Here is a 72,089-nt window from a genome sequence, read left to right as displayed (position 1 = left end):
GCAATCGTGGAAAAGTTTGGCAATAATTAGATACTATCAAGACCCCATGGAAAACGAGATTAGGAAGAATTGAAGTAAAATTTATAGCTAGGATAAACAATTCCACAAAAAGAAGAAAACAAATAAATATATTACGTATACATTCTTGATTAGAAAATAGGTGCCGCCTGTGGCCTTTGTAGGTACACAAACTCCTTATATAAAGGCATGCGTTTCCCATTTTCTCTTCACCTCATATTCTTCAAGTTCTATAGCCTTTACAAATTGAATTGAACGTGTTTTTGTTTTTAGAGGAAATGGGGCATCAAGTTTTCTTGTTTGCTTGCACCATAATAGTTCTTCTAGCTTCTTGCTCCTCATTGGTTTCAGCTGATGTTATAGAGCATTCTTTTCATGTATGTAGTTGTAATTTTCTTTATTTCCCATGCAAAATAGCTAGTCAACTCTTCATAAAACCTTGTTTCGTATAAATGCATATATAGAAATTTAGATTTTTCATAAGATCATATTTCCTTTTCATGTTCCTTTTTGGTGATTAGGCGACTTTTAGTTTAACTTTCATATAAACCAACGCTATATACTCCCTTCAGCTCAGTTTCAGTGGCATACTTTCCTTCTTAGTGATTTGTCCTAAAGAGAATGTCATACTTCTTCAATTAGAAATAATTTACTAACTTTAAACTTCTCATTTTACTGTTAATGAGATAATTTTTAGACACACAAATATTTATGAATTGTTTTAGATTACAAATTTTAAAAGTTTTTCTTTCTTGTATTGTGCGTCCAATAAATCGTCTCATAAATTGTGACAGTAGGCGTATTATTTTCATCATTGCCTCTTTGAACTCTAAGCTCAAATCCTATTTTAAACTATAAACCCGACAGCATTTCCATTATACATACTATATAAATCCGTCAATAGATATACTATACACATATACGCATGTATCGACGGAGATTCTGACCATGTCTTCCCCTTGTTACACCTCATCTAAGTTGAATATTTAAGAAAAATGGCAAAGATAATATTCCGTATGTATTTGGTAGGACTTCTACATATTTAATGTAGAATTTAATTTAATCATATACACTTACAATTTTACATTATTAGTGTATCTTAACCTGTCAGTTACCTGCCCTATTTTTCAGGATATCATCTGTCACACTTATACATCATGATTGACAGTATAAAAAAGATTTACGCTTACATCGAATAGAAGTCAATCTATAATTAATGTATTGTTTATGATATTGCATATATAGGTGCAAAACCGTACCATAACGAGACTGTGCCGTAGACAAGTGATTACTGCTGTAAATGGAAATCTTCCTGGTCCAACCATACGCGTAAACGAAGGAGACACCCTTGTCGTTCATGTCTTTAACCTTTCACCTTACAATCTCACTATTCATTGGTAAGTTCTTCAATATTTTAATTAGAGGCATATATAGACAGAATTTGAAGTTTGGTTACTGGATTTGCAATTAAACATTTATACGTATTTAATGAATTTCCAAACACAAATATAAGGTCTAAGTAAAAACTATTGAGTTCGTTTGAACCTGTACCTAATATTGTAGCTCCACCACTCCGCCCCTTATTTTAATATAGGAAAAAAGATAACCATATAGTTTGTCAAAGGAAAGAAAGAAAGAAAACAAACAAGAATTATAAGAACGACCACTACTTTTATTTTTATTTTGGTTTCATTAATGTTACATTCGTGCGAAGTAGTTGATTTTTCTTGTCTAAACAATAACAATTTTATTGATAAGCTGTCGTTTGCAGAATCAAATCCTGGAGTATACAAAAAATGCGTTACGTTAACATAAAAAAGTCAGATTCAATGATAGTATAGATATACAGATCGTCATGAGTGAATAGTGATCACTAATTATTACTCTTATTATATATATCCGTATGTGGCAACTGTCATTATCAGCCTATCACCTCCAATTAGTTAACGAAAAGGAGTTTGTAAAAATGAGAAAGTGGGAGTTGAGATAATTAGATAATCTCATTACATAATTATATTGGAATGAAGTGAAAAATAAAAACTAATGCAAGTTAATTAATAAATGCAGGCATGGAGTTTTCCAGCTATTGAGTGGGTGGGCTGATGGACCCGAGTTTGCGACCCAGTGCCCGATCCGACCCGGACATAGCTATACCTACAAGTTTAAAGTAACTGGACAAGAAGGGACTTTATGGTGGCATGCACATGTATCTTGGCTTAGAGCCACAGTTCATGGTGCACTTATTATTCGCCCTAAAAAGGGTCACTCTTATCCTTTCCCTAAACCTTACAGAGAAGTCCCAATCCTCTTAGGTAACTTAACCTTCTTCAATTATGAGTTACTTTGATATATAGTTATAGTAACTAGTAATGTTAGTATATTTACTTTAATTCTATGCTTTCCAGTACTAATCACGTCAGAAATTTATATATCAATAGAAATTGTTTTCTTTTTCCCTTCCTAACTGTTGGATCTACAGACGCTCAGTAGAAAATATGGAGTGTCTAGTACTTCTCTCTCTCTCTCTCTCTCTCTCTCTCTCTCGCTCTCTCTCTCTCTATCTCTTTTTTTTTTTTTTTTGGGTATAATATTGGCCCCATATGAGCTTAAAATGAGTGACATGATCGTCGGTGCATATAGTCGATCCCAACTTATTTGGGGTTGAGGTGCAATTATTATTGCATTTAGTTATCGGTACAACACAATAGTTGACATATGGAGTGAAGTTTTACCTATTGATAAAACTAGCAAATGAAATGAAAGAAGAATGCTTTCTGTTTTTCACTAATGCAAAGAAATTTATTGAAAGCATTTAAATATATTAGCAAATGAGGAAGTATATTTTCTTTTTTACTAATCAAAGGACATTTATTGAAAGCATTTAAACTAAGAAGTGTATATGTTGAAATGTTAATGCAGGAGAATGGTGGAATGCCAATGTTGTGGATGTGGAGAATGAAGGGCTAGCAAGTGGTGCTGCACCTAACAACTCTGATGCTTACACAATTAACGGCTGGCCTGGCGATCTTTACCCTTGCTCTGTTAATCGTGAGAACTACACACCAACTATATTTAATTTCTTATGTATACCTTTTGTTGTTTAGTTCTATTTTGTTGTCTTGCTAACTTGGATTTTCTTTTTCATTTTTATTAGAAACGTACAAGTTGAAAGTGAAACATGGGAAAACGTATCTCCTTCGTATCATCAATGCTGCACTCAATAACCAGCTCTTTTTCAAGATCGCCAACCATAAAATAAAAGTTGTCGCGGTTGATGCTGCTTACACTGATCCCTACATCACAGACGTAGTCGTTACCGGGCCGGGCCAGACAACTGACGTCCTCTTGACGGCCAACCAGATCCCGGCATCCTACTACATGGCTGCTAACCCCTACGCTAGTGCAGCCGGGGTGCCATTTGACAACACCACAACTAGGGGAATTATAGTGTATGAAGGTGCACTACCATCAGCTCCTATAATGCCAATTTTACCAGCCTTTAATGACACACCAACAGCCCACAAATTCTTTACCAATATAACTGGGCTTGTAACTGGACCATTTTGGAACCCTCCACCTCAAAAAGTGGATGAGCATATGTTTATTACTATTGGGTTGGGCCTAACTGCTTGTGATGGAAGACAAGGAAATGCAACATGTGCAGGCCCAAATGGGCAAAGATTTGCTGCTAGCATGAACAATGTATCTTTTCAGTTCCCTGACAAGATTTCAATGTTGGAGGCCTTTTTTTATAATGTTGGTGGAGTCTACACCACTGATTTTCCAGACCAACCACCACTGAAGTTTGACTACACAAATCCTAATAATAGCAACAATGCTGCTATTATAATGACCACAAAGTCTACAAAGGTGAAGAAAGTTAAGTTCAATGCCACAGTTGAGATTGTGTTCCAAAATACTGCTTTGATTGGAATAGAAAATCACCCTATTCATTTGCATGGATTCAATTTCTATGTATTAGCCCAAGGCTTTGGCAACTATAACCCTGCGGTTGATCGCAAAAAATTTAACCTTGTCAATCCACAAGAACGTAACACAATTGGCGTTCCAGTTGGAGGATGGGCTGTCGTTAGATTCCGAGCTAACAATCCAGGTAAATATATAATTAGAATTTTAGATCAACTAGCAAGAAAATTCAGTAAAATTATGTTCTAGGATATTTTAGGTAATGATTGATATAGTTTTCTACTTGAGCCGAGGGTCTTTCGGAAACAGCCGTCCTACCTTGATAGGAGTAAGGTCTGCGTACACTCTACCCTCCCCAGACCCCACGATGTGGGATTTCACTGGGTTGTTGTTGATTGATATAGTTTTCTACTTATTAATTTGGAAATTGTTACAGGTGTATGGTTGATGCATTGTCATTTGGATGTTCACTTGCCATGGGGTTTAGCCACATCTTTTGCTGTTGAGAATGGGCCAACACCGTCAACTAGGCTACCTCCTCCTCCACTAGATCTACCTAAATGCTAGATCATTTCCTTTAATTTTTTTTTTTAATGATTCCAGAGTGATTTATTTGATTCTTGTCCAGTTTCATTTTTTCCAATTGTATAAGCGAGTCATTTGTTTTTCTTGTCATTCTTTGACTTGTCAAACAAAAATGGGGTTGTATTTAGTTATACCATTCTTTAAGATTTATGAGTGTAATGTATCATCATTGTTCTTTGATTATGAATAAGATGTTGTCTTTCGGATTCCCTATTTAACCGGAAATGGTTATTTTACTTTCAACTCTCATTAGTCTTTATAGTTTCAGCCACTAATTCCACTTTCAATAGGTTATGATCAAATGACTTGAATTTCATATGTGGTCATCGTGCAGTATTATATATATTGAAGGAAGTTCTTCAAAACGCATTAAGTAGCACATTCTCATCCCCCCACTAAAGATGGTCAGCTGAAATAACTAAATAAACACTCTCACTCTTCCTTTTTATATATTACTCTTCCTTTTTACTCTATATCCCAAAAAGAATTACCACATTTATATATTTTAAAGATCTTTAGCTTGAACTTTATACTTTACCTTCAATGATTGTGCTCTTATAATTATAGAAATATCACGACACGTTTAAAATCACAAGTGCTAAGTGTAGTTTTAATATGTTTTTCTTTTTTAAATTCCGTACTCAAACAAACTTCAATATAAGATGAATCAGGGATAGTAAGAAAAAACACCAAATATGACGAAAACATCAAGTCGTTCTCTTTTTCACCGATGATGCTACTTTTGCATATTCACCTGTTAGTCAATTTACTGCTCTGTTAAGTCTGAATCATTGTTGTTTAATTCGTAATTAGAGAAAACAAAAACGCCAAGTAGCTAAACATGTGATCTTCACTGATGAAAGAATGAGCATGTGCTCCCTCAAGAGCTTAGAGAAATTTCCTCCAACCTAGTTTACATTAAGATTTCAAACCCTGGTTGATAATTGAGATAAGGAGCAACCCAATGACAAGGTGTATACAATATTGGTTATCAACCTTTGGTAAACTATACGGCTTTTCTGTACTCGTAGTGATTTCGATAGAACCAAAACTTTTTCTATTAGAACCTCATTTTGTCAGCAAGTTAGGGGAGTTCTCAACTCTGGAAGCAGATGCAGATGCACCCTTTGGTAATGTTTCTGATGCTGTAACTAGATTTTCTGGTGATTTAGGCCTTATTAGTGGTCGTCGTAAAAACCTGAGTGGCCATCTCTTAGGTTTTATTTGTCCCAATAGTTTCATCTGCTCCCTTCTAAACTTTCTGGCCGCGTACCATTTTCCACCTCGAAAACCCAAGCCATACCTGAAATCAAAGCCACAAAAAGAAAATCAAAGGGCGCATCGAAGCAGGTTTTAAGTTCTTGAGAATATTTATAGTAACAAATTAGTTGTGGACACCTTTAAAGCTTATTTTCCACACAAAATACTAAAACTATATAGAGAAATAACAGCCGCATACCAAAAGAAAGAATTATGGTGAGGGGGCGTGACAGCTGATCATGGAGGAGAGGAATCACCAACTTCATTAGAATTACGCAAGAAGAAATTGGGCAATTTGATGACTAATAAAACCAAAGGTAGCGAAAATTGGACTAACGAATTCAAGATTTCACCACCATAAGACAAGAAATTAACACAAATCCCATCTTCTTTCCCTAGCTGTACCTTTGCTCTCAATTAGAGGACATTCAGAAATTCACTAAACAATGCATTGGACAGTTTTCAGAAAACTAGGGGTGGCAAACGTGTGGGTTGGGTCAAATTTGGGCGGGTCAAAACGGGTCAAGACTCAACCCGCCCAAAGTTGCTTGGGTCAAACAACGGGTCATAACCCAACCCACCCAACTATTTTCAACTCGCATCAAGTAAAGTCCTCCCACAACTCGCATCATCAAGCAAGTGTAGTGTTGTGGTTCTTTTTTTCAAATTGTGTGTAATTTAAATTACCTGCTAATTCAGAATTCACACTATGAGGCACTGACACTTGGGGTGCTTATTAAAAACTATGTTTTGTGATGAAGATGTACTTTCTTGATATCAGTGGCTAAGAATAGAACTTATGTGAGGAAAAGTTAATAAAGCTTCAACATTTCAACTGTATAAACTAAATTTATATTCTGAGAATTAAACATAGTATAAATTGTTTCATTTCTAATATGTTTGCTTTTTTGGGTTGGTTACATTTTGATCCAGCGGGTTACACTATTTTGACCCGATTGTTTGATGGGTCATTTTGGGTTCAACCCGTTGGGTCAATGACCCAACCCGTATAAAAACCGGACGGATTGGGCGGGTATGGGTTGATTTTGCCACCCCTTACCGAAAACAATAAGAAGCAATGAAAACTACTCATCAACGAAAAACTAAAAAAGAATAGAAGTGGAATGAGGCAATGAAAACTACACAAAAGATGGCTACTTTACTAGTAATTAACCAGCTGGGGAAAGGGGAATAGAAAAAGAAACAAGGCATGAACGAGGTAACTGAAATAGAAGAAAAGTTCACAAACCCGAGAATTAGTGTGGTTCCAGCAGTTGCAACACACGCTGGTACACTAATGGAACCAGACACAAGCTTCTTAAATTCAGGATCTTCAATTTGATAATTATTCTTCATCTGCCAGATAGAGAAGGTCGTGTCATATATGAAATAACGAACAAAAGGATTAACGAAACTTAAATAATTGCTCGTGGCACGTAACAAAAACCAACGTGCTCCATGGATACTGCTAAAATAAGACTGAACACGTGAGAGGACCCAAATGATTTCTGCTTATATCAGCCTCCCACCGTCTGAACTCTGAAGCTTCTGTAACCTGTCCCACAACCCCTTTTAAGTGTCACCCAGCCCCACATACCCAAATTCTCTTCTGTTAGCCATGTTCATAAAGCTTAGTCACATGAAATATTACGATGCTGGTACTCTATTCCCATATGCAGAACAGAAAGCCAGACCTTCAGAGCAATGAAACTTCCAAAACTAACCTATTCTGGCAAAAAAAGAACATTATTTAGCCAAGCAAAAGGAATGACTGATTGTTTTGGAGCTGAATCATCTATTGAGAAGGATTCTTAGGGACATAACCTGCACGTTGACGTTAGTGGTGGCAAATGGGTGGATTGGATCGGATTTGGACGGATTAAAAATGGATTGGATTGCAATCCGTCCATATGAATATGGGTAAAAATGGATTAGGTAGATATGGATTGGGTAAAATGGTCCTAACCCACTTTAATCTCCTAATTAAAGGGCAGCCCGGTGCACTAAGCTCCCGCTATGCGCGGGGTCCGGGGAAGGGCCGGACCACAAGGGTCTATTGTACGCAGTCTTACCTTGCATTAAAGCGAAAAAACTTTCCAAACTTTTGAGCACCATGCAGCTTTTTGAAACTTGTTGAAACGTCAAGAACAAGCTGGAACATCAGTAATTGCCTAATATAACTATATGAACTGGACTAAATAGCAAATACTTGTGATGACTTAAACATACTTTTTTTTCAAAATGACTTAATGCTTCCGAACATTTCATCCATGACCCAACTCTTCAAGAAATAGTTATAATCTCCCAACCTTCCCCTTATAACAAGATTAGAGTCATTTGTATAGTTTGTCTAATACTTTAGAAACCCTGATTAATAATAATAACCCCTTAAATCTAATTAGTCCTTACTGAATAAAGCAGGATTATAAGGTACAGTTTACTTTAATTTAATGTCTTGATGTTTTCTACTCTAGAACTTAGAAAGTTTGGAAGTTGGAAAAGCTGCAACAACCCGTCTTTCATAGCATTCAGATTTTCAGCAATACTGCAATCCATTTTTACAAAAGTGAGTTCGGATATGGATACCCATATTTTACCCATATTTGTCATATTTTTGTGGGTTAAAAATAGACTGAAAGCCATATTTACCCAACTGAAATATAAGTGACCCGACTCATTAAAATGTGGGTTAAAAGTGATGATTTAATAAATATTGGCTGAAATTTCCAGCTCTAGTTGATGTTCAACTACTGAAAATTCCACGATAATTTTTATGTTGGGATAACAAATAAACCCTTGTGGATTAGCTGGCCAATCTCAAGTTCGCGCACAGGTTTGAAACTCGTGGGAGAGCTCTACCATCCTCCAACTTAAGTAACAGGCTATAATAGAGTCAAATGACATCTGCCTACCACACATCCCATGTTGTACTTCTTTTACCATGAACCGAAGCAATGGGGGCAAAAATCTATGATAATTAGTTCATGGATTTTTGCACCCAAGGGTATGGTCTAGTAGTTAATGAAGTGGGTTGAGAACCATGAGGTCTCAAGTTCAAATCCCAGCAGAGGCAAAAACACTAGGTGAGTTCTTCCTGTGTATTCAAGCCTTGAGGATAGAGTTTTCTGGTACAAATGCTGGTGGGAGGTAGCAGTTCCGTGGAATTAGACGAGGTGTGCGCAAGCTGGCTTGTTACCACGGTTTTTAAAAAAAAAAACGAGTTTGTGGATTTTTATTTTATTGCTTCGTGGATAAGTACAATCAATTTGTAGAAGTTGAAAGCAAACAAGCGGGGATAGTGGATTATGTTGGAGACCGAGTGAGGGAACAAGAGAGGTCGGAGAACAAACTAGGAACAGATGAATGGAGAAGTACTAGCTGCGGGGTGACAGAGAACAAGATCAGCAATGGAGCAGAAAATGAGGTGATCAGAAAAGAGATGGTCTGTCAATCTTTGACATTTGTGATCTTTGAATTACTTTGACCAGCCCAGAACCCAACTTAGTACTTCTGCATGCCCACCCATTGACATTCCTATAAGAAGTGTTGAGTTACTTATACTAGGTTTTCTAGGAGGCAGGTTGTACCCTAGTCCGCTAGGAATGTGAGTACACAAGGTATCCAAGATTGGGTGTTGTTCGTAAAAAGCCACATCCTTTTGTAAGGTTTTTTACTTCTTGGTATACTACTTGTACACATGTGTTTTTGCCCTTCATTCATAAATTTACTTTATCACAAAAAATAAAAAAAGGTGAGCACACAAGCCGGCGAACATGTAAAATCCTAATTAACTCCACAGTCCATACTCCACACCATGCTTAACAATAGTTGAATCCTAAACAATGCAGTCCATATCCATAGTATGTATAGGAGGTCAAATTCCAAATGTATTCTCTAATTACACATTACCCAAAGAAGACAAAACTTTGCCACATCTTCTCATTGCCTTAAGTGATAAAAGAACTACTTAAAGTTTTACGGGACACTCATAACCAAATAATTACAGGTAGTAATAATTTTATTTTCAAATTCCATGTACTTAATTACAGTAATCTGTAATGGCCTATTTTCGATGAATTAATCCCAACAATTAACACCACCCGTATTTCTGCTTTACTTGAGCCGGGGGTCTATCAGAAACAGCCTCTCTACTCTACCTGCCAAGGTAGGGGCTAGGTCTGAGACATCTCAGCTATCATATCTGCAACAGGGGCTTTTGTGAATCCAAGCAATATCAGGACCATAGACTTATTTTACAGAAGATTGAGATTATTTCGATAGGAGAAGTAGACAACATTGCACAATTAGCCCGTGTTTAATTGCAAGATGGGACAACTTTGATGACTTACTTAGGGTAGTCCTCTGAACATAACAATAAATAGTTAAATACTGCAAATTGGAGAACAATAATTGAAAAAGTTGAGAAGAGGCTAGCGAGGTAGCAAAAGAGGTACCTGTCAAAGATTATCCCAACATATCATGTCTCTTATGCACGCACAGGTTATTAAGATATAAAAGTTTGAGAGGCTCCGAAGGAAGTTAATGTCGACGCAAATAAAGGGACTAAAAAGGATTATCTGGTCAAATGGGATGGGGTTCACTGGTTCCCCAATGAAGCAGGAAGGTTTGAAGTGAAGATTTGAGGGTGTTCAGCAGAGGCTATCAGATTGCTTCGGTGGTTCCGTGATAAGGAACAGGCTTTATGTAGGATTGGGACTACACAGAAGTATGAAATTCAAGATGGAAGGCGGAAGACTGGGAACACTATGTTATAGATGTGAACTATGTAGGAACATCATGGAGGGATAAGAAGACTTCAGTAGAACCATCACTTCTAAAGTTGGAAAAGGAAATATGATTAGTGTTTCGAAGCACAAGTATTGCGGCAACGACAAACTGAGAGTTGTCTTCGCAAATATCTATAACATATCGAGCCAGAAGGAGATGACTATATATCATATCTACAGATCACAACATGCCAGAGCTCTCTGGACCTTGAGGTTCAAAAGGGAATTTACAAGACGGGAATAGTAGTATTCCCAAACTTGTTGGAGTTACACTTATAAGCACAACATAAGACAGGCATATTAGGACACTTGGAAGTGAAACAGAAAGGGAAGTGGATGTTTTCCAGTAAAGTGCCATTAGGATACCAAGTTCTTATATCTATCAATTTGGATTCACAGAATATCGATAAAAGTATGCTTTTTCACGTGGATAATAACAAAGAAGGGGGCAATTCTAAAAGCTGAAACCTAAGAGAAATGAAGATAACATATGTTAGCTAGTGCTTCATGTGCAAACGTTCGGGAGAACATGTGATTCACTTGCAATTGGACTGTCAGGTAGTAAGTCGGTAATGTTGACTGTTGAACAGTGCTGAACTGGTTAGAATACAGTGAACAGTCAAAAATTTGACGCATAGCTAGGTTTTCAGAAGAAGGAAAGGGAGACGCAGAGCATGGGATGTTAACTCATTTGGCTCTTATTTGGGTACTTGGGAGGGAAAGGAATAGAAGAACTTTTGAAGGAGTAGAAAATGAATTTGTACGGTTGGGAGCTGGTCTTATGTTTTTTGGCTAGCTTTTGATGAAGGCATTTATCTAAAAGAACTTACTCCGTTCTAAAATTCAAGCTAACCTCCCCCAACACCACCACCCCCCCCCCCCCCCTCGGGGTCTTCCTGTATAGCACTCTAGCAAATCCCCTTGGGTAGCACATATCTTATTCTTTGAACAGAAAAAACTAGTAAAATAGCTTGGTACAACATTATTCTGGAATGAAAACTTACAGCTTTCTCTATAGATTCGAGGCGGTGGTCAATTCTTGATTGATGAAGATGTCGTAAAGTATAACCTGCAAAAGTTTGAGATCAGCTTCAATATTGCCTTACCAAAGTATCTAGGGAAAGGAGAGTACATAATATAAACTATATTGCTCGGACTCTCCTAAATGTTGCAGCACCTGTGTCGGATCCTCCAAAAATACACTGCTGTTGGAGGATCCGACACCCATAGGCATTTTTGAAGAGTCCGAGCAACATAGAATATAAATATGCAATGAAAAAGAGATTAAATGCATGAACTTCGAGCATGTTTTCTGCAGATAATTCTAACCAACTTAAGCTTAATCCTTATTTTGCACCAAACAAGCAATTAACAATGTAGCCAAGGTTTCGAACCTACTCTAAAAAACACTCCCTAATGAACTGGACAATAGATAGACTGCATATCATTTAAGAAGACAACGAGAAACTCTTACGAAAAAACACACTGAGGCTGTCAATGAAATGGCGTGCTGTGCATATACAAGAGAAGTAGCAATCCATCAAAGAAATGCAAAGGCAAACAATGAAGTTGGAGACAAAAAGTTATTTTTTACATATTCTAATAGATAGGTCATATGAGCATGTCTGACAACCAACCTTATGACAAACAACCTTAAAAATCTCAGTCACTCAACTGTCAGATGATCAATTAATGCAAAATAACATTCTCCCTAATGGGCAGGATATCCAAACTTATCCTCTGTTTCAATTTGTCATGGAGTTTAAGAAAGTAAAGAAGACTTTTGAATCTTGTGGTCTTAAATTAAAGATATGTAGAATGAACCAAAATGTCTTTTAATCTTGTGGCCTTAAAAATGTCATGTGGAAAGCTGGAAATTAAAGAGTTGCCAAAAAGGGAAAGAGATATTCTTTTTGAAATGGACTGAAAAGGAAAGTAAGACAAGCAAATTGAAACAGAGGGAGAATCTAATATCCAATGGATCAGCACTTCTCACACATCAGAAATCACACTCATATATGCTCGCCATCAGCTCAACTTATTAAAAATCAAAATTCTAACGATGTTAGAGTCAATAGGAATATCTTTAATTGTCAAGAAATGGAGAAATTATATGAGTTAATAGATAGATGAGCATGTTGCAAAGAAGAACGCAGTTCAAGTTGCAAGCATAACGTTAGCAACTTTATATTGGGAGGTAAGTGTTTACCGTTTAAAATGCTTAAGTTATGGTTTCTAATTGATAGATGGGCATGTCGCCAACCTGAATGAGGGTGTTGGCAAGAAGTCTTCTATGCAAGAGGATCTCACTGAAGTAAAGAAGACTTGGCCTTCACATCATTAGCTCAAGATATTATTGTTCATAACTTCATATCGTTAAGTAGCTGAAGTTCTTTCCATTAATAAGTTCGTTATCATTTGATTAAATATTTTTGGCCACATTACTTTAGCTATGGTGCATTGCAAGCAGCAGCATCTTTTATATATCTCGAGCAGTATTCGTTATGCATAGAATGAAATTCTAGAAAATTCCCTCTAAGTTCTTTCTAGATCCTCTCTAAAAGCTATGATTTTTGTATGGAGTTCAATGAAGTTTATCATCAATAACAACTTATGTAAAATAAAGAAGAACTATTCTCATACATATCACAATTCACAGACCAGAGAATGAAAAGACAACATAAACAGGTCATAAATGAATACCCAAATCTCCAACAAGTTAATAAAAATCTGTGAGGACAAAAACCATAGAATAAACATACCAAACCATGCTGTAGCAACCGATGCTATAGATGTTGAGATTGTGAACACCACCTTATGCCTCTCAAATATATCCTATAATTCCCAAATGATATCACATAAAAAACAACAACAGAAAAAAAAAAATCCACTATTACATGTGTTTATGAAAAAAAAAAAAAAAAAACAACTTTAATCAATACCCATTAAAGAATCACAAAAAAAAAGTACCTTCGTTGAATAAAAAGTGTCTTGAATAGCAGACCATGAATTAGAGGCTTTTCTTTTCAACTGTGGCACCGTTAAACGGTTAATAATAGAGGAACCTGATGTTCTAAAGCGTTGTATACCTCTGTATATGTACATGGCTTCTTACAAATTTGCAATTTTAGTTTGCAAATTACAAAAAAGAAATTAGGAATTTTTAAATTTTAGGTGAACTGGGACACAGTTAAGTTGGAGATGTGTTAAGTTGTCAGAGACTTGTGGAATGGGCAAAGTCCCAGTTGAACAGGAGCCGTCAGTTTATAGGGCTTAAGTTAAGGATGTTGCATCTGGTCCGTCTATTCCTGTTTTTGAATTTGGCTTCTTATTTTCGCTATTTATCGAGCATTAACTTTTGGTATTTGGATGCTGTTTTCTTCTTTTAATTTACAGCTTGTTTGGATGGTTGTTAGCTTTTCTATTGTATTGGATTGTTAGTTTAAATATAAAACTTTTATTTTGATTGTGTAAATTTTATTGTATATATGTTAAATTCATCATTACCTAATAATGAAAAATTTCAATTTATGTAAAGATCAATTTCGTGTGAGTGCGTCGTTATCTTATTTTTTTTATTCTTATATGTTGTCTTTGCTAATTATCTACTAAAATAATCTCATTTTATTCTTTTACCTTACATTTTTATAATAGTTCTACTCGATATCCTACTTTTCTTTTAAATTTATGTTTTAAATTGTTAATGTGTAGCATTGTATAATAAAGAAAAAAATACAATTTATTCAAACATTATATTCATTAAAATAATACAATATAATATAACACGATACAATACAATACATTATGAAACTATATATAACAACCATCCAAACAAGGTGTTAATTTAGGAAAGGTTAAGGGAGAAAAAAATTAAGGTAAAATAAATAGACAGTCTTCTAAACTTATTCAAATATGTCATTCTCTTAACTTATATCTTTGTCATTGAACACTTGTCATGTTCTCAAATTATATCACTTAGACAACTTGAAATGGCAACATGTGTGCTTTACACGTTTTACTTCTTGAGATAGCTACATATGATGTTTGATAGCCATAATAGAGCCATACAGGTGTCAAAGAGAAATTTAAATACATAAAATGCAATTAGAAAATGTCATATGTGCAATTAAACTCATCTTAGACAGTTTTTTTGCTATTCAATCACACTGTTTGTATGAATGAACAAACTTTGCATAACCAGCTTACATAGAAAATATTCCATACTCTATGTTAATAGATTCGTGATATTGATGTACCAAATTATCAAATGAGTTACATTAAAAAAGTCCAAGCTTATACGCATTAACCTACATGGTATCCTAATTGGGCCCGAATAAAAAACTCAAGCATACATGAAATACTTCATTCTAAAAACCGTATGACTTCTATTCATCCGTGCTTAAGTTTTTTAGACTGAGGACTTTGATTCAAGGTCTTGAAAGACGAAGGCGTTAAGCGAAGCGAGTTGTACTGGTCCTCTAGAGAGGAAATCGAAACTTGTGCTTAAGTAAAGGAGACATTGATTTGTTACTGAATTTTTACAGGTAAAAGATAGTTGATAATATTTAGTAAAATTTGTATATTTTTTGCCATCACCTCTAAGGGGTATAATAGTTTCACTTTAAAGAAAAATAGGAGGTAAACTATCACGTGTAAATTAAGATGTGTAGATAATATTCTCGAATTATTTTGGGGTAGATTATGCCTTCTATTTTAACTATTACGAGACTTTCTTATTTCCTTTTTATCACAAAAAATCTTCCACATTTTTTCAAATTCTTTTTATTATAATATACATGTGAGAAGTGAAAGCGAAATAGGGAGGGAATTACAAGACATGGAATTTTGATCTCAATTAATATCAAGATCTTTAGACATTTTATTTTATGTGAGAGCATCTATATTTATGCATAAAGTTTATACTTTCGGAGTGCAAGTTCAATAATGTTAACGAGCATGAGGCTGGCGTGGAAGTGAGGCTTGGTACTCAGGTCATTCAAAAGAAAGGAAGTTTCAAGTATTTTGGGTCAATTATCCAAGGGAGTAGAGAGATTGACAATGATGTCACATGTCGTATTGGTGCAGGGTGAATGAAATGGAGGTTCGCATCCGGAATCTTCTGTGATAAGAAGGTGCCACCAAAACTTAAAAGCAAGTTCTACAGGGTGGTGGTTAGATCAATTATTTTGTATGAGGTCGAGTGTTGGCCAGTCATGAACTCTCACGTTCAAAAGATGAAAGTTGCGAAAATAAGGATGCTGTAATGGATGTGTAGGCATATTAGGAGAGATATGATTAGGAATGATGATATCCGGGACAAGGTAGAAGTGACATCGATGGAGTGTAAGATACGAGAAGCGAGAGTGAGATGGTTGCGGCATGTGCAGAGGAGATGCACAGATGCCCCAGTGCGGAGGTGTGAGAGGTTGGCTATAAACGGTTTCAGGAGAGGTAGAGGTAGACCGAAGAAGTAATGGGATATGACGCAGGTGCAACTTATCGAGGGAATGACCTTAGATAGTTGGTTATGGAGGACACGGATTAGGGTAGAAGGTTTGTAGGTAATTGAGCCTTGTCCTACTTACCCTTTCATACTAGTAGTCTTAGTATTCTTATAGTTTCTTGTCCATCAATTTATGCTAATTGTTGTTTTTTTACTCTAATTATTGTATTAATTTGTGATAGTTACGACTCCTTTTTTAATACAGTTTTATCATTTTTTTTTAGTATTTTGTCATTTTTTTACACTGCTTTGAGCTGCCTGTCCTTATGCCGAAGGTCTACCAGAAACAACTCTCTACCTCTCTCTCAAGATAGGATAGTGTCTACGTACACTCTACCCTTCTCATATCCTGCGTGGGATTTCACTGGGTTGTTGTCGTGGTTGTAAAGTTTATTTACATATATTTTACGGAAAATTAAACATTGAGAACTAAAGCATTGTAGGCCACAAAACCCAAGGACAAATTTTGTTAATGTAGTCGTAGTTTTCCATTTAGCATTTCGAGCTATCCATGGCATAATTCCATATCCACCAAAATAAATTATTTTAATAAAAAATAAAAAATAGCAAAAAAAATCAGACCAGGGGATGAATCCCCCTTTCTCCATAGCCCATTTTCTCTGTTCAACAAACACCCTTTCCCCATTTCAACACATCTCCCAACACAAACAACAATAAACCAAATCAATATTCAATCAATGAATAATCTTCAACAAAATTGAAAATTTCAAAGCCCCATATAGCTAAAAATCCAATCTTTACACTAAAATTTTGATTCTTGATTCTTGATATCAATATCAAATCAATCTTTCCATGAGTAATTTTCAAGAAAATTGAAAAATTAAAAGCCCCATATAGCTAAAGATCCAATCTTTACACTACAATCTTGATTCTTGATTCTTGATTTAGTGGCGATGCGCCAAAGGAAGACATCTGAGCTAAAAAGACCAAGATCCGACAACCTTAAACAACCCGAAACCGACCCACCTCGTTATCGTGGTGTCCGTAAACGACCATGGGGTAGATTTGCAGCAGAGATAAGAGATCCGATTAAAAAAACTCGGGTTTGGTTAGGCACATTTGACACGGCTGAGGATGCTGCACGCGCTTATGATGATGCTGCACGCGCTCTACGTGGTCCCAAAGCCAAAACTAATTTCAATAATGTTTTGAATTTAACTCAGGATGATCAGGATGATGGTAATAATAATAACACTTATGGGGTGAATCAATTTGAGCTATTTCCAAGACAGGCTTGTAGTAGTATGAGCAGTACGTTGGAATCATCTAGTGGTGGACCACGTAGTGGATTGGGTAATAATAAGGTGATCTTGACGAGGATTAAGATTCCTCGTCCGGTTCTTGATGACTGTAGGAGTGATTGTGATTCGTCGTCGTCTGTGGTTGATGATCGTTGTGATGGTGATCAAACGTCGTTGTTTTTGGAAAAACAACCTTTGCCGTTTGATCTGAATTTGCCACCTCCATCAGATGGGATTGATGTTGATGCTGCTGATGATTTACATGTTACCGCGTTATGTCTCTAGTATGGTATGTTTGTTGTTATGTTAATCAATTTGATGATGATGAAGAAAAAAGAAGGAAAAAAAAAAAACTTTTTAGTTTTCTTTTGTCGAATTAACGTGCGTTTTTTTCAAATTTTCGTCGGGAGGAATGATATGTAATCAAATGGTGGATGATGAGAAACAAAATGGGTGTTTTTAGATTATGTGTAGATTAGTGTAATGAGTCATGATGCGATCTGTATTAACAAAGATTGTATCTGTATTTGTAATCTGTACCACGAAAAACATTGGATCTGATCTTGAGTTACTATCCATCTCTTGATCTAGTTTTCCTTGCAATATTTTTTTCTTTTCGATGTTACCTTTTTTGTATATAAAAAGTTGGAATTTATAATAAAAAGTTATACTGACTCAGCTCTATCAAGTCATTTCCTGAGGTTTTATGCATGTAGTTAACTAACACATTGGAGAAGTTCCTGTATTTGTTTGTGTATATGTGTGTTATCTTTCTGTACTATCACTAGGACTATTCTTGATGCATCATGACTGCTTCAGGATGGTGAAGTGTGCATACAGTTTTCATCATTAATATCGATAAATTAGGGGCATCTATTGGCAGGGAAAGTAGAGGAAGTAATATTATAAGCACTTAAACAAATGAATTAGTTGTGGACACTTCAGGATTATTTAGCAACAGAGAAAGAATAACACCAACATATGGTATAATTTGTGTTCTTCATACATGTAGACTGATCCTTTTATATCAGCAAGTAGACTGATCACTGTTCAACCAAAACTTGGTATTTGGTGAATCAAAAAAATATTGCTGCCTGAGAAATTATGCAGGTGAAGTTCGTGGAGGATAATAATGAGAAAGCAAATCCTTCCTCAACCCAACCCCCGAAAGAAAAATAACCGGACCAGCTGTGCAGTCTCCCTTTGTTACCTTGTGATGGACCGCTCAACTGCCCAGCAACGGAACGACTCAACTTCTGGCTGATATCCTTGGTCTGAATAACTTGCAGTTGGCTATATTCATCATCAAACTTGATTCAAGAGCAAGTGGTGATCTATCTCCAGATGAAATGGTTCATTCTGGTATTCGCATTGAGTATGGAAATTGCCTTTAAGGTAAGCTGTTAATTCTTCCAGTGAAATTTATTTTCAAGTGTGCCTTTTTATAAAATGAGCCTTATATCCAACTGTTACTTTCTCAAAAAAAATAAAATAAGCCTTATAAATTTATGGGTCTAGATAAATTTCGGAAATGTCTTTTTTTTTTTTCCCTCATTTCAAGTTTTCAACTGCTTTTGTTCTGTGGTAAGAATTTCAGCGTAATATGTCTCTGAATGAAAGGAAAAATATTCAAGTGTTCTGTGCAGAATGAATAGATGAAGTTGAAACTCTAGACTTCAAACAAGAATTTTGTTTTCAAATTTTACTTTACCTTTATTAGCTGAACAAGAATTCTTTTTCATTGATTTTGAAGTGTCAGTAGTGAAGTTAGTAGCATCAGCTGTTTGTGAACATGTGTAATATATTTTGGTGGTTGTTACCTGCCTATTTTGTTCCGGAATGAAGGCTTTATAAATGGTACTTTTGATAAATAAAATGTTTTTTTAAGAAGTACGGAACTACTGTTGCTACATCTTCACTTAGTGAGTCTTTTCGGTAGCACTATATTTGGAAAGATCTAATGTTGAGGGGCTTTGTTGCTGCAAAGTGTGTTTGGTTTGATCACAATAGTAGCACTGCAACATCAGATTTGGAGACTCATCTCTGCCTTAGGGACCTTTGGTGGTTGCTGTGATTTCCCAAGTATGACATCATATCAGTATTTGGTGAAGCAGTAGTCAGCTGGACTTATATTTGGTACTAGAATAAGAAAATAAAAGGCACTTGTATACTGTATTCTCTGTTACGTTTAGGCCATATATCCATCTTCCACCAAAATTGTTTCTCTTTTTTCAATTTTTTCTTCGAACAGTCAGAATCACTGTTGAGCGACCAGATGTCTGGACTAGGACATTCTCCAACAAGGATTCCTAACATGGTTGGCAGTCTTCTCCTTCCTTTATATTTTGTTAAAAAACGAAAAGATTGTTTGGGACATGAATTTGCTTTAGTCTGATAAAATACATTATGAATCTAGACTATCAGTACAAGCAAAGACTTTATGTCTCTCATCTTGCTGTACTGTTTTTGTTCTGTGTATTTTATTACGAGGGCTAAGTTGGCACTTTGAGTCATGTTCTCGTTTCTGATACTACCGCTCTAAGGGATGATAAGTAATATCGCCTTCCCTTGATCGTTGAACGTGAGTTCATCTAATCTTTTGTCTCACGATTAGGCTAATCAACTAAGTGTTAAAAGTTTTAATCTTTGATACATTTCTAATGAATTGCCTCTTGAAATCAAATCATCTCAAAGAACAGCTTCGTGTAAATACCAAGGAGAATAAGAGAACTTTGAAGTCACTGTCGTGAGAGCTTATTACTTAGTGTTTTCTGAAGTTTTTCTCTCCTTTCTTCCATAACCTTCAATAAAAGTGTAGTTCGAAGGTTGAGGCAAAGTCTTTTGCAGATATACTCGGCAATCTATTTTATCAAATTGCGTTACGATGAGCTTTTCAATAAGTTGCAGTTTGCTCGCCAATTACCTTGAGTTATGATGAACTTGAATGCCATTCTTTTGTCCACAATGTGGAAAAGTGCTTGTTCTTTTTACTCACTTTTCTTTTCATCGCACATCAGCTATATGCTTTCTGCTTCACTGTCAAAATTTTATTGAGCTAGTTGTTTGTACACATACTTCTGCTGCTTCATGTTTCTTTCTATGTATTAAACTTGAAAGAATGATATGAAGTTACACATTATTACATATCCTTGAAGAGATGATGCTGCAGGACAAAAGTTTGCAGCATTCCATAAGAAAATGCTTTAAATTTGCCAACTTCTTGGTGAAAATTCAAATCTTTTTATAGTTTAAAATCATATTGAGAAAAAATTTGGTTCGTGCTAGAGATTAGGCAGGAGACATGCATGAAAAAGAAGAAAAGTCATTGGAATGTGGCATAAGAGGTCAAGGGCCAACAGAAGAAAATATTACTCCCTCCAGATCAAAAAGAGTGTCCACTCAGCCATTTGCACACCCTTTAAAAAAATATTAATTCCTAGACAAAAAGAAGTAATTTAACTAAACTGCCCCTAATTAAATAGGTATTGGGATTTGATCACAGAGCACTTAATAGGGACAAATCTGAAAAAATAAGGTAAATTCGACAAATCTGAAAAAATAAGGTAAATTCTTTCTTGATTTGATAAGTGGACACTCTTTTTGACAGAAATAAAGGTTAAGTGGACACTCTTTTTGATCCGGAGGGAGTAACTTACAAGTATGAACTCATTATGAGCAATCCAGGGAAAATAAGAAGGAAGCTGAACTAAGAAATTTGTAAGCCATTCATGTGATATAGCTAGGTTGCTTCCTATATGGTGCTTTACTTTTATCAAAATGTATTATTTTGAACCCGCAAGGGTGGCTCAGTTGGTAGGTCTCAAGTTCGAAACCCACTGGGTGCAAACAATTTCTGAGGGCCATCGGACTGGGTAAAACCTGAATTAACCGTGGTGCACTTGCGGGAAACTCCTTGCCGAGGGCCTGTGCACCCCCGGGATTAGTCGGGGCTCTAAGAGACCCGGACACCCGGTGCTTAATCAAAAAAAAAAAAAAAAAAAAAGGGTGGCTCAGTTGGTTGAGCATGAGGCTTTCATAATGGAGGTCTCAGGTTGAAACCCCCTGCCAGGGGATTTGCCTTTTGGGTCGAGCTCGTCGCACGGGGCTTGCCTAGTGCGGATTACCTCTCTTGTGTGGTTTGCGAGCTATTGCATAGGAGCTGGGTTTACCCTGTGCGCACCCAAAGGGTAGCAGCTGCGGTTCCCATGTCATAAAAAAAAATGTATTATTTTGACTGGTCATTTTGGTAAATGGATTACAGCTAATTAAGACAGATTTGAGCCATCCAATTTAAACTCTATTTTGGATGAAGATAAAAAGATGTCCTGTTAGTGATCCTTTTGGTAAAGCCTACCTGAGCAGTGCATTTCACTAAACTTGAAACAAAATGTGTTTGCTTTCAGAACATGTTTGTATATCTCCAAAGAAATGAACATTTTGGTGCATCCTTCAATTATTCCTACACTCTTTCTGGGATTGTATAAGAATCTCCGTTTTTGGCTCGTCTTCAGAGTATGTATTTCGTTAGTGTTTTATGGTTCCGTGTAGTCCAGTCTTACCAATAGCAAACAATCTGAAGTAGTATGTGCTATCTGTAGATTGGAAAGCTTGAGGAAGCTGTGTTATATGGCAGGACTGAATTTAAAAACTTCTTATAACTTAGTCAGGGTACTGAAGGAAATTCTGTTAAACACTTTTGTGGCTGTGTTTATTGATCAGCCTTGGATTAGTAGTATGAGCAGCCTAGCACTAACATAGTGCTGGATAATACAAAAAAAGTATTAAAATTTCCCCATTTACAAAAATCTGTTCATCATTGTACTGTGCTAATGAGTTCTACTATTTTCTCCTCATATACAATTTGTATATTACACCAGAAAGATAACAAATGTACACATCTAAATTTCAAAATATGTATAACAGTTACATTTCTGTCAAAGCATCTTCTGATTGTCCCCTTGCTTTTTACTCCAACACTTTGTACCTTCCAGGATTAAGAAGCTCAATAGGTACTCTTACCATATTTGCAATGCAGGGATTGTTGGAGCAATTAATATGTATATGTTTTAGCATCTATAATTTTATCCGAAGTAAAATTGTTTGTTAATACTCTGTTCTCTTTCCCTATATCATTATACGATTGTGCTGTTCTGCTGGCATATGAACAACCACAAAATCCTCTGTTGGGTATCTTCTAGGAGAATTCCGTTGGGTGGCTCAGCGTTTGTCTTGCCCGTGTGTTCCCCAGATCGGAGCCGAGAGCTTGGAAGTGAATCATTTCAGTGGAGAGTCGATTAGTCTTATGTCCTCACTAGTGAAATAATTTATAACGCTGAAAACAGTTTGTGTATGCTTGCTAATGGTTGGAACTTGGAAGCAACTTCTTGAATTTTCGAAATTATTGCTCATTAGTGGCATTGGTTGCGAGTTGTGACCTCATAATCTTTCTTGTTCTAGGTGCTTACAGTATGTTGATTTTTTTCGTGGGTGGGTGGGGGGTAACTAGAACCTGTAGTGACTCAAAAAGTAACGGTAGCAGCTTTGTTATCTTTCATTTCCTATATTGAATTCTTTCCTCATTTTGGCATGGGAATGGTCTTATAATCGCTGCAATGGAGGAAAGGAGCTGAATGAAAAATTGCATATGAGATTTGTAGGTTAACAGTTTGTAATGTTTGCTTGGCCAGTTCAAGTTCCATTTGTTGGAGCACCAAAGTCAAAAAGAATGAGGGAAAACAATAAAAATAAACGAATTTGGTAGATTTTCTTTCTGCGTAATTGAGTAAACCTATTTCCTGAAAACCTCCAGACTAATTAGTTGAGATTCGTTTTCATTGACTATAAATTCTCTTAGATTTTTCCCAAAAACCATCCAAGCAATGTTAGGAGCAGTCTCTTGGCTTTTATGCGTTGTATTATAACATTATCAAATAGTTAAACGTTAATAAAGCTAACATGAAACAATACATTGTCACGAGAACAAGTCTTTTTGCTTTGAATTATCTATATTTATATTTCGTTTTGAAATTTTAGAACATTGAATTTGTTAATCAAGTACATGAACTGGCCGTTGGATATGTTGAATCCATTCGCTGGTCCAAGTTCACAATGTCTGAATCAGTCTCCAAACTAGCAATCTAATTAGCCAATAAAAATAACTTAAATATTCATTTAAATGGCAGATGCATAACGGATAAATTTCAACCCTATACAGCCAAAACTTCCTGGTGTCTTAACAATTCAAGCGCCCAATTAAGGCAAAATTTGACTATACAAAAATCAGCCAACTTCTAAATGGCTAAAGTAGCTGGTTGGAGAACACCCAAAATTCCATGCCCTTTGAATGGTGGGATTTTTAGCCTAATTAGGTGTTAAAAAAAAAAAGTGCCAGAAACATGATCATTTTTCCTAGTTAGACGACCTAAAAGTACTTTACTAACTAAGGCCTGCACAAAATTTGGAGCCAGAGTACTATACTACCAAAGGATTTACAGCATATGCAGTTGAAAACTTTATCATCTTCAACAGAAAAACATTGAGTCGCTGACATTCTTGTGCAACCTGGGCAGTTCAGTGACAGGGGTGCTCCCAATTGATTTGACACTGCCCTGTCCTGAAGAATTCTCGGATAGATCCTCGAACTTCACAAACTGTCCAACTTGTGCTGCCGCTAGGTGTGCATAACGCACAGGAGCCACTGCAGCGACAATGAAGTTAGATGAATTGCTATTTTTTGCTAATTCTATAATTCAAGATCATTGATAACAGTTTCAGTATCATATGACTATGCCTCATAATATTTCAAACTCTCCCTGGGAAAAAAAATTAATGCAAGGATAAATGGATTTACCAATAGAGGTCGCACTGGTGCTCCTTTGGTACCTGAAAGACAACAAAGTTCTATCAGATTGAACTGGCAAACTGAACCATAATTTGTAAATTGGAAAATCAGACAGCTTACACATATGATAGTGAATGTATGAGATTTTGCAGGGCATCAGGTGAGAAACCAATCTCGTCGAGCAATACATGATAATGTGCAGGTCTAGTTGTTCCCTGTTGTAAAATTTATAGAAACAGACTACAGCTCAGTTCAAATTGTTCTCGTATTGTTGAAGCGCTGAAGGAGATGAAATAAGAATTTCAAAGCGCAAGTGTAATACATAATGACACAAGAAATATCTAATTATCTGCTAGAAAAGGTCCTATATGCCAGGATACAGAGGACAAAATGTAGGAAAACCCCAATGGATAAAAGGATTAGAGTAACTTACCATCATCCCCGCATGTGCACACATGAAAAAATCATTATTTCTTGGATGCACAATATTTGTGTCTACAACAGTACCTGAGGGGAGAGAATGTGTTTTAGAGAATACGTTAGCACAGATAAGTTGAAGTAGAACAAAGGAATTGCTGGAAAGTTATAGACCTGGTGGTACATTTTCAGCTGCACTGCCTTGAAACAGTTTGGTATGGTGATTCTTTTGCGCCACGATCAAGGTGAACTTAGGGTCGTCGCCCTCACCAAGATGCTTGTATGCCTGCTTTTCAGAAAACATGAGAACCCAAAATAAACATAGCAGGACCTAATAACTGATGGATGTCATATAGAACTCCGATCCTAAGAGATGCCTCAATTTAAAGCATTAAATCTCTATTCCAAAGCATTAGCTTCAAAAGTTCTGCGTGAAATGCGGATGTGCCTTTAATTTTTGTCATGAAAAATATAAGATAAGAAATTAAACATCTCTACAAGCAAAACAAAAAACTATTTCATGATGCAGTATTAAGTATGAGTTTACCAGAATGACAGAAGGCATAAAACATTTTTTCAGATAAATGGACATTACCTTGATCATTTGATCTAGCTCGAGGTTCAGAACTTGACTAAACTGTGATTCGCTGACACCATCCCTAACAAAGGACATTGTTCAGTCGATAGCAAATGGTTATCGATAAAATATTAAAGAATGATCGCCATGTGATTGCAAACAGAAACTTGAAAGAGGACTGCCATAAAAGTCGCAGCCACATAAACCTCAATACTCTTGCATAATGACATAGTAGAATGGTTAAAATTCACCTAGCTTGATACCCTTATATAGTTGCGAGTTTCCCACTTCGCCAAAAAAAATGGCAGAATACATTGAGACCCCCCTAAACTTGGCACTATTTATAGGTGTACCCCTGAACTATTTTTTGTACTAATTACCCCCAGAAGTTGGCAGTTTGATAGCCTCGACCTATGTGGATGTTGGCGTGCCAACTGCCAATGGATACACTCACTTTTAGGCGCGTGGGAGTCAAGAAAAAAGAACAGTTTCCAATAGGGTATTTCCAATTCTTAATTGCCACATAATCATATACAATGATTTATTAATTGTGTATTTTTCCTTGTTTCTTCTTAATATACACTGTATATTTTACCCCAACTCGGTATTTTTTTATTTCTTCAGATGCGATACCTATTTATTCCAACTGTGTATTTCTTCTTTTTTCGTGCCAAATCTGGAGAAAGTAAACTTAACTGAAACTCGATTATTTTTAACTAACTTAACCAAAATAATAGAGCTCAAACGAAGTATTTCTTTTAAGAAAGAAAAAAAACTGTGTTTATCTTCTTTGTCTGCGGTAGCTATTTGTTTCAACTGTGTATTTCTTCCTTTTTGGGTCAAATTTGTAACAAAAATGGTTTAAAAAAAAAAATTAGCCAAGATTATGGAGTTCCTACTGCATATTTGTTCTTATAACTAACTTGTATTTCTTCCTTTTCGGGTAAAATCTGAGAAAGTACTTAGTTGTTTCATAGCTAATTAATTTTTTTTAGCCAAAATATAGAGTTTCAACTGTATTTTTTTTCAGTTCTTCTTTAGATGAAATAGCTGTTTGTTTCAACTATGCATTTCTTCTTTTTCTGGCCTAATTTTTTATATTAGAATTTCATTATTTTAGACGAATTAAAATATTTTCGCCAAAATAACGTTCCAACCAAGTACTTTTACAACTCTGGCTCAAAAAAGATGATCCAAACAATTTGTGGACTTAAAAGGTAAAAAAATATATATATGTATATTTTTAAAATGCCACGTGTACGAAAAAAATCCATGTGCCAACACGTGTGTCACACTTCCCTTGCTTGAGATCGTCCAGGAGGTCGAAGTTATCAAACTATCTTTTCAGGGGTCGTACAAGGACCAAAAATTATTCAGGTGTGGACAGAATAAATAGTGCCAAGTTTGGGACCAAAGTTGGCTCCAACTTTGACCTTCTGATAGTGTGCTTTATGATACTCATTCCTATTAACTTTCTTTTAAATTATGGTGTCTATGCCAGCTTAGCCTACCTGCACCTTGACTAATCCAATAAGACTATATCTTACTTCTCTTTTGGCCGAGGGGAACAGTTGTCCACAAAAAACTACATATATGTGGATTAAGAAATATTAAGATGTATTTTTTCATCTTGTTGCCTACGGTGCATGACATTACTGCTAATATTTTACAATAAAAAATGCCTATAACTAGGCACATCTGGCATCAAAACAAACTAAAAGGATTTTATGCAATCATATGAAGCAGCATCGTATATATCTAATATAAAAAAGGTAAAGTTTGGGGTTAAAGCAACAAATTTTCGTTTAAATTACCAACTGTCACCACCTATGTTGCTCGGACTCTTCAAAAATATTGCCGAGTGCGTGTTCGATCCTCAAAAAGTAGAGAATTTTTGGAGGATCCGACATAGGTGCAGGAGCATTTTTGGAGAATCCAAGCAACATAGGTCACTACTCATATGTGGAACAGCATCTGTACTTCAAACATGAATATTGCAGTACCTGAAGACAATAATTTGAGCAGGCTTATGCCCGTTACTTGTCCTATAGAAGTCCAGAAGCAGTTCTCTGCAGCACGAGTAAATGTAAGAATTTAAATGCTTCTGTACATAGTTTGTCATAGATGACTTGACATGTTATTGGATATAAAGATGCACCTCATGATTCCTTCATCGTCTCCATTTGGTAAAGGCTTGTATAAGGATTCTACAATTTCCAACTTTGGAGGTTGACTACGGACAACTGCTCTATACTTGGATATTAATGGCCAGTATAAGGATCCCACAACCTGGAAGAACAGTGACATTAAGGCATAGGAAATCAGGTGCAATACAATTGACAAAAGAAAAGAGAAGATATCTCGGGACGAAGAATAACCGCAGCAATTGATGGAAAATCTGATTGACCAGGAGATCCATGAGAGACATCCATGCCCAGGATCATTGTTGGAGTGTCCTTAATAAGTGGTAGATGAGAGGTATGTTCCATAGCCAATAAAGAATTGGTCCCCCCAAGCTATTAGACACAAACAAAGGAAAAATCCCAATTCAGAATAACTGAAAATAGAAAATATCCACATTGTTGATCGCAGATTCACAAGATTACCTTTGCATTAATTTTGAGAAGCACATTTGTTAGATATTGGTCATTGATCTTTAATGGAGAGATACATTGAGTAACAATTCCCAACTCAGTCAAACTTTTTTTCTTCCAAGGTCCTTGACATTATTAAATGTATAAGTTAGTATAGGATACTGAAAGCAACATGAGCGGGACTAACATAGTACATTACCATATATCTCTGAGTTTTTTCGCTCTGGCAAGACACAGAGGAGAAAGTCAGGAGGGCCAGGCAGTCTAGCTATTATCTCTTCGAACATCTGTTCTACGCGAACTACAGCCCCAGCTCGCCTATACTGGGGATCTTCCTCAATGAGCGTATGTGGGCGCTCAAAATGCTGATGACAGGAAAAGAAAGAATTTGAACCCAGAATACATAGCAACAACTCACACGATGAAAGATGTAAATGTGGCACTACATACAATGCCTTTGCTCCTTCCGCAACTAATAAGCTCCCTTGAAAGGTGACTTGTATCACAACGGGCAGAGAAGTTGACCACTGCCCAGCGTTCAATTCGTGCAGGGGTGAAAAGATGCTACAAGAAAAAAATGGTAGGCAGAGAGTGGAAGGTGTGGTCAACCAAAGAAACTGCAGAAAACATTATAGGAGTAACATTTTCAATACAGTAGGTAAAGTAACGATAGCAACCTTTTTCATTTTCACAAAGATTATCCTCAGATATCGAGAATAATGGGGACAAATTCATATCCACCATCGTCCTTTCCTTCATAGTCAAGTTCTCATAAGGTTGATCCCCAGGTAGTAACAAGATGATAGAGGACAACCACAGAAGATTACCACATCTCCTTATATTCGCAGTTGACACCCCAAACTACAACGTGATGTTAAGCGGTTAAATGTACCTTGTTCTTAAAATTCCACCGGCCATTGCAGGGAGAGACCTCTTCGCCATTACCAACCTTCAACTAGAGATTACAGGATAATAAAAGTAAAATCAGAAAAGAAATTTAAAATTTTAATGAATACCATCGTTCAAAAAAGTGCAGATGCTACCTTTGGGGCTTCAAGGACCCTGCCATTCATTTGAGTGAGCTGCTTTTCTATTGAGATTCCACAAGCAGCAAGAAGGGGATCGTCATCATACCTGTACTCCCTCACAGCCTGCCAACATTCCAGTAAGGTACAGAAGCGAAAATTAAAAGGATGGGAACCATCAAACCTGCAGCAACTTACATCTGTTATAACTTTAATTCGTTCCCGAGGCTTCTGCCTTGATTTTTCAACTAAAGATGCCCTCTGGACTGACGATAATACCTTTGTGTATCTTTGAAGGGAGACCAAATAACACAGCTGAACATTAAGGAAAGAAAATAAAAGTTGGCTCTTAGAAACTGGTTAAGTGAATTAGGGTCCTACAATGTAGACAGAAACAATAATAACTCGCTCACCTCCAGTGGCAGATAGTTTGGTCGTTTTGGTTTTCCAACATCCAGACATGGCATATAAGCCGAGGATGAAAGTTCTATGTTACGATGTTTCGTGAAATACTCATAAACAGTTATCTCTATGGTCTCTCCTCCATTATCTAGACTACCACCATTTTTTACCTTCATAGAAAATCTATAAGAAACAGTCAACAAAGTTAGATGTTAAATATCTGAGTAATAACTAATAAGCAACAGATATGCACAAGACAAATGGATACTCACAACTGTTGATTGCAAGGTCTGTCACTCAAACCGAAGATTTTGAATTCCCCGTTGCTGTGTTTAGCTTTAACTCTCAGATTCTTCAACATTCTTTTTGCCTGTATAAAATTACAAGTTAGTGAAGCGTGGAGAGCTGAAAGAAATAAGAGTTTTAGCATGCATTTATATATTACTCACTCTTGCCCAATCAATATAACGAGGCTCCTTTACATTCTGGTTAGCAAGCAAAAAATCAATTACAGGTCCAGGTGACAGGATCATAGTTGTAGACACATCTACAACCAAAAATTAAGCAGGCAGCATTAAGATTGAGAAAAATCATAGGAGACAGCTACGCTGGAGAGTTTCTATTGTTATACCCATGTTCAAGGTCAAGCCACCATCGGTTGGTCGAAAGCTGGAATGAAGCCCCTTACAACCCATTACACCTCCTCCAATGTCTGTGAAGTTCCTTGAGTCATCATGAAAAAATGACTGTCTAACCAAGAGGCATCCTCTGTGATCAACACGAATATCTGTATAAGTTTTGGCTCAAGAAAAGATTGAGGGTCACCAGAATAACAGGGTGATTACCTATTAGCAGCTTGTTGTCGCAATATAATGTCCAGAACCCTCAATGCGTCCTGAACATTTTCTGGATCAGCTCCTTGAAGGGCAAGACTCACAGACCTTAAAGGTATTTTAGCTGCATAGTCAATCTCCACTAGGAAAGCCTTCGAATGTAAAGAATGCTTAGATCTTTTACTGGAGTGATTTGTGCTTCCATTATCTGCGGGGCTCTCGCTAGTACTGCAACCAAAGTATAACATAAGCTTAATGTATATTGTAGAAGCCTTGAAGTAACTACAACTATAGAGTCAAAGAATTTTCAAGGATATTACTTTCTTGGACTAGACTCCTCAACAACCACCGTGAATTCCAGTCTGTTGCGAGGCAGAGGTCCCACTGTGTACAAACTCTTTTCTCCATCATAAGCAAATTTCTTCCCGGAAAATTCAGATGAGTATGTTTCGTGAAGTTTATCAATAATTTTTCTTCCAATCCCCTTGTTGTTAACAGCCCTCTTGTCATCATAAGTTATAGAGACCTGTAATAGTGCAGCACGGAAAATTTGGTTGAGTGCGATCGGAGCTTCAATCCAGATGACTGAAGAAGGACTCAATAACCAACCATACACTGTAGAGGTAGAATATTTCATCAGGACGTTTGATGGAAACTTTTAGGTGGTTTGCGAGCAAAGTAATCTCTCGTCCAGATGTTCCATATCCAGGCCTCATCATTATAGAACGCTTGGGCTGATCAACTCTCTCCGGTACCGCGGGCAACATTATAACTGGTGCTGGTGCTTCCACAGGTGTGCAACCACTATCTATTCCCTCACTTATTTCCATATTTCAAACGGAACTGTGACTATGAGAAGTTGTTAGCAGGATAAACATCAAAAGATGAAGGCTACTGAAATCAGAGTCCTTTCTAAATCATCTCTTCTATCTATACCCCTCTATGGATACAGCATATGCACACAGCTACCAAAAATTTAAGCTAGTTTCAGTTTCTTGTCCCACAAGGACAATGTTGTAAGAATATTTATCAATCAACCAACTAAATCTCAATTCCAAACTTGCTGCGGTAAGCTATTATATCAATCCATGTATTCATCAAGTTAAAATTTAATACTCGCGGAGGGCAGTACAGTGCACGAAAAGTAATTTATGGTCAAACAGTTTGTACATTGTGAAAGAGAATTAGTCGAAACATCATATTACAAGCAAAATTCGAAACATCGAAAGAAGAACTGGAAAAGAAAGGCAAATATCAAGACTTTCTAAAGCAAACACATGAACCAAGCACAGAACTTCCAAATTCATGAACATTTTTAGCACATGGAGAAATAAGCATTGGAGCAGCTTCACCAAGGAATTGACAACTTACTACTTTCCAACCTAAAAACATCAATACTATCAGGACATTACAAAGAACATAAAGTAGTGGAGAGACTGGTTGAATTTTAAAATGTCTATCAAAATGCAAACCAAGAGTAACAATAATTAACCTCTCCAAAGAGAACCAAAACAAAAACACAAATCAACCGTGCTCAAACTTCAGCGCATCACCAAGTAGTATACGCGGTCAAGGAATAATGGACCTACAGGAAATTGAACCACGTATAGTACATACCCACGCATGATTACTAGTTGAAAGCTTATAGAATAACAGTGAAACAATCTCAGTTTATCCTGAAGCTGAAGGTAACAGCCAAAAGAAAAAATATACTCTTCAAACTCATTTAACTTTTCAAATTTCAAATCCTTGAAGCTGTTCTTTTTCCATTAAACTATACTTTCAATATTTTCTTCTATCATAGTCATCACTTATACAATAACTTTTTTGATAAGGAATCATCACTAATATAATAATAAGTATATCAAAATCCGTATCCAATTAAAAGAACATACTCCTATTACTCCCTCCGTCCTAAAATAAGTACTGCTTTAGCTCATTTCACGTCCATCAAGAAATTAATAAATACAATTTGTTATTTACTAAATTATACATATTTATTAGATGTTTCTTGAAAATTGAGCCACTATTAAGAAAAAGTAGTTATTTAATATAAGGGTATAGCTGAAAACAATTACTAATTTTCGTCTCGAACTCCTAAAGCTACTGTTATTTTGGGAAAATTTCTTTTTTTTTTAGCTAAAACTATATTAGAAAATTTGAAACATGATGAAAAAATCAAATTAAAAAAATGCATGTGGACTAAAGTAGGCAAAATTGAGCAATCAATACATGAAAAAATGGCCAAAAAAAAAAAAACTAGGAAAAACGAAAGCAGTACACAATGTAAGACTAACAAAAACACCAATGTACATCACTATGAAGATAAAAAAAAAAAAAAAAAAAATTAAGAATCAAGTGAATGTAGAATAAAACAGAGTTAGATAAATCTTACACAAAAACGAATTGGTTACTGTGTGTTAGGGTTTTGGAAGTTTCTAGAATTTCCTTTAGTTTCTCTCCACTGCTCTCAGTAGTACTGTGTGAGAGACATTGGAGGGAAAGACCAAACAAAGAAAACAAAGTGTTGAGCCAATGCCAAATTTCTTTCTTTTTTCTTTGTTTCTTTCTGCTTCGTATTGCTGGGGTTTAATAAAAAAAAAGAATTTTTAGTCCCGCTACGGTACTACTAGTGAGTACTGAGCGCTTATTTGTGCTTTGCGATCACCACCGTCAAATTTCGGAACATCGGGTGATTTGATTAGTAGGGGTAATTTGTCATTCAATTTTCATTCTTAGCGTTAACGAGTTAGATTTTTTTGCCATTATATGTTATTGGGTTGATGACAATTGGATTATACAAAAAAAAATTATAGCTTTTTTATATGATGAACGAAAAGGTCGTCACGATGAATTTTTTTTAGCGGATTCAATGTCTACTATTATAAGATTTTTTAATATTTATAGAAAAACATTTTGTATTGCTTTAGATAATGCTTCTAATAATACAAAGGCGATTGGTCTTTTAAAAAGAGAAATAAACCCTTCGCTAAAAAATATTTTTCATGTGAGATGTAGTTGTCACATTTTAAATTTAATTGTTAAAGATGGTCTCGTGTGTTTTGACGATTCTATTCAAAAAGTTAGAGATGCGGTTGCGTTTCTTTTTTGTAATGCTAATAGGGAAAGACTTAGAGATTTTAAGAGATTTTAAGAATGCTTGTGTGGAAAATAACCTTAGACCTAGGAAAATTCAAGTAGAAATTGAGACTAGGTGGAACTACACTTACATTATGCTACAACGAGCATATGAGTATAGGATTCCCATACAACAAGTTCACAACAAATATAATATTAATAGTGATGATTGGTTAAATTTTACGCATTGAGAAGATGTTAAAGAATGTGTTGAACTCTTAGAATTTTTTATAATGCAACTTTTGTTTTTTCTAGACAATTCTATCCCACGGTAACCGGAATTTTAGCCTACTTAGCGGAAATAGCTAGAGTTTTACAAGAGTATAAATATAAACCCGGTTATCAAGCGGCTATTTTTGAAATGATAATCAAATTTAAGAAGTATTTTTTTCTCATCCCAACTTTATTTATTTTGGGTTCTCTTTTAAATCCTTGTTTAAAAGTGTCTTACACTAAAGCATTGGTTGGTTAAATTTATACATTTTTAGAAATTGAACAGGGAGTTCAACCATCTTTAGCTGAAGCCGAACTCGCTATTGATGACGAGTTTAGAAAAGTTTTTACTCATTATTCTAATTTGGAAGAACATGCTACACCCGTTGCTCCACGCCCTACTACTTCTCAAAGTAGCAAAAAGGGCTTGTCGGGTTTGTCGCATTTAAAAGTTTTACATTCACAGTCAACTTCTTCTTGTAGTGCAAACTTTGATGAATATAACTTTTATTTGATGTAGCCAAATGTGGATATCAAGGAACTGGATGAATTGGACGTCTTAGCATGGTGGAAGAAGTACAAGGCAAGTCATCCGATACTCTCAAGAATGGCTCGAGATATCCTTACAATTCAAGTATTAACCGTGGCTTCGGAGAGCGCATTTAGCTAAGGAAGACAGCAAATTGGAGACCACAGACATTCATTATCCGGCTTTAGTTTGCAAGTACTAGTGTGCATTCGCGATTGGATTAGATCGGAGCGACGCAACTAAAACTTACAAGCAGAGGAAGGCGAAGAAGAAGAAATTGAAGATTTGATAGCAAATGGATCGGACCAAATGGAAGACTTTGAAGATATCTCCATGGCCGAATATGATACGGGGGAAATTAACGAAATGATTTAGAATTGGTGAATTTATTATTCTACTATTTCTTTATAACTCATGTATTATTTGCAACTTTAAAAAAAAACTACAACTTGCAAATAAATGTTATCCAATAATGAATAAAATATATGGCTCATTGAGCTTTCTTCTATCTACTTGTGTTCATATTTTTACTTATATTAAGTTGGGAATATACCTAAAATATACTAAGAATATACTTATGATATACATTTACTTAAATTAAAAACTAGAAAGTTATATATTTGAAAAATAACTAAAGTATACTAAGAATATACTTATAATATAACTTAAACATACATACATACATACATATGTATGTATATGTATGTATGTATGTATATATATATATATATATATATATATATATATATATATATATATATATATATATATATATATATATATATATATATATATATATATGTATGTATGTATGTTTAAGTTATACATATATATAAGTTATATATAACTTAAACATATTTATATATATATTAAGTTATATAACCTAAGTATATTGATATATATAAAGTATATTCTTACTATATATTAGGTATATGTGTATATATATGTGTGTGTATATATATATATATATATATATATATATATATATACGTATATACGAATTTATAAACTTAGAAAAAAATTAAGTTATAAATAACTTAAGTTATAATATATAAGTTATAAGTATAACATATATATTATATACCTAATATATAGTAAGAATATACTTATTTATATATCAATATACTTATATATATATATATATATCAATATACTTAGGTTATATAACTTAATATATATATAAATATGTTTAAGTTATATCTAACTTATATATATGTATACTTATATATATATATATCAATATACTTAGGTTATATAACTTAATATATATAAATATGTTTAAGTTATATCTAACTTATATATATGTATACTTATATTATATATATGTATAACTTTATATATATATATATATATATATATCCGTTCCAATTTAATTTAAAAAAATTGTGGGCCCCATATATATTAAACAACAACTAATATTAAAAAATAGTGTAAATTAATAATGTAAAAAAAAAAAGTGCACCCCATATTAAAAAATCAAACAATATTCATGTAATTTCAAAGTATCTCATTAAGTCAATAATGATGGATTCATTGCCACATGAGTATTCGTAGCAAACACTAATATAATAAAGTTTTAAATATAGAGCACAAGCTACAATGTTATATTAATCGTGTTTTGAACATAGTATCCCATATTGACAAAATCAAGCAATATATAAAAAAAAATTGCGGGCCCCATAATTCTAATATATATATATATATATGCATAAAAATAGTACAAATTAATAATGTCAAAAAAAAAGTGCACCTCGTATTAAAAAATCAAGCAATAAAAAGTGAATTCCATATTAAAAAAAATAAACAATGTCAAAAAAAAAAGGTGCAGACTTTGTATTCGTAACAAACACTAATATAATAAAGTTTTAGATACGGAGCACAAATTACAATGTTATATCAATCGTCATGTTTTGAACATAGTATATATATATATATATATATATATATATATATATATATATATATATATATATATATATTATATGTATAAAAATAGTGCAAACTAATAATGTCCAAAAGGGTGGGCCCCATACTAAACAACACCAAGCAATATAAAAAATAAAAAATAAAAAAGGAAGAAACTATATAAAGCATAGGTCTAAACCCATGCTTCGTCGTCCGTTGTCCCTTAAAAAAATGTGGACCCCATACTAAATAACACCGAGCAATAAAAAAAAAAGGAAGAAAAAAAAGCGGAACTCACCATCTCCAAACTCATGGAAAACAAAGTTGACCCTATATTATCAAAATCAAGCAATATATATATAAAAAAAAAAGTGAACCCCATATTAAAAAAAAATATAATGTTAAAAAAAGTGCTGGCTTTGTATTCGTAGCAAACAATAATATCATAAAGTTTTAGATACGGAGCACAAACTACAATGTTATATCAATCGTGTTTTGAACATAGTATATATATATATATATATAGTACAAACTAATAATGTCAAAAAAAAAGTGCACCCCATAAAGGGTGGACCTCATACTAAACAACATCAAGCAATATATATATATATATATATATATATATATATATATATATATATATATATATATATATATATATATTTTTTTTTTTAAAAAAAGTGGAACCCACCATCTCCAAACTCACTGTAAAAAAAAAGTGAACCCCATATTAACAAAATCAAGCAATATTAAAAAAAAAAAAGTGAACCCCATATTAAAAAAAAATAATGTCAAAAAAAGTGCAGACTTTGTATTCGTAGTAAACACTAATATACTAAAGTTTTAGATACGGAGTACAAACTACAATGTTATATTAATCGTGTTTTGAACATAGTGTATATATATATATATATATATATATATATGCATAAAAATAGTGCAAATTAATAATGTAAAAAAAAAAAAAAGGTGCACTCCATATTAAAAAATCAAACAATATTCATGTAATTTCCAAAGTATCTCATTAAGTCAATAATGATGGATTCATTGCCACTTGCGTATCAATCCATTAGTGGGAGCAAATATAATTACTTTTCTTCAAAAAGTTAAGTAGTCAAATCATACAGTTTTTTTTTTTGTTTTTTTATATTAGCCTGAGATCTAATCTAGATATTAAACTGTTATATTTGCTATTCCGCCATGTCATTTATTTGTTATGTTCACTAAAATAAATATACTTAAAATATTTATATTTTAAAATAAGATAGAATTTAATTATTTTTTTATTTTTATTCTTACTCTAATAAATGTGAAAAGAGATTAATGTCGTAAAAAAAATATATCAAATGGAGATCAAATAATGAATAAGGTAAATTAGTCAAATTATAATTCTAATCGACGTTTTTTTAAAAAACCATGCAAAAGACAACATGACAAGTAAAATGAGCTAAATCAAGAATATTTACCAAAAATTAAAAAATAGTATTTCTTCGTTTAAATAGAAAATCAATTTCTACTTTGTTTCGTTTTAAACATGTAAAATTAATTTAATAATTTGAATTAGAATTATCCAAATCAAAATTTGATAAAAAATAATAAGTATTTTATACCTTTAAATTAATCGAATTAAAATTGAAAGTATCAACTGATGCTTAAATATTGCTATTATTTTATCTCAAAGAGAGGAAAATAGTTTCCTTTTAAACAAATCTTCTCTTTTAAAAAATACTAATAAATTTGCCGATTTTATATTCGTAGCAAACATTAATATAATAAAATTTTAATCGTGTTTTAAACATATATATATATAATCACTATTCAAAGCAACTACATACACATAGATGCACTATAATCTAAAGTGTTGGGCCCGTGCGCTACACGGGCATAGGCCATCTAGTATCTATATATATATATATATATATATATATATATATATATATATATATATAAGTTATATAACCTAAGTATATTGATATATATAAGTATATTCTTCCTATATTTTAGGTATATGTAGTATAACACTATAACTTAAGCATATAACTTAATATATATATATATACACACACGTATATTCTGTATTGCTGACTTGCTGTTAGCCTGTTAGTCAGTAAATATTTAAAATTTACTTATAAACTTATATAACATATGTAAATATACCTACAATATACTAATAAATACTATAATATATACATATAATACAAAAAACAAAAACAAAAAAAGGGTTTTGGACTGTTTGAACCGGACCGGTTCCGGTTTGGGGTTTCAAACCGGTGGCCGATTCCAGTTTTTTAACCGAAAACCGGACGGTTCCGTAACCGGTTACCGATCCGGTCCGGTTTGAACCGGTTGACGGGTTTAGGCATAACACACAAACAAGTCCTCAAACTTTGGTCTCAGCTGACAAGTATGTTCTCCAACTTTGGGGTGTGCACAAGTAGATACCTCAATTGGTATAAAGTTGAACATGTAAATATAAATGTTGATGTGGCACATAAATTATGGTGGTGCCTAGATGATCATTTTGTAAGTTGGAGTGTACTAATAAAGTGGAGCCAAGTTGAAGTGTCTACTTGTGCATACCCTTAGTTAAAGGGCATACTTGATGGCTGAAGCCAAATTTGAGGACATTTTTAAATATTATGTCATTTTAATCTTATTGCACAAAAAATTTAAAATTTAACTTTTGTATAAAAAAAGTTACTCAATTATAACCAAATATCACGAAAAATTACTAAATAATATTATGTACCCGATAGTTACTCTATTTGCCTAAGTTGTTACACCACAAAAATTTTGCGTCGTTTGCGTCTTGGGTAAACTAACGTAAGCCCGGAGAGGTTATGGAATCCTTATGAGGTTAAGGAAGACTTTTAACAAGTGCTAAGCAAGTGTCTAAAGGTTTCGGGATCAAGCGAATCGAAGGAAATAAGTTTGTCGAAACTTTGGGAAAACTTGGCAGAATTTTGGGCGGGAAATTTTTGTCCAACTTGAGAGAGGTATATCTCCTAGAATATGAGGAGTTATAGAATGCATAGCCTATGTAAATTCAAGTTCGGCAAGTCGTCTTTCCAATGAAACTGACAGATCGCAATTCTGAGAAGTACGGGATAAAGTACGACCCGTACAAAAATGTACATCCCGTATATTTTGGACGGACTTTACACGAATTTTCTAGAAATTTGGAAATTTTGACCTTTCAATTACGGGCTGAAAGTACTAGACGTACATTGAAGTACGGCCCGTACATTTTGGCCGTACTTTGCCCGAATTATCCAGAAAATTGAAAGTCGGTGGATTTTTTTTTTTCTGGCCTATAAATAGATTTTCCCACGACTTGGGTCTCATTTATTCATCAAAATAGATCCCTAGTGACCTTCTAAGCTCTCTCAAACATCCATAAACATCCCAAATCATTTCAAGAGAGGATCAAGCCATGAAATCCCCAAGTAGTTCATAGACAGTGGTTATTCTTGCTTCTACTTGGAGTTGTGGTGAATTTGACCTTGAGGAAAGTTGTGTGTGGATAAAGTTATTCAAGTGTAAGGTATGTTCTTCATATTGTTTCTTATGTTAAGTTGATTTGAAGGTTAAACAAGTCTTATAAGTGAAAGGAGTTACGGAGAAAAGTCATAAAGTGTTGTGCTGTAGGTGATGCCTATGGTTTGAATTTTAAAAGAAGTTTTGGATGGATTTAAGTCTAGTTTGAATGTAATTTCTTAGGAATGATATTGTTGATGTTGTTATTGATGTTTGGGAGTTGTTTTGGAGTTTGATGAAAGTTGGTGATACAGGAGAAATGCTGCCCAAATTTTGTTAGCTTACCTAATAGTTTAGTTTGATCTTATAAGCGTCTCAACGACTTAACCTTAATATGAATCATCTTGAATGTAGACTTGCAGCTTGGGAGGATAGAAATTGAGTGGTTAAATAGACGTCGAGGTATGTTAGGGTTGCCCCTTTCTTTCTTTTGGCATGATCATATTGGTACGAACGTATACTAATGTACTTCATAATGACTCCATTCTGAGAAATATTGGAAGCTTATGTTCTTGATCTTCTTATGAGGTTATTGATCTTATCTTATGGTTATTGATCTTGACCCATGATTATTGATCTTGTTTATGGTTGTTGATCTCATCTTATGGTCATTGATTCTTTCAAGGTGAGATATGTTGATGATGTTAGCTCCATATTAATAATCGGAGGTATATCGAACTTACATCACTCCGATAGATTCATAGCGTTTCTTTGAGCTATAATTCATGCTTTATATATATATGTAATGCTAGGAGAAAGGGTTAGGATGTATTCAGAAATGAACTAAGGTCAGATAGCTAGGAAGCAATTTTAAGAACTCGAAAATGTGCTTAAGGGTTTTATGAAATCATATAGGTTCTAACGTCTAATGGATGGTCATGAGAAGGGTATAGAATTACTCTGCAGGTTATAGTTCTTATGTTGATGGTACTTACCACTAGTCTACGGCCAGTCGGGTAGATTATGTATCCTTATTTACCACTGAGCTAGGGCCGGTTGGGTAGTTACCATTGATCAGTTGGGCAGTTACGATATGTGCTCTACCACCGGGCGATAAGCGGATGGGCAGTTATACAGTTACCACCGAGCTACGGTCGGTTGGGCAGTTACCACTGATCAGTTAGATAGATAGCACCATGATGATAAGTTGGTCAGGGCCACAGTATTGTACATAGATGTAGTTAAGCATACAAGAAAATAGAGAGACATATATGTTAGATTCTCAACAGTAAGTCAGAAGTGCCAGGTTGATTCTTATCCTTCTTCTTTACAGGATATGTTTATTATGTTACATTTCCGCTTTACATACTCGGTACATTCTTCGTACTAACCGTCCCTTTTCGTGGGAGCTCTCCACACAGGTATAGACAGGCGAGACGAGGACCCTCCACAGTTGGCTGGCTCCAGATACTAGTTTTTTATTGGAGAGCTCCACTTCTTCCTGGAGCATTGCAGAGTCAGGGATTGTATATGTATTTTTGTGTTATGGCTATGTCAGGGGCACTGTCCCGACTTAAATACTTTGGTCATGGTCTTAGAGGCTTTGTAGACAGTTTCCTGTATACAACTTAGTCATGTCTTGTTAGTTGTTATGTCGGCCTCGTGGGCCCATTGTACATATACATATGCATCTATTGGGTTGCTGGTTATTGAGGCGTAAGTTGGCCCAGATGGTAAGTTTATTTATGCATGATATTGTGTTCATAGGTTGGCCTCCTTGGCCTTATTTTGTCATTCGAAACATAGATGATGCGAGATATAGTTTGGTTCGCTCGGCCCTAGTAAGGTGTCGGGTGCCAATCACACCTCATCTAGGTTGGGGTGTGACATAACTATCACAAAAAATACCTTGTAGTGACTTTTAGAAATTCTTAGGAAAACTTGAATGAATTTTTTGTTACAAGATAATATCATTGACTTTCTTAATACTAGGTAAAATTGGGTAACATTTTTTATTACAAAAAGATAATTTAATAATATTGACTCAATAAAGATATAAGTTGAATCACCATTTATAAACTTAACTCATTGTTACTGTTGTTAGTATATACTAGATCTTTATATTTTATCAAATGTTATGATATGAATACATGTATGATTAATAAATATTGTTTTTGAATATTCAACACTTAATAATTATAAACGTTTGAATAGGTATAGTTTATATTTATTATAAAATTAATAAATATGAAATAAAATCAAATAATATTAAATATTATATCTAAAAATATTAGATAATTTTGTTTTAGATTAGGTATTATAAAAAAAATATTTAATTTATGAAATATGTTCTAAAGCTCGTGATAAAGACAACTATCAGCGCTGGTGATTGGTAGTGATAATTGTGTGATAGTGGATTGTGATGATTGTGGTTAGTCGAGGTAATTGTGAAGGTAGTTATGTGACCGTGATTGTTATGGATGGAGGCTAGAGGTGATAGTAGTGTGGTGATAACTAGTGGTAACAGTTAGTGATGGAGGTAATTATTGATAAAAATAGTTCGCAATGAAGGTGGTCATTGTGGTGGTGGAGGTGGTCATTGATGATGGTGGAAATAGAGGTGGTAGTGATTGAGATGTTAGAGATGATAGATGAGTGACCGATGATAATGAAGGTTGTATAATTGAAGTAATTGATGTAGTTCAATGGTCGTGCTGGCAAAAGTGATTGGTGATAGTAATTAATAATGAAGATTGTGCACTCAAGGCTTGTGAAGGTGGTTGTGGAGTAATAATTGATAGAATAATGATAAAAGTTCACATTCACAATAATTTTTAAGTGAACAACATCTTAATGATTTTAGTATTACGTACAAGACCTGTATGATTCAAACTATCATAAGTAAGTAAATATTTTAACAAAATAAATAAATTATATTACTACTATATATAAACGTTGATATGGACTTTTTGATCATCCTCAGAGGGTCAAATATGTCATTTTAGTTAAGTCCTTTTGTGTTGTCCAACTTTTGATCACCATGGACTGAAGTTTAATCACCTACTTGGCACGTGGAGATATCTAACATATGGTGCTTATTTTTTGAGCTTTTGAGCCCGTTTGGATTGACTTATAAGTTATTTTTAGTTTTTTTGAGTGTTTGGGTAGTCATTTTAAAGCTATTTTGTGCTTAAAATAAGTCCAAAAAATAATTGGGCCCGTTTGGCTTAGCATATCTAAAACAGCTTATAAGCTTAAAAAAAATTTGGGGTAGTCCAACTTATTTTTTTTTTGGCTTATAAGCTGCTTTTTTTAAGCCCGTCCAAATAGGCTCTTTGCTAACAAATATCACATGATAATTTTTATGAGTTTGTTTTATTAGTTTAATTAAACCGTAATTGTATATTAATTTAAATCTTACTTAATACCTTTTGAAAATCATTACTTTCTGTGTTTTAATTTGTTTGTCTTACTTCCCTTTTAATCTGTTTTAAAAAGATATCTCTTTCCTAATTTAGCAACTTCTTAATTTCAACATCTCATATGACCTTATTTTTCTTTTAATATGACATGTTTAAGACCGTAAGATTAAACTGCATTTTAGTACGTTATGTATAGTTTTAGTTTAAGATCACAATTTTTTTTTTTTAAATACTTTCGTACTAAATCAAACTAAGAAAACCAAGTGAAAAGGAATTAAATTTAAAAGTGTCATCACGATATTGTATACGGTAAACCCGAATATATGAAAGGCCGGTGACACCGGGGTCGAGGGTAAGATCAAATGAGCACGAGTATGATCATTCTTTTCTTCAGACCGGGGGATTGCACCAGATGTGACAGATCCGAGAAAAGAGAAGTAAATCTGTTGGTCCGGTGTATCCGGACCAAACTCTGCGTTACCGTTAGCCCGGTTTCGTCAAGTCAAGTTCTCGTGGCCGTTAGTCCGGTTTCTCCGTGTCTGAATTGAATATGGCCGTTAGTCCGTTTAAGCAGCTATGGAACCGCCATGCGTCAAGACCGTTCTACCATTTTGTACTGACAACCGTACGGGTGTCAAACTACGGTCCTATCTTATCCCTTTAGGGTTTCTTTATTCCAAAAGGACTTTGTGTAGTATGAAAGGCCCATGAGGCAAAACTATAAATAGAGGACATTTCCCTACTTTAAGGAGTTAGCTTTTTGAGATCTAGAACATTGTAATAACAAATATATATTAAAGCATTATCTCACTCTTTTTTTTTTTAGTCTGAATCAATGGATCCTTGTGGTTTTGTTTATTCTTTTAATACCATTAGCTTAATCATCTATAACAACATATTCGTTCAAAGCATTGATATATATTCATATATACATATTATAGCACGGAAATCCATAAATATTTCTCATCAACACAAAATAGATTAAAGTTACCCACATATCCTATACCTCATTTATAAATTCAATTGATTACCTAAATTTGGGGTAAACAGTTTGGCGCCCACCGTGGGGCTAGGATAATAGTGGTTTTTTAATCTTGGCTTCTATCTTCCTACCCGTTAGATTAAGAAATCTTTTGCTGATCTCTGTGAAAACGGACCAAATGGCAAGCAGTGGACAATCTGGTCATGTCAACAACAATGAGATTGTGGCCGAAAACGAGAACAGTGGGCTACGGGACCTACCAGCAGATCCCATCGACCCAAATTTTGTTGATTCGAGGGAAGGCCTCAACCGGCAGAACACCGTGAACCAGGAGAATGCCACCCAACCGGCCGCTGATCCCTTAAATACTCATAATTCAATTACTTTTTCCCGGGCACAAGGCCGGAAAGTACCGGATACCCCGGATGAGGTTAACTTACGTTTAATTTTTGAAATGTTGCAGGAACAAAGAATTGCCATCGCCGAACAAGAAATCACAATAGCCCAGCTGCAAAGTAAAAACGATAAAGCGGCCCAGGAAAGGCTGAAAGGCGTCGCTGAAACTCGGATAGTCGAGAGTAATAGATCGGGAGCCAGTTTATCCACCGAAGTTCTGGGAATGCTCAAAACATTGGCAAAACAGGTAGACTCAAATGAAAAGAGGGTGGAAACATATAACTCTCGAGTGGATCAGATCTCGGGGGCTCCTCCGATTCTAAAAGGACCGGATTCGAAGAGGTACATCCAAAGGCCTTTTCCTCCAAGTGCGGCTCCAAAGTTGATCCCGAAAAGGTTCAAGATGTCGGACATCCAGAAATACGACGGAACAACGGATCCACAGGAGCACGTGACTTCGTACATGTGTGCCATAAAAGGAAACGATGTCGAAGAGGATGAAATTGAGTCTGTTTTGTTGAAAATTTTTGGGGAGACGCTATCGAAGGGGGTGCTGACCTGGTATGACCATCTGCCCGAGCATTCAATCACTTCCTTCGAAATGCTCGCAGATGCGTTCATCAAGGCCCATGCCGGGGCTAAGAAGGTGCAGGCCTGAAAGACGGACATCTTCCGCATAGCCTAAAAAGATGATGAATTACTACGAGAGTTCGTGAACCGTTTACAAAAAGAACGGAGGGAGCTCCCTCCAGTTCCGGAAGAATGGGCTGCACAGGTTTTTACCAAAGGTCTTAGTCCTCGGAGCTCGACGGCTTCATTCAAGCCGAAAGAAAAGTTGTTGGAATATGAGGCTGTGACCTGGGCTGATATTCATAACAAGTACGAATCAAAGATTCGGGTAGAGGATGACCAGCATGAGCTCCCCTCGGGACCCGTAAATATGAGCAAAAGCTCCGAATGGTCGAGAAAGGCCTATGACCCGGAGATTCGACCATCAAGGGATAGATACCGGCCATACTCTCATTCAGAAAAGCCGGGTTTTAGGTTGGAGAAATCAAGGGTTGGCCCCAGTCAATTCTCCGGTCGGGGTGATAAACGGACCGAGCGCCCGTCGAACAGTTGAGGTCTATCATTTAGAAGAGATGCCGGGAGTTCGGTTAGAACCAAAGACCTACCGAGGATTGATAACGTCCAAATCCACTCCTCAAAGAGAAAGTGCACATGGTCGTATGCAATATATTTTACCCAACTATGAGTCGGGGTCGATCCCACAGGGAACAATAGGCTAGGCGATTAAGAAAGTAAGGAACTTTCACCAACTAAGCTAAAGCCAAACGATGGATAATATTTTGGTTTTTGGATAAAATTATAACTAATGCAAAAATGTAAACTAACCTAGAAAGCAAGTAAAATGATCAATGACCACAAGTTTGGATACAAAGGAAATTACACTCAAGTAACGATCCAATGTATTTCATGATTTTACAACTAAGAGCGGGTTTATGTTAATAGATAATGATTTCTAAAATCTCATTGAAAGTCTTCCAACCAAATCAATGAATTTCACTCTAAGCTTTTCCAAGCCTTAGAGTGTGATATTAGGCACAATCAATTTAGCCTCAAGTAACTATCCTCTTCCGAGCTCAAGTTATTAGATGGGTTTAATGACCCAAATCCTTGTTAACTAATCTTTCTTAACCTAGATTTCCTCTTCCGAGCTCAATCTAAGTAAATGGGTGAGTCCTAGGGTTAGCTAATCCCTTTGTAAACATTCAAGAACGAGATTAATTAAAGAAACAATAACCCACTTCATTAGGAATAAAAATCATTCAATACATAAGCATAACAAGAGTTTCAAACCAAACTTTAATCAAGAATATTTTCTCACAGGAAGGATAGCAGCGCTGAGCCGTTTCATTTCGAGGTCTTCGGATAAAAGTCACAATTTCTTCTCCTTATTAAGGAAGAAGAATGACTTCATTTGGACATCGGAATGCCAAAGAGCCTTGCAGGAATTGAAAAGGTACTTGTCCAACCCACCTCTACTGCACACACCGAAAGCGGATGAGCAGTTATTTCTCTACCTTGCCGTATCCGAGGTAGCGGTAAGTGGTGTTTTGGTCTGAGAAGAATCAGGTACGCAATTTTATATATATTACGTGAGTAGAACTTTAGGGGATGCAGAGACCCGTTATCCCCACCTTGAAAATTTGGCTTTAGCATTGGGAAGTGCTTCAAGGAAGCTCAAACCTTACTTTCAATGCCATCCGATATGTGTAGTGACTACTTAAGCTCTAAAGAACATCATGCATAAACCAGAATTGTCGGGCAGACTGACCAAATGGGCCGTAGAGATTAGCGGATATGATATCGAATATAAACCTCGAATGACCATTAAGTCGTAAATATTGACTGATTTTGTGGCAGATTTTACCCTGGCTATGATCCCCGAGGTTGAAAAAGAACTTCTGCTAACCTCGGGAAAGGCTTCGGGTATTTGGTCTCTACACACAGATGGGGCCTCGAACCTCAAAGGTTTCGGGCTAGGCATCGTCCTTAAACCCCCCGCCGGGGATGCTATTAGACAGTCGATTAGAACTATTAAATTGACTAACAATGAAGCCGAGGATGAGGCTATGATTGCAGGTTTGGAATTAGCTCGGAGTATGGGGGCCGAAATAATCGAAGAAAAATGTGACTCTCTCTTGGTTATTAACGAAGTAAATGGCGTCTTCAAGGTTAAGGATGAACGAATGCAAAGGTATATGGAGAAAACCCAAGTGATACTACACCGGTTGAAAGAGTGGACCGTGCAGCACGGACCCAGGGAGCAGAACAACGAAGCCGACGCATTGGCCAATTTGGGTTCTTCAGTCGAAGGGGAGGAAATCAACCCTGGAACCATAATGCAATTGATGAATTCGGCGATAGAAAACGGGCATGCTGAAATAAACACGATGGGTCTAAATTGAGATTGGCGCAACAAATACATCGACTACTTGCAAGATGGAAAGCTCCCGAGTGACCCAAAAGAGTCACAGTCAATAAAGACAAAAGCAGCACAGTTCTGCTTAATAGACGGCCAATTGTATCAACGGTCTTTCTTCGGGCCCCTAGCCAAATGTGTGGGTCCTGGAGAAATCGATTATGTGATGAGAGAGGTCCACGAGGGGACCTGCGGTAATCACTCCGTTGCAGAAGCCTTAGTTCAAAAAATTATCAGAGCTAGTTAATACTGGAACTGGATGGAAGAGGATTCGAAGAATTTTGTCCGGAAATGTGATGAGTGTCAAAGACATACCCCGATGATTCATCAGCCCGGGGAGTTGCTACACTCGATGATATCACCTTGGCCCTTCATGAAGTAGGGAATGGACATTGTTGGTCCTCTGCCATGGGCACTAGGTAAGGCCTGCTTTATTTTGTTTATGACTGACTATTTCTCCAAATGGGTTGAAGCGCAGGCCTTCAAAAAATTAGAGAAAAGGAGGTTATTGACTTCATATAGGACCACATTATTTGTCGTTTCGGCATCCCGACCGAGATAACTTGTGATAACGGTCCTCAGTTCGATGGCAGCAAAGTCAATAATTTCTTCGAAGGGTTGAAGATCAAGAAAATTGTATCAACTCCGTACCACCCAAGTGCAAACGGACAGGCAGAATCCACGAATAAAACAATAATTCAAAATCTAAGGAAAAGACTTGAAACATCGAAGCATCACTGGAGGGAAGTTCTATTGGAGGTATTGTGGGCTTACAGAACCACATCAAAATCAAGCACGGGAGAAACGCGTTTCTCGTTGGTCTACAGGGCCGAAGCCCTCATCCCCGTAGAAGTTGGTGAACCGAGTCTCTGATTCAGATACGCCACCAGTGGGTCAAACGAGGAGGCCATGGCCATAAAACTCGACCTCACGGATGAACTTCGCGAAAACGCGTTGGTCCGTATTGCAGCCCAGAAACAGAGAATGGAAAGGTACTATAATCGGAGGGCCAATTTTCGGCATTTTCGAGTTGGGGACTTGGTGCTTCGAAAAGTTACTTTGAACACCAAGAATCCCAACGACGGAAAGTTGGGTCCGAACTGGGAAGGGCCGTACAAGATAACAGGAATAACGGGTAAAGGGTCGTATCAGTTGGAATCCATGGACGGACAACGGTTGCGCAATAACTGGAATGTGACTTATTTGAAGAGATACTACTGCTAAGGTATGGACACCTACCCTTGTGTTTATTTTTTGTTAACCTTTCTTTTTTGCAGAAAGTCGAGTACCGGATGAAGTTAGGTGTTAGGTCTGAAAAACCGTGTTGTACTCTTTTCCTTAGTACGGTTTTGTCCCAAAATGGGATTTCCGACAAGGTTTTTAATGAGGCAACAAGTACAACGTGTTACTCGATAAAAATGAGGATAAGTGTCCGGAAACTCGGGGGTATATCTTGATAGTGTTTGCCCGATCATGCAGCTCAGATAAACATTAGGGGACCTCTATACCCACATCGAGGCTTACTCGGTAAATAGAAAACGAAGCAGCTCAACAAAGAAAGTGAACGATGTAAGGTGCTACCCCGGAGAAGTCCTCAAAATTTTGTATTTCTCACCTTCGTCTAAAATCAGACCTTCTGTATTAGGTTTCGATGGAAGGACCAACGATCAGAACGAATCATGTCCACTTAGTATTTGCTACGGCAAAAACAGAAGGAAATGGACGAAGTCTTCATATCATGTACGTGAAAATACTTGCAATATAAAGATTATTAAAAATTCATTTCGGATGTGTCTTCTTGTTAAACACCCTACATCGGTGATTACCGCCGAAATTCGGCATCGTTTTATCTAAATACCCTACACCGAGGACTATAGTTGAAATTCGACAAAGGCAACAAGGTCGCATTGAACTAAGCCAAAATCTTTAGCACCCTCGAATGGGGATTGCTATATCAAAAATTGTTAAGGCAGGGATTCAGGTGTCTAAACCTAATATATAATAAGTGAACTGTCCAAAACAATTGGCCCTAAAATGCTTAACGTGATTCAGAGACGTCCGAATTCACAGAGCATAAATAAGTCCCACGGGCAAACCACTCGATCAAATCCCCGGACAAAATGTACTGGACGAAGAGAAAAGCCAATATTTAGCATAGTCCGGAAAAATGACTCCGAGCCTTTGTTTGTTCTTTAACGAGATTGACGATTAGGGAAAAGTCATAATAAGTATTCAGATAAAAGAATAAAGAGAATCAGAAAGAAAAATGCACATTCAATATATGAAGGTTTTTAGATTCGAAATTTCTACAAATTTAAAAAAACAAAAATGAGCCAAAAAGGCAAAAGCAAATTAAAGGCCAGTGTAGGCCCTGGTTTACCCGGTGTGACTGGAGCCGGAGTGCTCGGATACTGTTCTTTTAGAATCCTCTGAATTGGTATCGAGGGCTCTCTTGGCTTCCTCTTCAATCGTTCTGGCTTCGAGTATCAGGGCCGGGAGGTCCCTAAATCCATTTTGGGCTTGCTCAAGGGTAGCCCTCCGGGACTTCCATCGTTCACACTCAACTGCAATCGTGGTATGAGCCTCAACAACCTCCACATTCTTAAGAGACTCAGCTAAGTTGACCTCAGCTTGGGCCAATTTAGCCACTAATTCCAACCTCCCTTCATCGAGGATTCTTTGAAATTGAGTCACCGACTTAAGCTCGGCCTTCAGAATGTCATTGGCCTTGGCTATCCACTCTCCGGAAAGGGCATATAATCAGCCGGAATGATGTTTGCGGTCCTCACCCGGACGTAGCGTTCTAACCAGCCTCGATCTCTGTCTTCATCCATCTTCAAAAAAATTGAGTTCTGACCTCGTTTGGCGAGCTTTATCACACCCCCTCAGAATAGCCTTGGGGAATATAAATGGATGAAATGTGCCATCGTAAATTCCCTTTTTACATTGTTGTCCAACAGCCGGAGGCAGGCCACGATCCTCCAGATTATCAGACCAATTTAGGCCAAGGTCACGTTGTATGTCCGACACATATCCAAAATAACCCGGTCAATTGGGGGGTTGAGCTTGAGTGTAAAGGGATAAGTGTAGACATACAAGAAGTCTTCTCTATGATCGGCGATAGATTCGTCGGGCCCGGGGGGAACACTTGCACCGGACGGTTATCCCATCCACAATCAGCCCGGACCTGGTCAAGATTATCCTTGGTAATAGACGAAGGATATCACCTTACATCAAACCCTCTATCCGCAACCAGAGAAGGCTTCTCGACTTCAAATTCTTTGCTGTAGTTGGGTTTGGACGGAACTATGTCCAAAGCGGTAGGTTCAATGAAGGTTTTTCCCTTGGGTTGTGAGGTTGGCTCGGCTCCCTAAGAAGAAACCGAGGGAACGTCCTGGGAAGTAGTTTCGATGTTGGCAGACATTTGGGATATGTGAAAAGAGAGGTTGGTGAATTTGAAGTAGGAAATGAAACCGATGATATAAGGAAAGATTGAAAGGGCAGTTGAAGAGTTCAAAATGACGAGTGAAAGAGGAAACAAAGGAGCACTTTTGATCAAAGAACAGCAATGGAGAAGTTGGCAAAATTGGTTTATTTTTACGAGCAAAACAAACGGGAAAAGGAGATGATCACGATCAAAACAACTGAGAAAAGGAGATTAGAACGATTGAAACAAGTAAGAAAATGGGAGAGGAAAACGATCAGAAGTGGAGAAGTAAGAAGGTGAAGAAGTGGTAAAATGAGAGGGTTAAAAGCCTTATATAGATATGGGGGACTGTAGTGGTTACAGAGGTCAGCCAACCGGGGGGAAGGGGCCACGTGTCCCACAATTAATGAGACGTGCTATGAGGCAACGTGGGTTACGGGTTACGGCGGTTCCCGAGGTCGGCTATTCGGGGCAAGACACGTGGCCGATGTCAGAAGGACGTGACACAACTGTTCCCGCAAAAATGAAAAGATAAGAACACGCTTATGAAACCATGGGTTTTGCGACTTATCTACTTCCTGTTATTCTGGTAAAACTACGATCCAGAATGTGTGAGGACTATCTGTATAGGGTAAAAATTGGATATATGCAAGACCGGTGACACCAGGGCCAAGGGTAAGATCAAATGAGCACGAGTATGATCAGTCTTTTCTTCAGACCGAGAGATTGCACCAGATGTGGCAGATCTGAGAAAAGAGAAGTAAATGTGTTGGTCCGGTGTATCCGGACTAAACTCTGCGTTGCCGTTAGCCCGGTTTCGCCAAGTCAAGTTCTCATGGTCGTTAGTCCGGTTTCTCCGTGTCTGAATTGAACGTGGTCGTTAGTCCGGTTAACTTGCTACTGAACCGCCACGCGTCAAGACCGTTCTGTCATTTTGTACTGACAACTGTACGGGTGTCAGACCGTACGGTCCTATCTTATCCCTTTAGGGTTTCTTTATTCCAAAAGGTCTTTGTGTAGTATGAAAGGCCCATGAGGCAAAACTATAAATAGAGGACATTTCCCTACTTTTAGGACTTAGCTTTTTGAGATCTAGAACATTGTAATAACAAATATATATTAAAGCATTATCTCACTGTCTCTCTTTTTAGTCCGAATCAGTGGATCCTTGTGGTTTTGTTTATTCCTTTAACACCATTAGCTTAATCATCTATAACAACATATTCGTTCAAAGCATTGATATATATATTCATATATACATATTATAGCACGCAAATCCATAAATATTTCTCATCAACACAAAATAGATTAAAGTTACCCACATATCCTATACCTTACTTATAAATTCAATGCTTATTACCTAAATATGTGTTAATAAGCATAATATGTTTCTTTCTTTTGGTCTGTGTATAGATATTTGTTTGTGTCTCTATATAGACTGTTATTGCGTGTGTGAAGTTCATGTTAGCTGATATTTTTGCTAGAAATGAGTACTAGTACCTAGTGGCGGAGCCACATAGAGCCGAGGGTGTTCATCCGAACCCCCTCGGCGGAAAAAAAATACTGTTTTTACAAGGTTATTTTTTTTTTTTTTTATGTATATATAGTAGATGTTGAACCCCTTTCGGCTTCTTCGTATATTTACTTTTTTATGTTTTGAACCCCCTCGACGGAAATCCTGGCTCCGCCACTGCTAGTACCGACATTTGATGTTAGTGTGTGCAAGTACCTTTGCAGGTATTTGTCAAACAAGGCTCTGATGATCGGGGCATCTGTATTTTGTATGGCTACTTTTGACGGACATGCTCTTTTTTTTTTTCTTTTTTCTTTTTTTTTTTTAAAAAACATTACTTGACTAGTCTTATTGTGTTGAATTGTGTAATCGTCTTATTTAAGCTTTTGGCGAGGGTACACAATTTCCTTTTTCATATCATATTAGTGGAAATATCTATGGATCAGAACCTTTTGCTTGTTCTGATATATGAATTGTGTCATATCATCTAAAATTTTAGTCGTTAGACATAACACTTTGAAGTATTTTGTCTACCATAGTTATTTCATGGAACTAACATTTACTTGACTAGTTTTACCCTTAATTTTTAGAAAGAATAATTGCAATGAAGTTTATTCTTTATGTTTGATGTGCAATATGGACAGAAGTTACAGTGGAAGTTAGAGCGGCTTCACCAGCACACTATTTGTTGAAAATTGAGTCTTTCTCCCTACTTTCAAAGAGTGGCGTTGAAAAGTCTGAATCAAATGAATTCGAGGCTGGTGGTTATAAATGGTAAGACTCGTATGTCAATCCTCACCAATGCATTATTAAGCTCTTAAATTATAATTTCCGTTGAACATTTTATGAAGTACCAAGCTAAATGAGTTTCCCCCTTCTTGAACGATTGGATTGTGAGAATAATGAGGTTTGATATTGTCCTATCGACTATTTTTTGATATTGTATGTGTTTGGTTTAAACTGAATGATGAGGGGTTATAGAAGGGAGCAAGAGGTCAAAACGGAAATGTCTCCCTTTTTCCTTTTCCCACTAGTCTCTTCATGCTTAGGAAGTAGATATAGTAGTAATGAAACGTGCTGCGCTATGACATGAAATGACCCTTTGGGAGATGGTAGATCCCTATTAAGTTTAAAATATAAAAATACAGAATAAGTGGATTAATATTGATGCATTTGGGAAAGTTCAACTTGATTTAAATTAGTCTATCTACTTGTTTAGTTTGAAACAGGAAAGCAACTGTTTACTTTAGCTAAATCAGCTTAATTCCTTTATACTACACGCTCATGTGCCTATAATATGCCATCCATAATTTCCCTTTAACCAACTAACCGACTATCTAATTAAAGGCATTTAAGATATTTCAATAGGAAGCTAATTAAAAATGTGTGCACTATGCTGGTTATTCACTCACATTTTTTGCTAGTGTTGAAATTTGCATGCAGTGAGACATTGTGGTTTTTGTCACAAATGACAGATTTCTCCACTTTAGTTCTGTGCAGAACTTAACGTTAATATACTAGGACTACTTTCTTGAATCATGTCATTCGCACTATTTATGTCATCTGCATGGCTAGTCAGATTATGTTACTATAAATAGGATAAATTGCGACCAGTTATATGTTAGTACTTAGTTAAGGAATTATGAACTTTTTTAGTATAAAGAATCTACACAGTGGATCATTTTTATCGAAGTCTGTCCTAAATGATCTGAATTATATTGTTGAATGGAGTTCTGGACTTGATACAGGAAAATGATCATTTATCCTGATGGAAAGGGAAGCGCTAAAGGAAGTGAACATGTTTCAGTTTACTTGGCTTTTTCGGGGACAAGTTCCCTGCCTGCTGGTTGGGAGGTCAATGCTATATATACCTTTTTTCTGATCAATCAGCTCTGTGACAATTATCTTTCAGTGCGAGGTACAATATTAGCGTGTTAGACCATCTTATTTTCTTTCTTAGTATATACGTTTCTCTCTAGTGTATCTCATCTAAGCTTTTTAGTTATATGGTTATGATTTCGGCTGAGTTGATAGATAATACAAAACAGAGTAGAAACAGAGTAACTTCCAGTTTATTTAGTTTTCAACAATTGGCTCAACTGTGATGCTACAATGCGTTGATTTAGGAAAAATGCGGCGCTTTCAACCTATCAAGTCCTTGTGGGGACTTCCCAAATTTGTGTCTCACAAAACATTCAAAGAGGCCTCAAACGGATACCTTGTTGACGACAAATGTGTGTTTGGAGCAGAATTATTTGTCATACAAAGGCAAGCAATCAGTGAATGTTTGTCCATGGTAAAATCTAATGACTCATTTAAGCGTGAATGGAAGATCTGTAATTTCTCCAATCTTGGCCAAGATTGGTTTTCTGAAGAATTTACTGTGGGAGATTACAAATGGTACTGACTTCATCTCCTTGGCGCATAATTGTTTGTCGTGTATATTGTTTTTTTCCACTGTACCATCAATCATTTGAATTTATTTGTTTCTGAATCCTTGTGTTAATTTCTTGTGTAGGAAGCTCCTTTTATATCCAAAAGGCGATGCAAACAGTAAGGGATGTGATATCTCAATATTCTTACAATCTGTTGATGCTAAGGACTTTGATCACCGTCAAAAAGTGAAGGCAAAGTGCCTCATTTGCCTCAAGGATCAGATAAATGGTGAATGCAAGAAGCTATCTTGTAAGAGGCAAACATTTATCTGTTAGCCAGTTCACTTGAGTTGTTCTTCGCATGGAACTTTTTTAAATATCTGAAATCATTTGTTTCTATTTGTGTCGGTAGCAAACTTTCATATCGAATTCTTGCAAGATGAATGCCGCTATAATTTAATAGCTCGTTTTCTTCCAAAATATTAAATTCCTTTTTGCATGTCTAGTAGTTTCTAATTATTTTTTTTTGCAGATTGTATTTGGTTTTCAACTACCGTGTTGTCTTGGGGTTATCCATGAAGAATTCAATTTCCAGGACATATCAAGTTACAAGCAAATTGAAGAATTCAATTCCTAACACTTTCTATGAAGCTTCCTCCAAATCTATGAATGACAAGGGATGCTTCCTCACACCTAGGAGTCACCTTCCTCTCACCCACCATTGAAGCTTCCTCCAAGCTTCCTCACACCTTCGTCCTAGCTTCCTCCTACCAAGTTTTGGTCCTATAAATAGAGAAACTTGTAAAGCTTTCTATCATCAGATATTAGATCATCACAGCACAACCAAGAAGAGTTGTGTAATATCCTTGAGAGATTTGTGAGATGTCTTTTGAGAGTTTTTTTGTTAGAGCTTGTATGTCTCTTCTTTCTATTCTTGAAAGTAATAGAAGTATTTTTCTCTCATATTTGCTCGATACTTTAATTCCCCCAACAAGTGGTATCAAAGCCTGGTTGAGCTTTTGATATTTATTTTTTTTTCAGATTTTTTTCAAAAAAAAAGCTACTGTCTGAAAAATCGTGTTTTTCAATTTTGCTCGGAATTGCAATCTGATTATACCATTGGATTCGTCTCGTCGAGAGGAGCAAACTGGTATTTTCCGGCGACCAACCGGCCACCGGAAGCCACCGCACGAGCCACGCACGCGCCGGCGGGAAGGCATACACGCCGCACGTGCCAACCAGGGGAGGAAGACGAGCTGCGTCATCGCTGACGTCAGCAGAATGTCAACGCCACGCCAGCCTGCATCAGCAGCTTGCTGTGCTCCTGCATCAGCTGCCGCGTCACCTGCCATGTCACCTGTCAGTTTTGTAATTTTAAAAAAAATTGCAGTTTGGTCCCTCAATTTTTTGAAAAATTATATTTTCACCTATAATTTTTTGAAAATTGTATTTTGACCCCGAAAGTGTCTACTCTACCAATTTCGGCCGTTCCGGACACAATGGTGCTGCCCGTTTTTCGAAATTCTGCTCCGATTTTTCTCAAACAGAAAATCAAAATTATTTAGAAGGTGAAAATGACCATTGACGAGTCAACTTCATTTTCCGGAGCTATATTTATGCTCACGGCTACCAACTATACGCTGTGGAAACCTCGGATGGAAGATTTCCTCAGTTGTAAAGACCTTCTTGATCCAATAGAGCTGAAGGGTATTAATTCTGACCCGCCCAAGTTAATAGAGTGGAAGAAAATTAATAGAAAAACTATTGGTCAAATCCGACAATGGATTGACCATAGTGTCTTCCACCACGTTGCGCAAGAAACCGACGCTTATGCCCTTTGGAAGAAGTTGGAAGACATGTACCAGGCCAAGACCGCTCGGAACAAGGCCCTTCTGATGAGGCGCCTTGTCAATATGAAGCTCAAAAGTGGAACTTCTGTTGCCGAACATACCAGTGAGTTCCAGAGTCTGGTAAATCAATTATCTTGTGTAGAAATGCCACTTGGAGACGAAATGCAATCTCTACTACTTCTTAGTTCCTTTCCTGATAGTTGGGAAACACTAGTTGTTACTCTCAGCAACTCAGCCCCAGATGGCAAACTTACCATGTCTGTGGTCAAGGATGCATTGTTCAATGAAGAGGAAAGAAAGAAAGACATGAGCACAAATCAGACTCATGCCCTTGTGACGGAGAATTGAGGAAAATCACAAGGAAAACAACAAAGAAACAGTAGAGGGAAATGGCAAAGTAGAGGCAAAAGACGGGGGAGATCATCGGATGGCCGGAAACCTTCTTATACCTGCCACCATAGCGGTATAGAGGGTCACATGAAGAAGAATTGCTACAAATGGCTAGAGGAGCGAGGCAAGAGTAGTTTTCAACCGAAGAACAAGGTGGTGAAGCGTTCATCACAATCTCAGGTGATGTAGCGTACTGTACTACCCATGATGAGACATGCCTTCACGTCTCAAGAGAAGACACGGAATGGGTGGTAGATACTGCAGCATCCTACCACGTAACTCCCCACAGGTACTACTTCACAACATACAAAGCTGGAGACTTTGGAGCGGTGAAGATGGGTAATTCCAGTTCCTCTGGAATAGCCGGAATTGGTGATGTACAAATAAAGACAGGTACCGGGAGCATAATCACTTTGAAGGATGTCAGACATGTGCCAGATCTTCGGCTCAATCTCCTGTCAGTGGTATCTCTTGACAAACAAGGGTATGAAAACCATTTTAGCAGAGGCACATGGAAAATGTCAAAGGGCATTTTTACAGTCGCTCGAGGAAATGTTTGTGGCACATTGTACAAAACGCATTTGAGAATTTGTACAGACAGCCTCAATATTGCAGAGGACGCTTCTCAGGATTTATGGCACCAGAGACTCAGCCACATGAGCGAGAAAGGGTTGACTACCTTGATGAAGAAGAATCTTATCAATGTTGACAAGAACGCTGCACTGTGTCCTTGCAATCATTGTCTATTTGGTAAGCAACACAGAGTCTCATTTAATTTCACTTCAACGAAAAGATCAGAGTTGTTAAGTTTGGTACACTCTGATGTCTGCGGTCCTATGGAGGTTGAATCACTCGGTAGAAGCAGATATTTTCTGACTTTTATCAATGATGCTTCTCGGAAAGTGTGGGTGTATTTCCTGAAGACGAAGGACCAGGTGTTGGAGTGCTTCAAGTCATTTCACGTCTTGGTAGAACGTGAAACAGGAAAGAAGCTGAAATGTCTCCGATCTGATAATGGAGGCGAGTATACTTCCAAGGCATTCGATGCATATTGCAGAGCAGCACCACGCACCCCTCAGCACAATGGCGTTGCTAAAAGAATGAACCGGACTATCATGGAGCGTGTCCGGAGCATGATGAACATGGCTAAACTTCCAAAGCCATTTTGGGGAGAAGCAGTCAATACCGTATGTTATCTCATAAACCGATCACCTTCAGTACCACTCAACTTTGAAGTTCCAGAGAGGCTATGGACAGGTAAGGATCCTACATACTCACATCTTAGAGTATTTAGTTGTTCATCATATGCACATGTATCCAAAGAGCTCAGGCAGAAGCTTGATGCGAGAACTATACCATGCATTTTCATTGGCTACGGAAATGAAGAGTTTGGATACAGGTTATGGGATCCTAAGGAGAAAAAAGTGATCAGAAGCAGGGACGTTGTGTTTCACAAAAATTTGACAATAGAAGACATTGAAAAATCCACGATGTCTCAGAAGTCAAATGAGGGTGCTCAAGTTTCAAATGAAGCACCAGAATTGTTCTTGAGAAATAATGACGAAGTGCCAGAAGAAAACTTAGAAGCAGAAGAAGATGAGGAGACAGAAGAGAGTGCTGAGCAAGGGGAGCCACAACCCACCTCACCAGAACCATCACACGACACAAATGATGGTAGTTCTTCTTAGATGGTTCCAACTGCTCATAGATCTGAACGAGGCCATATACTATAAAAAAGGTACTCATCATCTGAATACCTTTTGCTTACTGAAGATGGAGAACCAGAGAGTTTTCAAGAAGCTATGTCTCATAAGGATAAAGCAAAATGGCTGATAGAAATGCAGGATGAGTTAGAATCTTTACAGAAAAATCAAACTTATGAGATCGTAGAACTTCCTAAAGGGAAGAAGGCATTAAGAAACAAATGGGTGTTCAAGTTAAAGAAGGATGCAAGCGGACAAGTGGTGAAATACAAAGCTCGGTTGGTTGTCAAAGGGTTCCAGGAGAAGAAAGGAATTGACTTTGATGAGATCTTTGCACCAGTTGTCAAGATGACCTCAATCCGAGTTATACTTGGCTTGGCAGCAAGTATGAACTTGGAGCTTGAATAGATGGATGTGAAGACAACATTTCTTCACAGATATTTGAAAGAAGAAATCTATATGCAGCATCCAGAAGGTTTTGAGGTTTCAAGTGATAATCTCGTGTGCAAGCTATCTAAAAGCTTGTATGGTTTGAAGCAGGAACCAAGGCAGTGGAATAAGAAGTTTGACTCATGCATGAAGAGTAAAGGCTACAAGAAGACTACTGCGGATGAGTGTGTATACATCAAGAGACTTCCAGACGATACCTTCATTGCTCTTCTACTATATGTAGATGACATGTTGATCGTTGGGAAAGATCAAATGAAGATAAACCAACTGAAGAAAGAACTCTCTAAGTCTTTTGATATGAAAGACTTAGGACCGGCTCAACAGATTCTTGGGATGCAGATCACTCGAGACAGGATGAATCGCAAGTTATGGCTATCTAAAGAGAAGTACACTGAACGGGTACTTGAGAGATTCAACATGAATAATACCAAACCAGTTAGTGTTCCACTTACGAATCACTTCAAGTTGAGCAAAAGAACATGTCCCACATCCAAGGAAGAGATCGGGGAGATGTCAGCGGTGCCCTATTCTTCAGCAGTTGGAAGTCTGATGTATGCCATGGTATGCACACGGCCAGATATCGCTCATGCAGTGGGTACAGTGAGTCATTTTCTCTCTAACCTCGGGAAGGAGCATTGGGAGGCAATCAAATGGATTCTCAGATACTTGAAGGGTACCACGAAGTTATGTCTTTGCTACGGAGGAGCTGATCCAGTCTTGGAAGGCTGTACAGATGCTGATATGGCCAGAGATATTGATAGTAGAAAATCTACTTCAGGATATATCTACACTTTTGCAGGGGGAGCTGTTGCTTGGCAATCAAGATTGCAGAAGTGTGTCGCTTTATCTACAACATAAGCAGAATACATTGCTGCCGCTGAAGCTGGTAAAGAAATGTTGTGGCTAAAGCGCTATCTCCAAGAACTTGGGATCCAGCAGAAAGAGTACAAGATACATTGTGACAGTCAGAGTGCTCTAGACTTGAGCAAGAACTCCATGTACCATTCCCGTACAAAACATATTGATGTTCGGTATCACTGGATACGCGAGACAATTGATCAACAACTATTGAGACTAGTGAAGATCAACACAAAGGAGAATCCATCAGACATGCTGACAAAGGTGGTGACACGAGATAAGCTAGATCTATGCAGAGACATAGTCGGGATGCTTGTTCTGAATATGCCTGGAAGGGGAGAATTGAAGAATTCAATTTCCAGGACATATCCAGTTACAAGCAAATTGAAGAATTCAATTCCTAGCACTTTCTATGAAGCTTCCTCCAAATCTATGAATGACAAGGGATGCTTCCTCACACCTAGGAGTCACCTTCCTCTCACCCACCATTGAAGCTTCCTCCAAGCTTCCTCGCACCTTCCTCACACCTTCCTCCTACCAAGTTTTGGTCCTATAAATAGAGAAGCTTGTAAAGCTTTCTATCATCAGATATTAGATCATCACAGCACAACCCAGAAGAGTTGTGTAATATCCTTGAGAGATTTGTGAGGTGTCTTTTGAGAGTTTTTTTGTTAGAGCTTGTATGTCTCTTCTTTCTATTATTGAAAGTAATAGAAGTATTTTTCTCTCATATTTGCTCGATACTTTAATTCCCCCCAACAATCCAGAGTTTTTGCCTTTAACTGAGTTGCATGATCAGAAAAAAGGTTATCTTGTCAATGATTGTATTGTGGTGGAGGTTGAGGTGGAAGTTGTGTTTAAGCATACCGTAAAGTGCTTATCTTGACTTGATTTACAGTTTATTAGTAGCTTGGGCGTCTCTCCACACAGTAGTTACTGTCCCAGGCGGATAAATAATTACCCGCACCCCCAACCAATCATTTTGGCTTTAGTTAACTATAAATTAAAGTAAGAATGCATATCACTTGGTCATGGTTAAGTGATAAAATTTTGTATATGATGACACTTGTCTTGCACTCACTTAGTTGGGTGTAAACACTCGATACAGTAAGTTTTGGCCTTCCTCCCTGGCCCCTCTATGTTATTGGAATTGTCAATCACCCATTATATATCCAACTGTAGTTAACTTGTATTATCCGCTGAATGCCCAGCTTTTCCCCCTATCAGATGTACAAATCGTTTGGCTACAATTTTTGTCTCAATTATGTGCGTGAAACGTTCACCACTACTTTAGTTACATTATATCTCTAATTATTTTGTTCAGAGATACTGAAGATTAAATATGACTATATGAGAAGTTGTTTGATAACGTCTAAACTTAATGATTAGTTGTTTCATAAAAGTAAACATGGAGGAGTAGTTGCATAATAACAACTTGCTGTATATCCAAAATTGGCTTTGCAGTTTGACAGTAAAATATGATCTAAACTAGTCCTACTAAACCGTCTGGACTGTCGAAGCTACTTACTTACAGAATGTATCACAATCTTTTCCTTAGAATGCTGTTGTATACATTTACTTTAGTGGTGAGGATAGAGATTTGTTTTAAATTAGTATTATTCCACAGCATCACCTTTTGTTGTCACCTTTTTTAGGTTGTGCTGCCCAGGCTATGTATCAATTGTATTCTTATATCTGGCTATGTTGTTACGAGCCACAAATCGGACAGAAAGGATCCAATGAGGTTGGGCGGCCACTACCAAGAAGAAATGGATTTAGAGACTGACTAAAACCATAGCTAAAACACTAAAATCAACTGCTAAAATGGATGTGTGTGGCTAAAACATAGACAAGTGTACCAAGTTTATACGGAAGCTACAATTAACTAGAAAATAAAAATCATATAGACAAGCTAGTAGTAGTAGTGTGTAGTCACGAACTACGAAGGGCACATCAGATAGAAAATGGTTGATTTATTGCGTACAGAGAGACAGAGATAAGAGTAGCGGAGGACGTATTACAAAGTAGATGGCATGCCTAAGATTGTAGCTAACATGACGGGCATAAGAATCATGGCCACATGAACCCAACATTCAGAGTTCAGGTTAGACCAACTTGGGACAGCATTGCACTACTTATGGGAAGTAATCTAAATGCTATAAGGATTGTTCTGGTAAAATGGATGAAGCCATCTATTGGTTTTGTCAAGCTCAATTCAGATGGCAGTTGCAAGAATGGAAAGTGTGGAAGTGGATGGGGTCAGGAACTATGAAGGTCATCTTCTTTTGTCTACTCTCTGAATCTGGGAGAAGGTAGTAGCAACAGGATAGAAGTTTTTTTTTTTTTTTTTCACTCTTTGGTATCAAATGATGCCTAAATAATGGACATGATCTTATTGTTTAAATTATCTCAATACCACTCCATGGAGGATCCAGAAAGAGGTGGATGACTTGAAGGTTCATATGATAACATCTGGATTCGTTCTTCAACACTGCTATAGAGAAGCTGATCAAGTTGCGGACAAAATCGACACTCTAAGCAATGGAGCTCAGAACAACAATATGTATTTTGTCTTTGAGGAGTTACCTACATAAGTCAAAGGACTCATTGCCATGGATAGATGGGACATCACTGCCTTCAGAACAACCAAGAGGAAGAAAAAGGATATCATTTGGGAACCACATTAGCTGGTGTATTCTAGTGTACACATTTGTAGTTTTAGTTACATTTTTTGGAGACTTGGATACTTGATGTTCATTTTAGTGACCAAGTATCCATGCTTACTATGCATTATATTTCCCTCATCTCTCGTATAGGATAGCTGTCTATTTTTTATACCGGATTAAGGAGTGTTAGCAACTTTTTGTAAACTCCCTCTTATCAAAGTGTAATCTTTTGGAAAGATGAATAACTTGCATGAAAAGTTATTTTTTTCTAAATAAAAAATGCAAGACATAATTTATACTTAGCCTAGTGTAAGACCATTTAAATAAATTTTTACCAACAAACACTTCCACTTCATATAACTAGGTTGGTGTGTATGGAGAGTCCTAGAGGTTATGTTGTCCAATATAAATATTATAACTTTGTATAGTTTATTTCATTTTCTCTCTCTGGTTTGTGGCTTGGTTATGTTTTAAATAACTGCAATAGAAGTCAATTAAATGTTTTCTTGGAGTATTTATTTCAGTCCTTCTCTCAGTCCTCCATGATATCATCATGATATATAAATATACTGAGATGGTATTATGGAAGATCATGTTCATTTATTCAAAAAGACATACTTTTCTCGAAAAAAACATCAATGGTACCATCGTCTTATATACATATACTGTGATGGTATCATGGAGGACTGCTTCAGTCCTTCAATGAGACACTCTTTAGGATCATGGTACCATCGGGTATATAAATATACTAAGATGGTATCATGGAGGACTGTTTCAGTCCCTCTCTTAGTCCTCCATGATACCATCATGATCTATGAATATACTGTGATGGTATCAAGAGGAAAGAGTTTGGGCAAGGGGTTATGTCGGGTAAGTATATTTGGCCGGCTTCGGTACAAGCGAAATTACTTTAGAAGGGGCATGGACAGGTAAATATTTTAGGGGATAATTACACTCAGTATCAATTGGGGTGCCAATGCTACCAAATTTAGCCCATATTTGAGTTTCTTGCCCACAGTAGCCCATCTTCAGTTTAAACAAAAATTACTTTTCAAAAAATGACCCATTTCCCTCTTCCTCCCCCCCTCTCTCTCCACTACCTCCTTCTTTTTCCTTTTTTTTTGTACAATTTTTTTTTTTGGAGTTCACCACTGCCTTTTTTTTTTTAATTTTAATTTTAATTTTTTAATTATTATTTTTTTAATTTTTTTAATTTTTTTTGTTTTTTATTTTTTTTTATCTTTTTTATTTCCCATCTCCTTCTGTCACGCCGGATCTTTAATTTTTTTTATTTCCCCTCTCCCTTTGTCACGCCAGATCTTTGATGTTTGAATAGTTGGTTCTAGCGGTGGTGCTGGAGTTCGCCAGAGAACGGAACTCCGACGATGACTGTATATGAGTGTATACTATTGTATGTCGGTGTATATGGGTGTATACGCCGGATAATGGAACTCCGGCGATGACTATATATGGGTGTATAATACTGTATATGGGTGTATATGGATATATGAGTTATAATATTGCATAATATTGTATATGGGTGTATTATATTGTATAATATTGTAATGAGTGTATATGGATATATGAGTTAATATTGTATATGGGTGTATAATATTGTATATGAATGTATATGGGTGTATAATATTGCATACGGGTGTATATGAGTGTATATGGATATAAGGGTTATAATAATGTATATGGGTGTATAATATTTGTATATAGGTGTATATGAATGTATATGGGTATATGGATTATAATTATTGTATAATATTGTATATGAGTGCATAATATTGTATATGAGTATATGGATTATAATGTTGTATAATATTGTATATGAGTGTACATTGGTATATGAATTATAATGCTCTATTAAAAAAAATTAAAAAATAATAATAAAAAAGGAGGCAGTGGCGAACTCCAACCAAAAAAAAAAAAAAATTAAAAAAATTAAAAACGAAAAAGAAGGAGGTAGTGGAGAAAGAGGGGAGAAGAGGGGAGTTTTGGGTTAGAGCTGTGCAAAGTAAGTTTTGAGCTATTTTTTTGCGGGCAATTTGCAGAATTGCCCTTCTTTTGGGGTGGTCTTTAAATTTTGCCCCTCATATTTGAAATCTTTAAATTTTGCCCTTCGGCTAAAACCCATGGGTTCCAGGTTCGAACCCCCCACTAAGTCAAAAATTTTAAAAAAAATCGCAAGACAGAGTTTAAATTTCGCTATGCCCCCACCGGCATACACTTGTTAAGGAATTACCAAAGTTATACCGGACCCGGCATACTTATGCCTTATGGGCAGACTTGGTATAAGTATGCCGGATCCGACATAACTTTGGTAATTCCTTGTTATATCCCGTGTTCTCGCACATTTGGAAAATTGGAAATAATTTTGACTTGTAAGAAATAAGACCATAAGTGATTTTAATTAATACATGAGTTGTTTATGAAAGAATATTACTGTGGAAGCGATAAGGAAGGCCAAGGGCAAAATTGGAATTTCGAAAATTAGTTTCGGGAATTACAAAATGTGATCCATAAGTCATTGGGCTAAAAACAAAATGGATGAAAAATTAAGGCCCAATATATAGGGGGTGGCCGGCCATGTATGGCCAAGCCCACCAAGACTAACACATTTTTTCCATGTGCTAAATTATTATAAGAAGTCTTTATCTATTAGAAACTTCAAGAATCAAAGAAAGAGCAAAACAAGAACAAGAGCAAAAACCTTGAAGGCCATTCGTCCATACACTCCCAAAAATCACCCCTCAAAATCTTGATCCAAAAATTATTATCTTGTGGTTTTCCTACTAAATTAAGGGTCCTTTACAACTTGGTGTAGCTATTTTGGAAGATAAGGAGCTTGGTTCATCAATATAACAACTTGTTCAAGTGAAGAAGATAGGAGAAAAAGGTAAGAATTTATCCCTTTTTATGATGTTATGAAGGTTTGTTTATGTTGTAGTATGTAGAAATGAGTAGAATTTATGAAAGTATGGAAGTTGGCAAAGTGGGTGTGTATATATATATGTAGCCGTGTGTGTGTAATGTTGTATAGATGAGATGAGTTGAATTTTATGTTGTATTCTAGTTGTAGTTGTGGTGGACTTTATATTGGAAAATGAAAGTTGAATGAATTTAGTTGAAGTTGGAAATGGGGTGTTGGCCGTGTGGTACTTCATGAAGAAATGGGAATGAATTAATTTTGTTTAATATGTTAGTTGTGTTGTTGTGATTCTTATAATGTAAATGAAGGTTAAATGGTTTAAGTTGGTATTGAATTGGAATGTAGAAGATTATGTCACTTTAGAATAATTTTGCGATATTATGGAAATGAGGTTGTTAAGGTGCAAATTATGATGATTGTTGATGAAATTGGAAGATGGAAATATGTTATGAATATGTATGTTGAAGATTAGAAGTTTTGGATGGATTATGGTTTTGGTGGAAAATTTGTATACTTTGTATATTTTGTGAATATTTTGTAGAAATGATATGAAATGTTTCCAAATTGTATTGTAATGATCTTGATTAGTAAATGAATATGAGAAGGTTGGTATTGATTTGAAAATGTGAAGTTGGAATGAAAACTATTGCACTATGTTGGAAAGGAGACTAGTTATGCTATATTGTGTTTTGTGATGATTATTGGTGTTGTTGTTGAATTATTTTGGCCGAGTTAAATTCTCGGGGGTGCTATATGTATAGGGTAGATGCTGCCCAAATTTTTGTAGAAAAGTATAAGTTAAGATTCATGTTCTAAAGGCTTGAAATTGATAATTGGTAAATGTGACCAATTGCAGATTTTTGACGAAACGGGAATTGAATTTGGACTAGCGTAAAGGGCGAAAAAGGTATGTAAAGCTATCCCTTTCCTTCTCTTGGCATGTCCTAGGTGTACTAGGATCGGATTTGAGCCTCGGAAAGTATTCTGTTCATCGGAATCCGCGTTTGAAAATGTCCCTTTTTCATTCAATAGAATTGAATACTAATTGTATGTTTTGTTGAAAGAATTGTGCAAGCTTTCTCAAATTGCCTTGAAAGTTAGGGAATGTCCCTAGAACCTCCATAGGTGACTCCATAGACTTAATATACGTAATTGGCGCCCATCGCTTTAGTTAACCCGAGGTGGGCCCACTATTCCCGACTTGTCTCTATTGTACTAATGACTTATTTCCAAGCCATGTAAAATGAAACGTTTTCACTATCCTTCTAGCTACTAAAGGACAATTGTTTTGACAGTTCCCGTGAGTTTTGTAAACCGTTTTGGAATATGGAAGCGACCTCAGAAAGATTATTTCTCCGTAACTTATTATGACATCCGAAATACACTTACTATGATTCTGTCCGATTTCATTATTTCGATTTGTCATTCGATATGTCTTATTGGGTCTCTGGAAATATACGGTATTTTATATTGCATTTAGTTTCTCACTACTCCATTCGTGGATGCCTCAATGTTTCCCCCACTGAGCCCGGGCCAGGATATGTAATCAAGCGCATTCCATTGCATTGTTCGCCATGCCTCGATGGTGAGGGGGCATGTATACGTGTACATGGGTTGTGGAGTATGTTGTGCCATGTACATACATTTTGATATGATCTGATATGGCCATCTGATATGATATGTTATGTTACGGGGTTATTCCCTATTCTGGAGCATGATGTGTTGTGGCGCCAGTGTCGGGGTGGCGACCGCGTTCTGTTCACCGTGTCCCTTGACGGGGGACGGATATGATATGGCATATGTTTCTGCATACGTTCATTATGTTCTGGAAATATGCATTTGATAATCTGGATATTACACTCATTTTCTGCAAGTTCTGTTTTGACTATGATTTTATTTCTGTACTTCGGGCTTTACATATTCAGTACATATTCCGTACTGACCCCCTTTTCTTCGGGGGCTGCGTTTTCATGCCGTGCAGGTACAGACGACAGATTTGCTGATCCGCCTGCCTAGGACTATATTCTGCTATCTTGAAGTGCTCTATTGTTCGGAGCCTACGTTTTGGTACAGTCTTTTGCCATTGTACATACTTATGCTATTCAGGGGTACGACGGGGCCCTGTCCCGTCTTATGATTCTGATGTGTTCTGTAGAGGTCTGTAGACATACATGTGGGTTCTGTATATGTTTTGGGTTGCTATGATCTGTGATAGCCTTATCGGCTTCCATGTGCTATATCTGTTCATCTGTGATAACTAGTAACGCCAACTTACGTTTATATTGATATATTCTGCCAATATGTTGGTTTGGGTTATAGGGTACGTTTAGGTGTCCAGCACGGACACTAGTCGCGGCCTACGGGGTTGGGTCGTGACATTCCTTCACAAGTTTATGTCGGATCCGGCATACTTGTGGGTAAACTTTTAGTTAAGCCTTAACTAAAAGTTTTTTCCTAGTTATGCCTTATGGGGCTGACTTTTAGGTAAGGCATAACTAAAAGTATGCCCCATAAGGCATAACTTTTCCTTAAGAGATAGACTTTGTTTTATAAGCCAAATTTGGTTTGTTCAAACTCCGCATATTGGCAACTAAATTGAACTTAACATCAGCAAAGCAGTAACGCTGGGAATGAAACAGATCATACATTAGCAGAAACAAAGCATGCTCATAAAAGGCTGATATTGTTTTTATATTTTATGTACTGGTGCATCATAGGATGTGTCAATTTTCACAACTTGGTAAGTGCAAATACTAACAGACTGAGGTACATTTGCAACATTTTAAGACCTGAATATGCATTAAGATACATTTAGGTAGAACAGAACATCCACATTCTTTATTGGTTTGTTATGATTTACTGGTCTGGTCCCATTAAAAGTCTGTCCATAAATATGGCTGACCCGGCATAAACTTGTTAAGGAATTATCAAAGTTATGCCGGACCCGGCATAAACTTCTTAAGGAATTACCAAAGTTATGCTGGACCCGGCATACTTATGCCAAGTCTGCCCATAAGGCAGAGTATGCTTGGTCTGGCATAACTTTGGTAATTTCTTACCAAATGTATGCCGGGTCCGGCATACACGCGACCCAAATCTTGCCTTGCAATTTTTTTTTAATTTATGCTTAAGCGAGGGTTCGAACCCAGAACCTTATGATTTCTGCGTGAACGCCCAGGGTTGCAACGCAAAGGGCAAAAATTAAAGACCAGCAATATGAGGGGCATAATTTAAAGACCACAAATATGAGGGGCAAAATTTAAAGACCACTCCAAAAGAAGGGCAATCCGCGCAAAAAAATATTTTTTTGCAATGTAAGTGACCCAATCGTATATTTATGAAATTTCCCCTATCATATCTGTTAAGGGTATTTGGTGTTGTTTTCCCAAAAATTAAACCCCATGTGAGCCCCGAGTCTCAAAAAACCCTTTTAAAACAAAGATTGGACCTTTTTAACTCCAAAGCTTTCTTGGAAGCGACGGGTGACTCTCCAAAAGTCCAAAACGCATGACAAATATATCAAAACTACAGAGCAGCACAAACATAGGGAACTAACTAGGGTTTAGCATAACACTTAGCACCATTAGCATGGGATCGCTTGCTTATGTAGATGAAGGTTTAGTCTCTACATGCATATTATATTTGCTTCATAGTATTCGAATGTTCGTTAATAAGCATGAAATTACATATGAAAAGTGTGTGTGTGAAGTCTATGTTAGCTGATCCTTTTGCTAGAAACGTGTAGTACTTACTTCAAGCAATTCATATATATACAATACCTGCATAATGCAGAGAGAGAGAGAGCAAGTTTGATGTTAGTGTGTGCGAGTACCTTTGCGTATATATGTGTCAAAAACAAGGCTCTGGTCGTGCATCTGCATGGATATTTTGGATTGACATGTTTATTGTCACACCCCCGACGAGGAGTATGACAGACTCCGAACCGTAAGCCGAAGTCACCTGACTTAACTGTTACTTGGACATCACATACCATAACTCAAGAACGTCTGCTCGCGGAAAAAGGAACCAACATAAAGGTATTCAATAATTCAACATATATATACACATGCGGACCGATAAGGTCGCTACAACATCAAGTATATCTTTAAGCCGACAAGGCAATCAAAACATGTCAAGAAGCCAAAACAAGGCCGACAAGGCCATATATAATATTTACATATCCCACAATGTCCATGAGCCTCTACGAGTATACATATGAACATATATTACACCAACAGAAAAAATACCAAAAGATAGCAAGCCCGAAGTAGTGGTACTTGCTAACACCGCTGAAGCTGGGAAGTCCTACTGCGGTTGCTCTTCAGCAAATCTATCAGGGCCTGCAACACGAAATGCAGCGTCCATGAGCCTCTACGAGTATACATATGAACATATATTACACCAACAGAAAAAATACCAAAAGATAGCAAGCCCGAAGTAGTGGTACTTGCTAACACCGCTGAAGCTGGGAAGTCCTACTGCGGTTGCTCTTCAGCAAATCTATCAGGGTCTGCAGCACGAAATGCAGCGTCCCGTACAAAGGGACGTCAGTACGGATAAAAGTACTGAGTATGTAAGGCAGGAGGGCAACAACACAATTAAGATAAAATGGGACATAGTATAGGCCAAAGAAGAATCGAACATCTGGAAGTAGCACAAAATGCAATGCATGATAAAATCCTTTGTATGCTCATATGTATATATATGTGTATATAATAAATAGTATCCATGCCCAGCTGTAAGGCTCGGTGTCATATATGTAAAATCATGCCCGGCCATTAAGGCTCGGTGTTATCATCATTAGCCCGCGTCCGGGCCTCCCGCGTCTGGGGCAATATTATAACATGCCCATTGCAGTAGTGTGTGCATCTACGCGCCATGATCAGCCGACTATAGCGCGACACGGTGTAGTAAAATAGTGCAATATATATATATATATATATATATATATATATATATATATATATACGTATATACCATTATTGGACTGGACTGAAAAAAAAGAGCTGCGCAGAGTTCCGCTTTCGCAAGGTTCTGAGGGCTTCCGCTTTTCTTCCGCAATGCGGAAGGAAAGAGCAATGTCCTGAAGATTTTTGCACAGAACTCTATTTTCCTTCCGCAGCCATGTTCTGAGGCTGGTTTTGAATGAGAAAATCAAGGATCTGATTCTTGGCCTTTCGGGGTGACATAAAGTCGTTAACCCCCGAATAGTTTATGAAATTCATCTCGAGTCCAAAGGAATAATCGATGACGATGGGTGAAATAATGTCTTAAAACCAATCAAACAACAAGACCTTAAGATTGAAAATACAAGCATAGGAAAGAAGTGGCATTTGTTATGGAACGCTCGTGTTTATGTACTAATTGGATCCGTGCCAAAGAAAGAGGGAACGAACACCTTACATACCTTATCCATCGAGCCACCACTTAAGAATTCCTTATATTGACGCTTGCCCTTCACCTGAGCCTATATATCGAGAACGATATCATTAATCACACCTTCATCATAATCCATCAACTTATAAGTAATAATTGTGGAAGACTAATTTTCATATTTCCATCAACTCATGAGCACCAATTTATGGAATTCCAATTTGAGGTTACAAAAATTTGGGCAGCATTTCCCCTATATCATCGGCTTCTTCCAAATACCAAAATAACTCCCAAACAATACCAACAACATCAACAACAACATCCTTAACATTCTACAAGACAAATATATGTATTTTCATCCAAAATCCTCTTCCAACCTCAATCCATAAGCCAACAATATCAATACAACAAATTACCACTTTTATTCTTAAACTACTCCTTAATCAATGTTAATAAGGAAAAAGATTCAAGGATTCATACCTTATATTCACTAAAGTGGCAAGATCTTCAATACTCACTCGTTTCCAATCTAGCTTCAACACAAAACGATATGATAATCGCGACTATACGTTGTCCGGACTTCGATTAGCACTCTGTAGCTTAGAATTTTGCTCAAATCTCCACTTCTATGTGATATAGAGGCCCCTTTTTGGTGCTGAATTTTCTGGAAGGTTTTGGAGATTTTTGGATGAAAAAAATGAGGGTTTGACCTTTTTTATAGGGGCTGGGCTGCAGCACTGTAGCTACAGTCTGTAGCAATACTGTAGCAGTGCTGTTTCTGTTTGTCAGCTCAGTTTGTAACGTCTATAATTCTCTACTCCGATATCCTATCAACGAGCGATTTGTTGTATTAGAAACTAGACTCGACGAACTTCATCTTAGAATTTTGAAACACCTTAAAACTCCTAATACACATGGAGATATGCCCCTCCAAAGTTGACTCAAAATCCTGTTTCAAATTTTTCGACAAACTTAATTTCCTTGATTTGCTTGGTCCCCGAGTCTTCCATAGATTATTATATGAACTCAAACCCTCGTAACCATGAGATGAATGCGCCACATCTAGACTTAACCAACTAACGCCCAATAGATTTCACGTACACGATTACGAGGTGTAACATTTATCTTATATTTTTGTGTTTTCTGTGCTTAAGGGTGTGTTTTGCATGAAGGAAAATATTTTTTTTGGGAAACAAGTGGGTGTTGGTAAGTAAGCAAGAAAAATATTAACCCTGAGCATTTATATGTGTTAGAAAAATAGGTTTCAGAAGTGGGGAATAAATAAAGTAATCTCTGTCCTTAAGGAATTTCAGCCTCCCACTTTGTTGCAGCCGAGATGGTGACGGAATTCCTCATTTAATCAATTAACTTGAATTTCTCACAAGAACATAATTGTGTTTCGTAATGAGTATTTAGAGAAGAAGCAGGGAAGAAATCAGTGTCTGTGTGTTGTATTTGTAGTTTTAAAAC

General features: G+C 36.6%; 5 protein-coding genes across 6 annotated transcripts; 3 read left to right on the top strand and 2 right to left on the bottom strand.

Annotated features, from left to right (window-relative positions):
* Positions 1-241: 241 nt before the first annotated feature.
* LOC132619011 (laccase-7-like) lies at positions 242-4,748 on the top strand. The gene is made up of 6 exons (XM_060334001.1): positions 242-395; positions 1,264-1,415; positions 2,086-2,330; positions 2,938-3,066; positions 3,173-4,132; positions 4,382-4,748. The coding sequence occupies exons 1-6, from the start codon at positions 297-299 to the stop codon at positions 4,510-4,512; spliced, it is 1,716 nt and encodes a 571-aa protein (XP_060189984.1). The 5' UTR covers positions 242-296; the 3' UTR covers positions 4,513-4,748.
* A 614-nt stretch (positions 4,749-5,362) lies between these two features.
* LOC132618373 (uncharacterized) lies at positions 5,363-13,881 on the bottom strand. The gene is made up of 5 exons (XM_060333432.1): positions 13,548-13,881; positions 13,340-13,412; positions 11,582-11,646; positions 7,040-7,146; positions 5,363-5,833 (listed from the first exon to the last, which is right to left on the bottom strand). The coding sequence occupies exons 1-5, from the start codon at positions 13,680-13,682 to the stop codon at positions 5,599-5,601; spliced, it is 615 nt and encodes a 204-aa protein (XP_060189415.1). The 5' UTR covers positions 13,683-13,881; the 3' UTR covers positions 5,363-5,598.
* A 2,681-nt stretch (positions 13,882-16,562) lies between these two features.
* Positions 16,563-18,020, top strand: LOC132618372 (ethylene-responsive transcription factor 3-like). Its single transcript, XM_060333431.1, has one exon. The coding sequence runs from the start codon at positions 16,995-16,997 to the stop codon at positions 17,625-17,627; it is 633 nt and encodes a 210-aa protein (XP_060189414.1). The 5' UTR covers positions 16,563-16,994; the 3' UTR covers positions 17,628-18,020.
* Positions 18,021-23,529: 5,509 nt separating this feature from the next.
* Positions 23,530-32,686, bottom strand: LOC132617333 (protein argonaute 16-like). Of its 2 annotated transcripts, none has more exons than XM_060332317.1 (23): positions 32,427-32,686; positions 30,646-30,880; positions 30,352-30,557; positions 30,044-30,259; positions 29,830-29,966; positions 29,648-29,745; positions 29,471-29,568; positions 29,210-29,381; positions 28,995-29,111; positions 28,815-28,922; positions 28,664-28,726; positions 28,222-28,335; positions 27,971-28,136; positions 27,784-27,896; positions 27,556-27,693; positions 27,336-27,466; positions 27,181-27,246; positions 25,196-25,259; positions 24,775-24,886; positions 24,617-24,690; positions 24,304-24,398; positions 24,193-24,224; positions 23,530-24,039 (listed from the first exon to the last, which is right to left on the bottom strand). In XM_060332317.1, the coding sequence occupies exons 2-23, from the start codon at positions 30,859-30,861 to the stop codon at positions 23,864-23,866; spliced, it is 2,712 nt and encodes a 903-aa protein (XP_060188300.1). In that variant the 5' UTR covers positions 30,862-30,880; positions 32,427-32,686; the 3' UTR covers positions 23,530-23,863. The 2 variants fall into 2 exon arrangements, with proteins under 2 accessions (XP_060188300.1, XP_060188299.1); XM_060332316.1 differs by having other exon boundaries at positions 30,646-30,874.
* A 19,961-nt stretch (positions 32,687-52,647) lies between these two features.
* LOC132618632 (MATH domain and coiled-coil domain-containing protein At3g58270-like) lies at positions 52,648-55,074 on the top strand. The gene is made up of 5 exons (XM_060333658.1): positions 52,648-52,793; positions 53,768-53,937; positions 54,146-54,419; positions 54,538-54,704; positions 54,927-55,074. Exons 2-5 carry the CDS (start codon positions 53,772-53,774, stop codon positions 54,971-54,973), a joined length of 654 nt encoding a protein of 217 aa, XP_060189641.1. The 5' UTR covers positions 52,648-52,793; positions 53,768-53,771; the 3' UTR covers positions 54,974-55,074.
* Positions 55,075-72,089: the final 17,015 nt, after the last annotated feature.

This window comes from Lycium barbarum, chromosome 11 (assembly GCF_019175385.1).
Source record: "Lycium barbarum isolate Lr01 chromosome 11, ASM1917538v2, whole genome shotgun sequence".
NCBI lineage: Eukaryota > Viridiplantae > Streptophyta > Magnoliopsida > Solanales > Solanaceae > Lycium > Lycium barbarum.
Note: the sequence above shows the minus strand (reverse complement) of the source record. Positions and strands in the feature narration are given on the sequence as shown.

Excerpts from the sequence above, each read along its gene's own strand:
- LOC132618372 (XM_060333431.1), top strand. The coding sequence starts at position 16,995 with ATGCGCCAAAGGAAGACATCTGAGCTAAAAAGACCAAGATCCGACAAC.
- LOC132618373 (XM_060333432.1), bottom strand. The coding sequence starts at position 13,682 with ATGTACATATACAGAGGTATACAACGCTTTAGAACATCAGGTTCCTCT. Across the intron at positions 13,413-13,547 it reads ACACTTTTTATTCAACGAAG|GATATATTTGAGAGGCATAA; the intron begins GTACTTTTTTTT and ends TGGGAATTATAG. Across the intron at positions 7,147-11,581 it reads TCGAATCTATAGAGAAAGCT|ATGAAGAATAATTATCAAAT; the intron begins GTAAGTTTTCAT and ends TCTATCTGGCAG.
- LOC132617333 (XM_060332317.1), bottom strand. The coding sequence starts at position 30,861 with ATGGAAATAAGTGAGGGAATAGATAGTGGTTGCACACCTGTGGAAGCA. Across the intron at positions 30,260-30,351 it reads GAGGAGTCTAGTCCAAGAAA|TACTAGCGAGAGCCCCGCAG; the intron begins GTAATATCCTTG and ends CTTTGGTTGCAG. Across the intron at positions 28,336-28,663 it reads GGTGGAATTTTAAGAACAAG|CATCTTTTCACCCCTGCACG; the intron begins GTACATTTAACC and ends TTTTTCTTGTAG.
- LOC132618632 (XM_060333658.1), top strand. The coding sequence starts at position 53,772 with ATGATCATTTATCCTGATGGAAAGGGAAGCGCTAAAGGAAGTGAACAT. Across the intron at positions 54,420-54,537 it reads ACTGTGGGAGATTACAAATG|GAAGCTCCTTTTATATCCAA; the intron begins GTACTGACTTCA and ends TTTCTTGTGTAG. Across the intron at positions 54,705-54,926 it reads TGAATGCAAGAAGCTATCTT|ATTGTATTTGGTTTTCAACT; the intron begins GTAAGAGGCAAA and ends TTTTTTTTGCAG.
- LOC132619011 (XM_060334001.1), top strand. The coding sequence starts at position 297 with ATGGGGCATCAAGTTTTCTTGTTTGCTTGCACCATAATAGTTCTTCTA. Across the intron at positions 2,331-2,937 it reads AGAAGTCCCAATCCTCTTAG|GAGAATGGTGGAATGCCAAT; the intron begins GTAACTTAACCT and ends ATGTTAATGCAG. Across the intron at positions 4,133-4,381 it reads ATTCCGAGCTAACAATCCAG|GTGTATGGTTGATGCATTGT; the intron begins GTAAATATATAA and ends AAATTGTTACAG.